Below are 72,089 nucleotides of genomic sequence, written 5' to 3'. Positions count from 1 at the left end.
AATGAAAGGAAAAGAGAAAACTAGAATATGAACACTAATTGTAATATAAGTATTGGGTAAATATCAAGGAATGCCATTTATTTATTTATTTATTTATTTAACATCTTTATTGGAGTATAATTGCTTTACAATGGTGTGTTAGTTTCTGATATATAACACAGTGAATCAGCTATACATATACATATATCCCCATATCTCCTCTTTCTTGCATCTCCCTCGCACCATCCCCATCCCACCCCTGTAGGTGGTCACAAAGCACCGAGCTGATCTCCCTGTGCTATGTGGCTTCTTCTCACTAGCTATCTGTTTTATGTTTGGTAGTGTATATATGTCCATGCCACTCTCACTTCGTCCCAGCTTACCCTTCCCACTCCCCGTGTCTTCAAGTCCATTCTCTACGTCTGCATCTTTATTCCTGTCCTGCCCCTTGGTTCTTCAGAACCATTTTTTTTTAGATTCCATATATATATATGTTAGCATGCAGTATTTGTTTTTCTCTTTCTGACTTATTTCACTCTATATGACAGGCTCTAGTTCCATCCACCTCACTACAAATAACTCAATTTCGTTTCTCTTTATGGCTGAGTAATATTCCATTGTATATATGTGCCACATCTTCTTTATCCATTCATCTATCAATGAACACTTAGGTTGCTTCCATGTCCTGGCTATTGTAAATAGAGCTGCAATGAACATTGTAGTACATGACTACTTTGAATTATGGTTTTCTCAGGGTACATGCCCAGTAATGGGATTGCTGGGTCTTATGGTAGTTCTAGTTTTAGTTTTTTAAGGAACCTCCATCCTGTTCTCCATAGTGGCTGTATCAATTTACATTCCCACCAACAGTGCAAGAGGGTTCCCTTTTCTCCACACCCTCTCCAGCATTTGTTGTTTGTAGATTTTTTGATGATGGCCATTCTGGCTGGTGTGAAGTGATACCTCATTGTACTTTTGATTTACATTTCTCTAATGATTAGTGATGTTGAGCATTCTTTCATGTGTTTGTTGGCAATCTGTATATCTTCTTTGGAGAAATGTCTACTTAGGTCTTCTGCCCATTTTTGGATTGGGTTGTTTGTTTTTTCGATATTGAGCTGCATGAGCTGCTTATAAATTTTGGAGATTAATCCTTTGTCAGTTGCTTCATTTGCAAATATTTTCTCCCATTCTGAGGGTTGTCTTTTCATCTTGTTTATGGTTTCCTTTGCTGTGCAAAAGCTTTTAAGTTTCATTAGGTCCCATTTGTTTATTTTTGTTTTTATTTCCATTTCTCTAGGAGGTGGGTCAAAAAGGATCTTGCTCTGATGAATGTCATAGAGTGTTCTGCCTATGTTTTCTTCTAACAGTTTTATAGTGTCTGGCCTTACATTTAGGTCTTTAATCCATTTTGAGTTTATTTTTGTGTATGGTGTGAGGAAGTGTTCTAATTTCATTCTTTTACATGTAGCTGTCCAGTTTTCCCAGCACCATTTATTGAAGAGGGGAATGCCATTTAAAACTGGCAATGCAGATAGAAAAGAGATTAATTTTAAAAGGAGGAATTCAGGGCACTAGTAAAGGTATAATACAAAGGTAATCACAGTTTTAGAAAAGTATAAATCTTCTTAAATAACGAAGCAAGGAAAACAACTAACAGTGAGGGGAAACACAGTAAATATAATACACACCGTAATTATGGCATAAAATGATGCAGCAGAATTGAGGCAAATCATATCGATAATTATCAATGAACTTAACTCACCTAGCAAAGAAAAGGATTTTCAAACTGTCCCATGAAGGTAAACCTAACTCTATGTATATATGACACACCTGAAACCAATTAAATCAAAAAGGCTAAAAATAAAGAGATGGACAAAGATATACTGGGTAACTGAAAGCAATAAGAAAGCAGATACCAGACTAAGGAGAAATAAGCCAAAAACAACAAAAGAGAGAGAGAGAGAGAAAAAACACTCAATGAAATAAAGACATTTTTTTCTAATTGATAAAAGTCATGGTTTACAATGAATATTTAACAGCTGTAAATAACTATGCAATATATAATTAGAATCCATGAGTCCACACTGATAAAGCCATACTTAGACAGATATTTTAAATTAAAGATGACAGATAAATAGATACACAGAAGATAGATAAGGTGAGGGAAAGTTCTTTCTTATGATGAAATGTCAACTAATCAATATGAAAGAAGTAATTAATGTGAAAAAATCACTATTTTACAATTATCATAGTAAAAATTGATTCAGGCAAAAATTCATCAAATTCAGCATCTTATGGGAGGATCAAGTTTGATGAGGGCAGGATATTTACATAGTCTCCAAATTATATATTAATTCTAAAAGTCAAATTATATTAATGCATACAAACTGTAAGTGCAGAAACTGGATAATCCCTTAATGCAGTCATTTAAACAACATCACAAGTAAAATACAAATGTATATCATATGTCTTGGAATGTGATACCTTAAGGATATAATATGCCTAATGTCATATTCAAGCCAAAAATCCATAGCCTGATTCAAATTTGGGGAAAACATCAAACTGTAATTGAGAGACACTCTATAAAATAACTGCCCTATATTCTTCAGATATATCAATGTCATGTAAAATAAAGGCTAAATGTAACTGCTCCAGATTAAAGGAGGCTAAAATGATGCATCAACTAAATACAATATGAGATCCTGGATCTCTCTTGAACTAGAAAACAAATTCTATAAAGATATTATTGGGACAGGTAGAAAATGGGCTGTAGGTTAGTTAGAAGTATTTTATCAAAGTTAAATTTCCTAAAATTGAAAAATAAATAAGTTATATCTTTGAAGGTAAGAAGAGCCTATGAAAATCAGTAAAAAGAGAGGAGGGTAAAGGTGATTGGTGTTGATGTGAGTAAATTCTCACTCTTTATTACATACTGTAAGAATTCCTAGGATTTTTGGTTTACCCAGTTTCTTGACACCCTCTTGTTTGGTAGCATGGGAGGAGCTGTGGAATAGAGCCAGATTTCTGTTCCCATTATGACCCAAACCCGAAATGCAAAAATGTTCTTGGGACTTCACTGAATTGGAATGGGCTCATCAGCAAAAGGGAAGACATAAAGCCCATGGCCATTGGCTATCGGACTAAGCAGTATAATCCCAGATATCCTGAGGGACATCTTATTACAACACAGATATTTCAAAACCAAAAAAAAAACAAAAACCAACAAATCTACCAACCCGTCATAAATCTACAAATATGAATACATTTGAAATAGCCCTGCTTTCAATACAGAGGAAAAAGGTGAAGAAAATATGTAAGAACATAAAATATGACTCCATTATCTTCAAAGCTCTGACAATTTTAATTTGAAATCTATTTTTAATGCATTAATTTTTTTTCTTTTTTTCAAGTGGAATTTATTGAGCCTTTTTTATGGTTGTGTGTTAGATGTTGAACTGAAATAGCTTCTGAATAGTCTATTCTTGAATTATTTCTCTTCTCTCCATTTCTAGTGCTAGTTCAATCTCTCAGGATAGTGACTCAAGTACTTCTTAACTGATATGGCTACTTAAGTTTATCTCCCATATAATCTGTCCAACCTGTGACCTTCAGATTTATCTTTGTCAAATATAAATCTGCCCATGCTACACCCTGTTTTAAAATTTTAATAGTTTTCTTGCTCTGTAGGATAAAGCCAGATGCCTCAACATATTACACTTGTTTTTTTTTCTCCCAACCTCCCTTCAGTTGATGCAGTGTTACTTTCTGCTTTTGGAAAAAACATATCATCCTTTTATACTTTTGCTTAATCATGCCCTCCTTCTTGGAGTTATTTTCCTTGTGCTTCTAGGACACAGAGGCCTTAATCAAAATGTTTCTTCTCTCACCCAACAATATTTAGAACCCCCAAGTCTGGGATCTCATGGCCCATTGTATCTGAACTCTTTTGTGCTAGCGTTTATTTCTACAGTGCTTCTTTTCCTCCTAACTGTATCATAGCATCTATGATGAAGGCATCTCATTTTATCACAGTGCTTGTGCAATGTTTGGATTCTGTTAGTATTTTAATAAATATTTGTCAAATAGAAAGATAATATTTACCATGACTACATAATTAAGTCACCTGGAGAAGAAATTAAGATATTAAGAGAATGGTATATACAAGAAAACCCCCAAAGACTTCAGAAGCAAGAACTCATGTTGCACAAACAGACTGAATTCATGTACTTCCCATTACAAAGTTTCAAACTGTACCTAATGATACCCCATTAACAACACCCAAGATGATTTTGAAAACATTAAAGATGTTGGACAGAATTAGACATCTGGCTTGAAATAATTCCAGTGGGATATAGACAGGCAGTCTCTTTGAAGTAAAGATATTTATGCAACACACAAGAATTATCAAATACCCTACCTACTGCCAAAGAGCGGCTGCAACCAAATATTAAATAATGTGAAAGAGAAAATGAGGCCACAATTCTCTCAATGGGATATAAACCAAGAATAGGCCTTGTTTCAGACATGTATTTGGACACAAGCAATGCATTTGTTCAATAGTCTTGTCTTTCACACAAAACAATAAAAAACGAACAGAAAATAAAATTTTGCATTTCAGAAATTTAACTCATTTATTAATTTTTGAGTAATGCTTTGATTTCAATCAAGGGCAATATAAAAAAGTAAGAGTTTAATTACTAAGTGTATGACTTTTTCTACTTACATTATTTTCATATTTTTTTATTTTAAGTAGACCTATGTGAATACTTCAAATGATTCAATTATTAATAGTACTTAAAACTATGAACAAGAAAATAATTATTTTTTATGGCACAGTTTCTCTTATTTGCATACATAATGACACATTCATCGGAGGCTTTTGAGAGATAAGAAAGAGGTGGATAATGTACAGAATTTATAAACATTTCCAGGATATCTTTATAGTTCCTTATTGTCCTCCTTCTCTGCTGTGGGATTTGAGTCGTGGTTCCTTTCAAACTACATTATAAACAACCTGAATTTCTGTGATTATATTTTAATCCTATTTCCTCCTCTTTCCATCTTGAGGAGAGATGATTACCATTTGTAATGTTGAAGATAGTTATGAAACCATCTTCCCTTTTTAATTTCCTAGAATATGTCCAACTTCTATCTTCCTTCTTGAGATTGTTCAACCATTACTGCTTCTGGTCCCTTTCCAGATTCTTCACAGCAGTCATTTCTCAGAAAATCATGCACACCTGATAGAGGGATAGAGAATGATGTAGGGGGATACACGTATCACAAAGGTTCTGCTGGACCAGTCTCAAAAATAGAATCCATTTAGCAAAAGGAAATTCCAACATCTTTGCAGCAGAATTTTATCTCAGTGGATCAAGCAATCTCTCTGGCTTGAATTGGGTTCCTGGGCATTGACATTATGGTAGGATTATCACTTGTATTATTTGATTAATCATGTGAATAGTATCCCGCCCACTTTTTTGAGTCATAATCCAAGTTCTTCAGGGATTGATGATAATACTAATAACAACAACAATAATAATAAGCAATGATACTTAATATTTATTGAACAATTGTCATGTGTTGACACTTTGTTAAGGGCTTTAGATATATTACCTCATAACAACTGAATGAAATGAGGAATATTATCTACCTTTGATACATGAGAAAGTACAGAGTGATTACTTACCCAAGAGCCATAAGAAGGCAAAAACAAAATATGATCCCAAGCATAATACCCAGGGCCTGAACTCTTAGGCACCATTTTATATTGCTGCTGGAAAGGAAATCTGAAGATGGTAGGAAAAATGAGATGGTCAGTTGTTGGTAGGACATGGATAATTCAACTCAATTCACTAAATGTTGATTATGAACCAGAGTGTAATAAGTCTAGTGAGGTCAGAATGCATCCAGAAAGATGTTAACATGCTCTGTAACAGTGGAAGGATATGATTTCTAGACAAATTCAGGATTATATGTGAGATAGTGAGGTATCTAAGGTCAGAAATCCAGGAAATCTTGGCAGACCAAAGGGTTTAGGCGTATATAAAATATGAGAGCTGACATCTATCCACTGTCCAAGAGAGCCAGGTGAACTTAAGGCATCCAATCATTCAGAAGGTGGAGCAGTAGAACATTTTGACATCATTCATTAAGGGAGCCTAATTCTGGAGCAGGAAGTATTTGTCCTTTAGACTCACATACTTTTAGAAAGACAGTTTAAGAATCTTGGGAGTAGTTTCAGTTAGAGGGAGACTCTGAAGAACTTAGGTATATAATCTTTCTGCCTATGCTAGTCCCTGAGCTTACTAAAATGATTCTGTTCTTACCATCGAAGGATTTATTCTCTCTTTTGTGAGATAGCCATATACCCAGAATGAAGCAAATGAAGCAAATGAAGCAAATGATCATAGCTGACATGTATTACATGCTCAGTAGGTGCCAAGCATTATACTAAGTACACTCTGATGATAAGTTACAAATGTGAGAGTATGCACTAAATGTTAGGTGGAAGTCCAGAAAAGGTAGTGGGGACAGGACTTGGGTCATAATGGTAAGCTTCATGAGAGTAATGAATGTTGGGAGGTACTTCTACATGGGTCTCATTCATTTTTCATGTCTTATGAGCACAGGCACTGTTTATACAAACAACTTTTGTTCTGAACTATCTTTACAAGCATGTTTGTATACTAAACAGTCATGAAAGGTAGAAATAGTGTATCTTTTCTTGCAGAACAGAAGGCTGTCCAATATGGTAAAAATAATGCTTCCCTCTGGGGAAGATTTTGGGCAGGCTTGTTTGCATCCAGTGTAAAAGATTCAGGTCTCCTAATCTTGAATTCCTTGGCTGTGACACAAACCCTTGAATACATAACATCCACCTGGGTTGCTTCATGTTGCTTTCATGAGATTTGTGGGCCAGGAGAACCAGTGCAAACTTGAAGTTCATAAGCTTGCTATGCTTTGTCTCTGACCCAGGAGTTTTATGTCTTCTGTCATAAAACTGTCATAAAACTTCATCAGGAAACTCTGGTAGACTAACCTGTTAGCTTTTAAGTAGAGATCCTTTACAGTTCTTGGCAATAGACCTTAAAGAAAGGATGAAACTTATAAAATCAGATAGGGATAGTAAGACATCTCAGAGTAAAACACTGATACATGAATTGATTAGGGTACAAAGAACAGATCAGTTTGATTAGACTTACATATTTGAGTAGGGAACTAATGTTAGACAAACTGAGGTTAGATATTATAGAACTTTGAGCAGTAAGTAGTATGGAACTTAATCCAAGAAATTCAAAGAGCCACAAAACATTTCAAAGCAAAGGATTCTTTCCTTTTCTGTTTATACTCTCTCTTAAAAGGCCCCACCTGGTACCTTGATTTTACTAATCAGCTGTAGGCATATCTTCTTCATAATATGGACAATCCATCTGTATATATACTTAGCAACAATCCCATATTTTCAAACCTTTCTAGATAAATTACTGTTTACACATAATTAAAACTATAGTTGATTCTAATTCCGATTTAGTGATTCTCACCATTAAGTTGCTACCAATATTCAGGTGAGAGAAATATTTCATTCGCTTTTGAAAATGATTACAACTGAGATTTCTATGTTAATTTCATCTGCGATAAAGTATAATTTATTATTAACTTGGCTTTACAAAGGAACTAAACAATTGGTGACATTCTTATGGGAAAGCTGTTTATGTGATGAGTTGCAACTGGGTTCATTTCTTTCTGTTCTTCTGCTTTTCTCAAATAGTTAAATATAGACCCTAGGATTTAGGTATGAAAAATAAAGTACAACACTGGGATGTACATGTGTATATTTACTATTTCTGCCTTTGATGTCTCACATAAATTATCTTTTGAAAAGTTGTACATTTCAAAACAGTACTTATGAGCTTATAGTGAACTAGGTTCATCTGTTCACTGTAGAAAAAGAAAGAAAGAAAGAAAGGAAGGAAGGAAAGAAAGAAAGAAAGAAAGAAAAAATTTGCTCTAATTAAATGTGAAGTACATTTCATACTTTTAGTATTACATTTGGAAGGTAGTTAATTATAGGTTAATCCTTATTAAGGTTGAATCCTTATTCAAACCCTAGCAATCAATATGTTCTTAATATAGTGCTACTACTTATCTTTTTTTTTTTTTTTTTGCGGTACATGGGCCTCTCATTGCTGTGGCCTCTCCCGTTGCGGAGCACAGGCTCCGGACGCGCAGGCTCAGCGGCCATGGCCCACGGGCCCAGCCACTCCATGGCATGCGGGATCCTCCCGGACCAGGGCACGAACCCGTGTCCCCTGCATCGGCAGGCGGACTCCCAACCGCTGCGCCACCAGGGAAGCCCTACTTATCATTTTAAGCCATGAAAGTTCTTCTACTCTAGCAAGAACCATAATCTCCAAGAAAAAAAAAATTCTCCTCCTCAAACATTTGATTAAGAGAGTGAATTCTAGAGAACTCTTTGAAGATTTCTCTATTAAAAAATCAGGGCTTCCCACATGCCGCGGAGCTGCTGGGCCCGTGAGCCATGGCCGCTGAGCCTGCGCGTCCGGAGCCTGTGCTCCGCAGCGGGAGAGGCCACAGCAATGAGAGGCCCGCGTACCGGAAAAAAAGTAACAAAAATCAAATGATATTTTTAAGCATGATATTTATGTTTGGCTGAACAGCTAGAAAAAGAGAATTACCTTTTGACTCCATCACAGAATGAGGCACTCTGTAGCATGCTGCTAAAAGAGAATATTGTTTCTGCCGAAAAGTGAACATGTTGTAAATCATCATGGCTCTTATTAACATGTAAACATTAGGCTAATCTCTCTCCAGGATTGGCTCATTATTTATTTTTTTCAGGGGTTCACAGGGAAGATTCTTTGCTTTCTGTTGTCACTCACAATATGTGACCTTTATATTACGAAAGCTGTATGTATGTATGTATGTATTTAGATAGATGATAGACAGATACAAATCTGGGGTAGAGATGGCAAATAAATGACAATGTGCTACTGCTCTCACATTCCATGCCCATGACAGATATTACTTCGTACCAAGTCCAGAAGTAACCTCAGATTTCTTCACAGAGCAGTTCTCTGGCCAAACACTAGCAAAGAATGAAAGTTAGCCTGGGAATTAAAAGAGTATTCTTGCTCTAATAATATAATATATTTGATTTCTAAGCCACATTGGAATTCTGACTAAGTGTAAAATTCTTACCCAAGTAATACATAGGCCTTCTTTAGTTGAATCCATTGCATACCTGCCTCATATATTTGTCCATTTATAAAATATTTGTCACTGCACAGCTATTATAGCAAAGCACTGGTTGAAAACCTGCCAAATTTTATGTATCTAGAAGGCCCGCAAGACATCATCTACTCATGCTGCTTCATATTACACATGAGAAAGTTGAGATCATATAGGGGAAGTGACTTGATCAAGATCTTACAACTAGCAAGTGACATAGCCAAATCTGGAACCTAGGACTTTGGAAGAATTAATTTAACTAAAATCTGGTTCAAGTCACATTTTTGTACCTTAACTTGGTAAAGAGATGTCTCCAGACAGAAAATCCCAACAGCTGTTTGTCATTGGGATTCAAATGAAAGAATTTGAATACTTGGGCTAGTTAATAGAATAGACAAAGCTTCTTAAAAACAGTTACTAAATTTTGGGTACAGTGGTATCTCATCTGTATAATGGGGGAAATGCAAGTATCTCATAGGATTGTTAAGGGGATTAAATGTCTTAGTATAATTAAAGCATCTAATTGAAACATTGGAAGCAGCCTTTTACAATGTATTTTCTAGTATATTATTTTTATTTATCTTCAAAAATAGCACCATTACCAAATAGTTTTATGAGTAAATTGAAACAACCCTCAGAGAACTTTGTCATTCATGTTATAGCAATCTTTCAATTCATAGAATATTATAGCATATATTATAATATTATAGCATAAAGAAATCAATTTAAAAACTCATTTTAAAAAGTTCAAATAACTTCCAAATCACAGTTTTAAAGAATATGAACACACAGCTGTATGAGACTATATACATACACACAAACACAAATATAAATACTATAGGTCATTTTTGCTAATAAACCTAGACTTTAAAACAAGTAAATAGAATTCAGAAATACATTTAGAGAAGTGAATAAGGTTTGTACTAGGGATATGAGTTTAGACAAAAATTAGAAATCTGCTTATTTGTTATACTATGTTAATAAATTAAGGTAAAAAAATCATATGACCATCTCATCAGCTACAGGAATAATAATAAATTCAACACCCACTCTTGGTTAAAATACAAACATGCAAACTTACATTAGCAAACTAGGAATAGAAGAAAACTTTTAAAATTTCATAAAGCTCATTTTTAGAAACCAAAAAACAAGCATCACTGATACTATAAGTAAATCCAGGAGCAATATAAGGTGCCTGATTTCATTACTGCTATTTGACATTGTACTGAATGTTTTGACTCAGGGTTTCTACCTTTGGCACTGTTATTGTAGACCAGATAACTCTTTGTGTGGGAGACTGTTCTGTGCAGTGTAAGATGTTTACCAAGATCTTTGATTTCTAATCACTTGATGTGAATAACATCTCCCTAGTCATGACAATCAAAAATGTCTCAGGGGCTTCCCTGGTGGCTCAGTGGTTGAGGGTCCGCCTGCTGATGCAGGGGACACGGGTTCGTGCCCTGGTCCGGGAAGATCCCACATGCCGCGGAGCGGCTGGGCCCGTGAGCCATGGCCACTGAGCCTGCGCGTCTGGAGCTTGTGCTGCGTGGCGGGAGAGGCCACAACAGTGAAAGGCCCACGTACTGCCAAAAAAAAAAAAAAAAAAATCCATAGTGTGAATTCCCACCCATGTGTCAGAAGGATGGAAGACTACAGTTTACCTGCAACTTCTTGAACCATGCCTCCTTACCAGCACAGCCTCTGTGCTTCCTGGTTGAGAAGTGAATACAGGTGTTTTTCTAAATGTTGAAACAAAAGGGACTCACTAGTGAGCTGACATGAGCCCAGAGCTCAGATTTTGAAAATCTAAACCCAAGGCCTATCATCATCAGGCTGCATAGAGAATAGGAAGTGGTGAACAGGGCCCACTCACAGACCAGGGAAGCTGTCCAGGGAGACATCTCTATGTGCATGTCACTTTTAAAAATGTTGCCATAAGAAAGGAAACTGACAGAGCTGTTTCTCCCAGAAAATCATTCCGTTGTTTGCACAATGCCAACACTTGTCTTAGACATTCCCATCCTACACCCTCTTTCTCCTTACTTTTAATTTCTTTTCATTACATATACAGTTTAAACTCATTGTTTTTTTTATTATCCTAAAGATAAAACAAACACAGAAATGGAGACGTAGGTAAGCAGGGATGGGGGCGTGCACAGAAAACCTGAGCTCTTAATTTCACATTTTTGTGTTTTAAAAGCTTTTCAGTGTTAAGAGGTACTTGTCTGGGTCTTAGGTTAAAGACTCACATAATTATGGTTTCTTTGTGGAATCAAAACGCCTGATGCATCAAAAAGCATGGTGTCACCACAAGCTGGTGGACCTCACAGTAGAGACTCTCTGCCAAAGCTTTTTGTATAAAACGTTTTACATAAATAAAATTTTACTGTACAAATTTAGTTCATGAGACCAGAGTGACCAAATCATGTATTGGCATACACTGAGTATTCACAAAGATTTAATTATTATTATTTTTGTTATTGTTCTTTTTTTCTCACCAGAATTTAGGAGACAGAGGCAATGACAAGGAAGAAAGTTGTATTCCTATTTTGCGGAAGGAAATGTCATTTTATTTTTCTTCCAGACCTGGTTTCATTAGGCTCCTCTTTGTGAATTTTTTCCTAATAATAAACTCCTTTGGACAGCATGTTTCCCTTCTCTGTACTTTTCCATTTATCTAGAATATATTAAGTGCAAAATAAAAGTTAGCTAAATCAATGAATAGATAAGTGAATGAAAGAAGTTAACAAGAAAATAAAGTTAATCAGATCAGGTATTTCTGTTAATTTGATATTTTAAAAATATTGCTAATGCAAATACTTTGTTTTGGCCCTAAATACCCAATGATAGAATCAAAAACTTTTATTTATTTTTGAATCAGCTAAGAATTATTTCCTTTGTTTTGTTAGTGTACACTAGAACTCAGTCCTAGGCTTTACTGCCAAATTCCTTGTAAATACTTTAGATTTCAGTTCACAAGGGTATTGGGATCTAGCCATGAGAAAGAAGAAAAAGAAAACACTTAACTTGGAGTCTTATTTAAAATAATTACTCATCTTCTCTAGAAAATTTCATAGCAATGTATCTAAAAATCTAGCACTTTTTTTTTTCCCTCAGAAAAAATTAGTAACTGCTCATGCAAGTAACTGGATGTGACCAGGTTTCTAAATGGGGTTTGAGAGTTTTCTATGTATTGTTATAAATTACCTTTATTGTTTTTTTGGTTTTGCTGTCTTCTGAATATTTATCAAGGAAAATAACAGATGCATATAGGTAATAAAATGCAAATTGTGGATTCAGTCCATGGTTATCCATGGAAGGACGCAGAGGACAACCTGGGACCTTCTTTCCCAGTGTCAGGGTTTAGTTCAAGCTCTCCCAGCAGGGACACCAAGAAGTCCTGCACAAGAGCTGATGCATTCACTGATTCCTCGGTTCAGAACAGATGATTGCTAACATCTCTTCCGTTACCCTGCAGGTTTTTGAGAGTTTATAATGAGCGAAATATAAAGTGCATTATTTAATATGAATTTTAAGAAATGACCCCATTGTTAAATATATAATGTTGCATACAGAGAGCTAAATATATATATACACACATATGCATATATATATATGTATATGTGTGTATATATATATTTCATATATATGCATATATATTCCATATATATATATATATATATATATATATATATATATATATATATGGAAAAAAAGAATGAGCTATCATGATGAAAAGAAACCTGATGGGGTCTTTGGAAGGAGAAAGGAGTTTATTTCTAGAGAAAGCTGACATAAGAAATGAATTAACTGTCTTGGAAATTCTGTAAATATATGTCTTTAATTTCCAGTGTTTACCAAGATCAGAAAATTCCAATATTAAAGATTATGATTATGTGGTTTATTTTGAATTTATTGTTAACATAAAAATGTTTTAATCATTAAAAAATTACAAACGTTTGCAATATTGTGAACATTGGCAGAGATATAATGGAATCACTGTGTTGGCATTTGGAGTATGTGGCTTCTAAATGCCTTTTCTTTTTGTAGGATTTGTTCACACATTAATTTGGATGCTTACATTAAACTGTATAATTGCTGTTAAACTCTCAGATCAGTTCTAATTATTCCAGTACTGATTATTGTATTTGTGGGCAGCTTTCCTTTGCTTTCCTTTTTTACTATACCCTATGCCACTCCCCAAACAAATTCTGATACATAAAAGAGGCATTATTCTCATAGTCCCTGACATCTAGTTCTACTTTAATGACTTGGCTGAAACAAATCTCTAAGAAGACTCACTAATGGGATAATTTAATGGATTCCTTTTAATCTCCACACTTCTTGTCCTTTCTGTAGCATTTGAGACATTTGAGTCAGTGAAGTATGAAAACCCTGTTTCTACAAGTCTTTTCTTTGGCTTCTGTGCTGTTATGATGTTATGCTCCCTTTTGTCTCCTTTACTTACTCTCCCTTTTCACTCTTCCTTTATATAAGCACATACTAGAATTCACCATCAATATTTTCTTTTTCTTTCTTTTTGTAGTCACTCACTGGTTACCGTGTCATTCAATTTTCCAGTTACAAGGATCTCTAAAGTTCTTTTCTTTAAGCCTCAGCATTCTCTTAAGTCTTGAAAAAAATGATTCCCTGGTTATCTCAAAAATCTACATGCTAGGGCTTCCCTGGTGGCGCAGTGGTTGAGAGTCTGTCTGCCGATGCAGGGGACACGGGTTCGTGCCCCGGTCCGGGAAGATCCCACATGCCGTGGGGCAGCTGGCCCCATAAGTCATGGCCGCTGAGCCTGCGCATCCGGAGCCTGTGCTCCGCAGCGGGAGAGGCCACAACGGTGAGAGGCCCGTGTATCGCAAAAAAAAAAAAAAAAAACTACATGCTAAAAATTCAGTTTTTTATTTTAAGCACTATTTCATACTCACCCACTTCCAAACCAACTTCTCTTCCTGGTCTGAATGTTGTCATCATCTACTGTATCTCAGATTCAAAAGCTTGATGTCAATGTTGACTTTGCCTCTTACTTCATATGTCAAATACAATCATTTACCAAGTCCTACTGAATTTTTGAACTAATTAATTCGGCACCTATTATATGACAGAAATGACATTTAGCACTTTGCATATACTATGATTTAAATCCTCAGAACATGACAGTGAAGGCATATTACTGTCCACATTATGAAAAATTTGGAAATAAAGGTTCAGTGTGTGTAAGAAACTTGCCTAAACAAGCAGAAGTTGGGCAGGAACTGGCATTCAAATTCAGGTTTCTTTATAATAATGTCTAGTGTTCATTCCTCCAAACTATATTATTTTTATTTCCATAAAGTCTCATAGCCTTCTACTCCTTCATAGTCCTCTTAATTCCACAAAACACTGCACTTCTTCTTGCCTGTACTCTGATTCTAATTCCTTGTTACTTCAATTTTTCCTAAATTGCATCTTTATCATATTACTCTTCAATAAATTTTAACTGCTCCTCGTTTGCAAATTATGTTCAGATCCATTAAACATGTTTGTCAGTTGGAACTTCTTGCTTATGGTCAACAGAAGGTGATTCTGATTAAGTTGTGCAAAACAAAAGGAAAAACAAAACCTTTATTACCCCCCCCACACACACACACAAACAAGAAGTTTATTGTAAGGATACTAAGGGACTTACTAAAGTAAAGGAGAAGTGGGGCCTTGGGAAGGACCAGAAAGTGGGTAGATTCTGATGGTGGGATTCAGAACCTTTGCATGTAGGTGCTGAAGTTGATTTAGCTCCAACAGTCCTTTGGTCCATGTGCCTCCTTGGTCAAGACTCAGATTCCCAAGTGACAGATTAATTGGCATACGTGGGGTTATATGTCTACCTCTTGGGGAGAGGGATGAATGGTAACATTATTTATAATCTTAACTGGACCACAAGGTAAGAGGAGTGAAGCACCCTGAAGAAAATAACTCTGCTGTTACCCACAGAAGGGAGCAGAGGCACCCACAGGCCTAAAAGACAGGTGTCCACATGCAAAGCATACAGGTGCTCCAATTCAGCAGCAGCCTTTTTCAGTGTCATCACCAACTGCCTCTTCCTACCGTGCAACCCAGGAATTCTCACTATTCTCCATACATGCTATAAGCCTTTCTGGCCACTGTTTTTCTGGAGCATTTGCTTCTCCTACATCTCTAGCTAACAAAACCCTTCCTATCCATATTGGCCCTCCCAAATGGCTTTTATTACCATTTCAAGATTTCTACAGATAGGTAATTTCCCGCTTTTTCCCTTTTTCAAAGCATTTCCTTTTGCTCATCTTTAACAGTACTTTTTAACATCTGCCTTGTATCTTCTTTTCTAAAATGTATGCGCTTTGAAGGCATGCATCATGTCTTATTCATCTCAGCATCCCCTCTAATGTTGAATATGAGTTCCTATAGCCTGTAGTGATTAATAAATATAGGTATGGTTATTTTTCTTATGTTATTTTTCTTATTGTTGATTCAAAGTGCTGGTTTGAATCTATAATGCAATTGTATCATTTATCTCCAACATCATTGTAATGTCCTTTTTCTTTCCTTCTTTTGGCTGCGTTAGGTCCTTATTGCTGTGTGGGCTTTCTCTAGCTGCGTTGAGCGGGGGCTACTCTGCATTGCGGTGTGCGGGCTTCTCATTGCGATGGCTTCTTTTGCTGTGGAGCCGGGCTCTAGGCATGTGGGCTTCAGTAGTTGTAGCATGTGGGCTCAGTAGTTGCAGCATGCAGGCCCTAGAGTTCATGGGCTTCAGTAGTTGTGGCACATGGGCTTAGTTGCTCCGTGGCATGTGGGATTTCGTGGACCAGGGATCAAACCCATGCCCCCTGCATTGGCAGGTGGATTCTTAACCACTGTGCCATCAGGGAAGTCCCCATTGTAATGTCCTTGATGGGAAATTACACACACAGCATTTAAAAATATTAATTTATACCCAGTAGGTAATGAATAAATGTGATGATTCAATGTCAATTTAACAAAGTTGAATGGCAATCTAACATTATTTGAAAAAGAAAGATCAAGTTACTGAAAGGAGAAGGAAGAGAAAATAGGCCAATAATGGTTAGACATTGTCCTAACACAGCTATGATGTAGGCATTATTATTCTTATTTTACATATGAGGAAATTGAGGCTTAGATGGGGTTAATTTCTTACAGGAAATAAAAGTTATATCCAGGATTTTTTCATATGCTGATTGTTCTTTCCATTAATTGACAGTTTTATAAATCTAAAGTAATGAATATATGAATTTTTTTTTAAAAAGTCAAGTAACCCGGTGGGTTTTATCATAAAAATGAGCAGTTTTCTGTCCTAACCTTCACTATCCTAAAGGCAGCCACTCTTCATCATTTCATTTTGGAGTTATTCTTTTGGTTAGCTCTGTTTTTCTAGATAACATGCATATGCCACCCTCTCTTGATGGATTATGAGTGATAGATAGCCATTCTGCTTCAAGCAAAAAAAATTTTAAAGGCTAAGAACAAGTTACAGAATACTGTAAAAGAAGGACAAGATAAATCCAGGTAGCAAATACCCTAACAAGAAAAATAATTCTTAGAAGAGGAAATAATCATCCACTCAGTGCAGAAATTAGTAATCAAGGAAAACAAAATCTATTAGCAAGACCCTATATTCAACCATTATATTAGAAAGAGGCAAAACCTGTAAGGATACAAGGAAATGGACCCTCAGATGCAGTGTTGGAAGGAGTATAAATTAACACAGCTATTTTGGAGGGGAATTTGGTAGCATTACCCTAAATGCTAAAACAATGAAAAACAAACAAAAAAACCAAAACTCGTGCACACTGGCCTCCAGTAATCCACTGCACTGTATCTTAAAGAGAAGCACCTGGACATGTGAACATTGAGATGTGTAAGAGGGTGTTCACTGCAGCATTGTTTGCACTAGGGAAAACTGAACAACTTCAAAATCCGTCTTCTGCAAGGTACCTGGTTATATACTTTGCTCTAATTTTATCTTGTTATTTGCCTTATTTTATCTCTAAAAAAAATTTCAAATATTAGCCCTTTGCTTCACAAATGTTGCACATATTTTCGGCTACCATTTATTGTCTAGCTTTTTTCCACATTCTTTCTCCTTTCAAAATTTTATCTTAATTCTAATCAAGTTTAACTGATCCATTTTGGCTTTCGCTTTATGGATAGTTTTTGGGATGGCCTTTTTTACCCCAAAGCCCTAAACACATTCTCCTGTATTTTTCCTATTGCCTCATGGCTTTAATTCTTTAGTGTCTGTGGAATTCTTATTTTTATTATGAGGAAAGGAAAAGGAATTCTTTTCCTTTTATTATGAAAGGAAAAGAGCTCTGTTTACAATTCTTTCTCACTTCCCAACAATTTCTCTAATCATGTCTTAATCAATGCACCTCATATTTGGACCACAATTTCTTTGACAGATTTTGTTTGCCCTGGCTTTGCTGATTGCATTATTTTCTTTCTTTGTAGAGAAAAAACGAAGTAAACTTCAGTGAATCACTTGCTTTCAGCTCCATGCTGCCCTCTCTTGCTCATTCTGTCCTCTATGCCCTCTCAGAGATGGAATAGTACAGGAGCTGTGCTGGGCTTATTTTTTGTACAGGTCTTCTGCATGTTCTAGGCTGCAGGCTCCTCTGTCCTGCTTTTGATTTGTTCCCTCTATGAAGAAATTAATGAAATACCTCATTCCTTTTTAGTAAGGCTTTACAACATTTACATTCTTTTAGTATCATGATAATGAGCACTGTAGAGAGAGGAGGCGGAAATATCAATACATGTGTATAGCTCACTATCATTAAAAAAAAATCTACCACACACTGTTTAAAGTTGTCACTGTATTACCTCTTGAGGTTAAATGAGTGTATCCACATTCTTGCTGGGAAAAAAATGATATGAGAAGAGGTGTATTTGTGCATTTAAATAAAATATCTCCAGGTTTCAACTGTTTGAGCTCTAATTGTTCCTTATTAGCAAGATGTGACTGGATCTTCAATTATATCATTACATATTTCAATCAGGACTCAGCTAGACTCTTTTTTACCCCCGCAAAGCTACTTATCTCTAGTTTCTCAAGTTACTTAAAATTGACCCAAACTGTAGAGCTTTTAATGGTCATTCAGATCACCAAAAAAAAAAAAAAAATTAAGCTCTGTTAATATAAAGGAATCATAAAAATTATTCAGGCTATATTTTCTGAACTTATCTTTCTGATCTTTCTTGGATGCTTTTCTGCCGCTTCCTCCTTCATCTGCCTCAGATGCTTCTGTCTGTACCCCTTTGGGGGTGGTGATACCCTGCTGACAGCCAGAACTTTATCACTGTCATCATGTAGGACACTAGTCCAACCTAAGGCACCTCAGCCACCAACCACTTTTCTATTGTCATTCTCTACCAGCTGTCATTGTTGTCATCAAAGGCGTAAGTGACACTCTGACTAGTACAAGTAGACTAAAGAGGAAGCATAATCCTGTGCAAACTGCAGCTACCTAGATGTCAAAAGATTTCAAAGCTATTCACATTCATATCTTATTGAATGACACACATATCATTGAATGGCTCCTGCAAAAAAACAATATATTGTCTTACAAACTTTTGCTTTTTCTTCAAATAATAGATATCAGGTTGTTTGTTCTTTAGTTTACACACATAGGGATGTATATATACAAGTTTGGAATGAAAGAAGAGGATGGGAGATTGCATCTAAAAGGAGAAGAGCTGAAAGACCTAATTGATCTATTGGGTTGGCCAAAAAGTTCGTTCGGGTTTTTCCCTGACAACCCAATACATTGTTGCCAGTCAGGAGCTGTCCCTGGTACCAACCTCAGTAGTGATATCTCAACAATAAACTGAAAAGAAGAGGGAGAATTTGTAGTGGGGAGGAGATAAGAATATAAACAAACTTTTGCCTACTGAAATCAAGTTACAGATGAGGGCCACCCACGCCAGCAGTATCCCCTTCCTTTCTGTGGCTTCTTTTTCAATTTCCAACAGTTTTTCTCCCTCATTCCTCAGGGCCTGGATCCCAGTGGTGCTCTCCTAATTTCTCCTGTTCCAGGGAAAAGTGAAATAAACACCTTTACCTTAGCATTGGTAATTATTTTGCTTCTTAAGGGAAGATACACTCTAACTTAAAAAAAAACACGTTTTGGTAAAATAAAATAGAGAACCCAGAAATAAGCCTCCACATATACAGTCAAGTGACACAGTGCCAAGATCATTCAATGCGGAAAGGAGAGTATTTTCAACAAATGGTGTTGGTAAAACTGGATATCCACATGCAAACAAATGAAATTGGTCACTTACCTTATAACATATACCAAAATTAACTCAGTATGGATCAAAGATATATCTGTAGGGCTAAAACTAAAACCCTAGAAGGCGTTTGGACTTGGCAATAATATCTTGTATACGACACAAAAAATGCAGGCAACAAAAGGCAAAAATAGATAAATTGGATTTCATCCAAATTAAAAACTTGTGTGCATCAAAGGACAGCATGAAGAAAGTGAAAAGGCAACCCACAGAGTGGGAGAAAATGTTAGCAAATGATAGTCTCATAAGGGAGTAATATCTAGAATATGTAAAGAACTCTTATAGAGCAACATCAAAACACCAAAAAAAAATTTAAAATAGACAAAGGACTTGAATGGACATTTCTCTGAAAAAGATATACAAAGTGTCAATATCCACATGAAAAGATGCTCAACATCACTAATCATCATGGAAATGCAAATTGAAACCACAATGAGACATCACTTCACACCAATTAGGATGGGTATTATCAAAAAACAGAAAAAAACAAGTATTGGTGAAGATGTGGAGAAATTAGAACCTTTGTTCATTGTTGATGGGAATGTAAGATGGTAAAGCTGCTATGGAAACCATTAGGGCAGTTGCTCAAAAAAATTAAATGTATTACCATATGATCCAGCATTCCACTTCCAGTATTACTCAAGGAAGTAAAAATAGAGACTCAAACAAATATTTGTACACCTATGTTCATAACAGCTTTATTCACAATAGTCATAAGGTGGAAGCAACCCACGTGTACATTGATAGATGAACTGATAAATGAAATGTGGTGGTTGCATTAACATTGTGAATGTATCAGTACTTAATGCCACTGAACTGTGTTTTACATTACATATAATTTGCCACAATGTAAAAAAATGTGTATATGAAAAAAACCCACAGATTTTGGAAACAGCATATAATTACATTTTAACCTCAATAATTGAAAGACAACAATGCTTAGTTTACCAAGGACAATTTAGTAATAAATTACAAAGATGGATAATTGGAGCCCTCTCATACAGTCATTCGAAATATTTAGCAAACATGCCAGGGACACTGCTATGGGCAAACCAGATACTGTCACTGCTCTCACTTGGAATCAAGGAGAAAATCAGTTAACCAAATAATGACAAAAAATCAATTTATAAGTATCTAAAAGACCACGTAATCGGCTGTATTTGTATTGTATAAGCAGTGAAATCTTTATCTTTTCTCAAAACTTCCTTGAAAACCATTTCCTTAGTATTCTTTCCTAATACAGGTTGTAAACTCTGGTAGGATTCAAAGGACTTTTAGTCACTGTCCATTAATAATTATATAGCTTCTTTTGTTTAGGTAATAAAAACTCCAGTCTAGTAGACTATCAAAACAAACAAAAGATCATACCATTTAAATCTTCTCTTCTCCATCTCAGGCCTTATTTATCCTCAGAGACCTACAGAGAGGAAGAGAGAGATTATAGATTACTTCTCCCTTCCTTGCTTTTCCCCCTCTCCAACTATGTAACTGCAGTTTGGGAACCATTAGAGTTAGGGGGTAGGTAAAAGGGGGGAAGTGGAGGAGTGATAAAGTACAGGAAAAGTCATATTTAATGAGGAAATTTTAATCCATAAATAAAACTTCTGAATTGTGGCATATTCTCTCTGGTGGATGCTTTTGTGTGTTCCTTAGACATTTTTCTGCTAAGGCCTTCCAACCATAATTTCTTCTAATTGGTGGCTTCCCATCAGGCTGGCATAAATCTCCACTCTTTCCCCAATTCTCCCTCTCACCAAGCTTTTGCATCCAGTGGTACTTTAAGGTACTTTCTGCTGAGGTCACTTCTTTACTCAAGAGAACATCCTTTTGTGCTCTGTCTTTGGCAATAGTGCAGCTTAATTCCATTGCTTTTATTTGCATTCTTTCTCTCTCTCTTTTACTCTCGGCCTCTCTATCTCTGTCTCTGTCTGTCTCTCCTCAAGTAAATGCACAGAGTCTCAAGAACCTGCTTATATCCTTATGTAAACCACAGCACATGAAGAGTTTTTTCCCCAGATAATCAAATAATAAATTCCAAATACTGTTGATCCTTGAATAATGTGAGGGTTATTGGCAGTGGCCCTCTTCAAAGTAGAAAATCCATGTGTAACATAGGCCCACCCTATCTGCGGTTTTGTAACGGTAGATTCAACCAGCCCTGGATCATGTAGTATGTATTTATTGAAAAAAAAATTGAGTATAAGTGGACCCACACAGTTCAAACCAGTGTTGTTCAAAAGTCTACTTTAGTCTCCAAATTGACCTTTTCTGTTGTATCCTATAGGTGAATGATGGTCTAATGCTGGCAGAAGTAGTTTAGTAATGCCTTTCTTAAGCATTCCTTATAGGTAGGTGTATAAGTCTGCTAGGGGTGCTATAACAAAACACCATAGGCTCTGTGGCCTAAACAACAGAAATACATTTCTTACAGTTCTGGGGACTGTGAAGTTGAAGATTAATGTGTTAGCCAGTTTGGTTCCTGGTAAGGACTCTCTTCCTTGCTTGCAGATAGCTGTCTTCTGAATTTGTCCTCACATGGTAGAGAAAGACAAAGACCTCTGCTGTCTCCTTCTGTTATATGGACACCAGACCTATAAGATTAGGGCCCCACCTCATGACTTCATTTAATCTTTCACTTCCTCAGCAGTCCTGTCTCCAAATACAAGTACATTGGGAGTTAGGGTTTCAATATAGGGCTTGGGTGCGGGGGTGGGGGAGGAGGGGGAATATTTGGTCTATAAAATCAACTTGTATTCCTATTTACTTGGGACAATACCAGGTTACATCTGTGGTGAAAGCTGAATTTTTAATAGCATTCTATTTTATTCACAAGTTGTTCCAATTTAGATGATAAATAACAGAGTCATCTTATATATAAATGTTCTAGAACTTTAATTTAGAATGTATGAACATTTAGAAGCTATTGTTTTCAACCTTTGGGGCCTCTGACAAAAGTCTGAGACAATAGGAAAATTTGAATTTGAAAATCAGTTACAATTATAAAATGTTATATAGAGGAAATATATCGGGCACGATGAGAGCATACAGTAGAGGTACCAAGTATAGCTAAAATGGTATGTCAGAAAGGAAATATTTGAGCCAAGATTTAAAGATCACCATAAAATAAGTAGGAAAAAAGGGTAAGGAGATGGGGCTGAGAGATCAGGTAGTGACACAGCAGAAAGGAGAATGTCCTGGGTAAAGAAAAAAGTAAGCATAAAGTTCTGAAGTAGAAAGAGACATGAACTTTTAGAGGAACTTCAAGAAAACCATTATGAATGGAGTTCACAAAGTGAAGTGGAGAGAAGACAAGTGATGTCTCCTTCTGTCTAGGTTATAGAAAGTAGCATCTCCTAGGTTTAGTATTCTAACAGTGAATAAAAATCAGATAAACTGAAAAATCATAACCTTTCTTGAGTCAATCAAAAGCTGAAATCATGGGGCAATTAAGTAGCCTGGATTTAAGTGAGGGACAGGCATCTCAAAAGAGAAGGATGGATGGATTGACTCACCTGTGGGAAGCACAGGAGGAGAGAGTGACTGTCATTCAAGAATATAAGAAGAAATCAGCAATATTTTAACAAATTGCCCAAAATCTAGTGTTGAGCTGGTATGCTAGACTGGAATAGTGGAGGATTCCAGGTATAGGAAGAGTTTACACATCCTTGCAGACTCCTTTCCATTTTCCGATAGCACGTGCTAATAAACATGATTAGGGGCAAGGCAGGAGACTAGAGAGAGCACCTTAGTGACGCAGACATGCCGGAGGTGGTCAACTACTACTGCCGGAAAAGTATGAAACCCTACCCTCTGGCCAGACCCTTCACTCTTGTGGAGTAAAAACCTCAAAGCTCTGTGAGAGTGAAAGTAAACCCTGTTACTGTCAGGGCACAGGCAAGGCCCATTGTGGCTGCACAAATGGTACTAGAAAAAAAACTTCTATCCCTAATGAAGGGCAGAAGTGTCCAGTCCAGGGATTAAATACTTATACCACTATAGATATGTTAACATTGAGAGAAGGGGAAGGGTAGGAACTTCCACCTAGGACTAAAGTCAGGTATAAGGTAGGGTTTGGTGGCCATGGGAGATTATTATACAAAAGTTAGGGTATAATTGGCATTTTGCGTTTAATATCATTTATATTTATTGAACTCAGTTTAAACAGTATGGAGTTTCCTTTAAAAACTAAAAATAGAACCCTCCTACACTGTTGGTGGGAATGTAAATTGATATAACCACTATGGAAAACAGTATGGAGTTTCCTTTAAAAACTAAAAATAGAACTACCACACACCCCAGAAATATACCCTGAGAAAACCATAATTCAAAAAGAGTCATGTACCACAATGTTCATTGCAGCACTATTTACAATAGCCAGAACATGGAAGCAACCTAAGTGTCCGTTGACAGATGAATGGATAAAGAAGATGTGGCACATATATACAGTGGAATATGACTCAGCCATAAAAAGAAATGAAATTGAGTTCTTTGTAGTGAGGTGGATGGACCTAGAGACTGTCATACAGAGTGAAGTAAGTCAGAAGGAAAAAAATAAATACTGTATGCTAATGCAAATATATGGAATCTAAAAAAAAAAATGGTACTGATGAACCTAGTGACAGGGCAGGAATAAAGAAGTAGACATAGAAAATGGACTTGAGGACACAGGGGAGAGGGGGAAGCTGGGGAGAAGTGAGAATAGCATCGACATATATACACTACCAAATGTAAAATAGCTAGTGTGAAGCAGCCACATAACACAGGGAGATCAGTTTAGTGCTTTAAGATGACCTAGAGGGGTGGGGATAAGGAGGGTGGGAGGGAGGCTCAAGAGGGAGGGGATATGGGGATGTATGTATGCACATGGCTGATTCACTTTGTTGTGCGACAGAGGCTAGTGCAGTATTGTGAAGCAGTTTTACTCCAATAAAGATATATTTTTAAAAAATCCCTTCGGAAAAAATAAATAAAATAAATAAATAAATAAAAATAAAAAAATAAAGTCTTGCAATTTTCCAAAATAATTTTCAACACTAAAATTCTGTGATTTATTTTACATTAGGGTGTTTTGTGTTTGTGGAAAAACTAAAAACAAATAAACAAAATAATTTAATTTTAGGTTTACAGTTTGAATTACACTCTTTCAGATTTTTTTAAAATGTATACACTAGAGAAAACTACATTTTTAAAACAGTTTCCATCAAATTCAGATTGTATGATCAGTAGCAGTTAGATGATTAATATGTGAACTTAGTAATTGTTGTGGGTACACTATTGTTTCCACTATGAAAACAGTATGGAGGTGTCTCAAGAAATTAAAAATAGTACTACCATATGATCTAGCAGTTCCACTTCTGGGTATATATCTGAAGGAAATGAAATCATGATCACAAATAGATACCTGCACTCCCATGCTCCTTGTAGCATTATTCACAATAGCCAATTCATGGAAAAGCCATAAGTGTTACTGAGAGAAGAATGGGTAGAGAGCAATGGAATAATTCAGCCATGAGAAGGAAATTCTGCCGTTTGCAACATGGATGAACCTTGAGAGCATCATGCTAAGTGAAATAGTCGGGCAGAGAAAGACAAATACTGTATGTTCTCACTTATTCATGGAATCTTAAAAAGCCAAACTCATAGAAGTAGAGAGTACAATGGTGGTTGCCAGGGGATGGGGGAACTGGGGAGATGTTGGTCAAAGGGTCCAAACGTCCATTATAAGATAGACAAGGTCAGTGTGCCTAATGTACAGCAGCGTCAATATAATTCACAACACTGCATTATAAAATTGAAAGTTGTTAAGAGAGTAGATTTTAAATGTTATCATCACACACAAAAAAGATAATTATGTGAGGGGATAGAGATGGTAACTAATCTTACTGAGGTAATCATTTCATAATATATATGTGTACCAAATAACCACAATGTGCACCTTAAACTTACATATCTTATATGTCAATAATATCTCAATAAAGCTGGAAAAAATTATTTGAAGAGAATTCTACCATAATACTTCTGTGATGCTCCATTATATTGCTAGAAGAAGTTTCAGTACCATGGACAGATTTAGGATAAATCCTACCTATTTTCTAACCAAGACTGCAGAGAAAATCACGGTTATATTGAGTAAAACAATGAACTGAATTTATCTAATTTCATTGAATTATTTGACTTTTCTAGATTATTTATACCATTCTATATTTAATACAATTCATTGATTAGGAAATTTTACATATTTTGTTAAAATATGTTAATTAAACATTCTATTTCACAAACAAAATGATCATGCTAAAAGTACACCCTTCAGATAACCATTACTACAGGTGAATAAACAGCAAGGCTATAAAGATATTTCTTTGGTACCATTAATAACCTAGGAGTCATTTCTTCAACTTATAGACCCAGTAACTTGGAGGAAATAGCCTCTAATGTAGGAGCCTTTCAAACTCCTGGATATAGAATGATGGTAAACATTTTGGTTAGTCTCATACCTGTGGGACTCTCTTTTAATTAATTAGTTAATTTTAGCATCTCAGAGTGTTGTGGAGAAAGTATTGATTTTGAGGAGACATAGTTTTTACATTTGAGTTTAGGGCTGGACTAGTCCTTTAATTCTCTTTAATACTCTGGATCTCAGTCTCCTCTGAGACTGTACAGTTAGGTGGTCTGAGAGGCATAACTAGATAATCTCAAAGTTCCTGTAAATATATGATTCAATCAGAGAGAAGCCACATTTGGCTATCAGTGCTTTCCTGTCACTATGCTGTTCAGCATCTCTTCTAAAAGCAAGCCCAGGTGCTCTGCCAACTAACGGCTTTTTTTTTTTCCAGATCTTGAAATCGTAGCAGCCACCCCTTGTGGGAGGCAGTGGTGAACTATGGACTCATTTCCTCTGTGACAACATCATTAAAAGCCTTCGTGCAGCTTGGCATGCCTGTTATAAGCTGTGGTAAGCATTTTAACCATGTTACTAGATGTTTTTATTACCTTAAGTGATATTTGGCATCACTAGTGCCAACATAGCTTGTCACCAAGAACCACAGACCAATATCTCCCTCCCCCCAGATCTATCCTAGTTACTCAGGCAATTTTGCTTTCTGATGAGGATTATTTCAGACTGCAGAAAACCACAGTGTCTTACTCCATGGTTACACAAATCACCTCCTCAATCAAAGCAGACAGATTCAGGTAGCATCATACACTGACTCCTGATAGAGAGAAAGCTTTGAATCTGATGAGCTGGAAACGCTGGAGTAGCATTAAAAAAAAAAAAAAAAGATGTGCTAAAAATGTCTGTAAATGCCTTGCACAGAGATTGATGTATTACTTCTCATAAATGCCTTTGTCCAAATAAACATTCTCAGGTCAAGGGCAAATAGTCATAATATTTTAATAATCTTGTTTTGAATTTGTGTTGGACATATCAAGGGTAACATAAAATGAAGTGCATTGGCTAAAGGAAGGTAAAAGATAATGTGTGCTGTAGTATATTTGAAAGATTGTTGTACTTCCAATCAGAAGTACAACTTCCTGGTTGTGACCCTCCGTATTCCTCTCACTGTCTGTGTGACCACAAAAGCCACTTACCCAATATAGCCCCCTATTCCCTGGCCCATAATATTGGGTTGACTATACACCCTTTTAAGGTGCCTTTTCATCTAATAGTTCTTGATCTGAGTGCTCAGAGTGAGACAACATGTTTTTTTTCAGAGCTTCAAGGCTTTCCCCTGATGCCACTTTACTTCTTTTGTACTTCACTATCTCTAAAACACTCCAGCTCTTATAAGTTAGCAAATTAAGATGCACACATTTTCAATATCTTCCCATAATTTATATGTATAAGAAAAATATGTGCTGTCAAAGAACCTGAATTGCTATCTGCAGAATTTAGGCAAACACTGAAATAAAAATAATTCCTTTGTGTTTTAGTCCAAATTACCATGACCCCCCAACTTTATATAGTGATGAATAGAGGCACCTTAAGTGGAGAATATAAATTTTGTCTGTTATATTCATGTAATTGGATACTAGTGGTCATTAAAATTATTATGTAAATTTATATTTATTATGAAAAGATCTTTATGACATATGTATGTCAAAAAGCAGCTACAAAAAGAGTTTGGTATAACCCCATTATACTTATTTATATATTCACATATATTACAAGTAATTATATATACATATATAAATGTTTGGAAAAGTATTATGTGATTACCTATTAAAGGATTTTAACTACTTTTTCACTTTTCACTATTATTTGAATTTTATGTAACACATATGCACTACTTTAATACAAAAGAAAACCACATTGATATTGAAAAAAAGTAAATCTTTCAAATCAAAGTCCAAATTGATTTCAAATATGCTTTTTTCTAAACCTTAGTAATTATTATATTAAGGCTTACAAACATGTAATTAGATTGCAATTATTATTTCTTATATTTGTGGTACAAGCTGGTTATTTCCTTTTTAGGCAAGAATATACACAAACTGAGGTGTATCTGTATAAATAATGTGTTTTCATTTTCAAATTCAAGCAGTTATGAAAAAAATTATTCTCAAAAAACCAAACTGAGTAGTTTACTTTGGCATTGTCTGTCAACCTTTCTCCTGACAGTGTTTGCGAGCAGATGCCCAATAAATGTTTTTGAATGAATAATACCTTTTAACATTATTTAATTACAATAGTTAGATAAAGATAAGGCATCTTTAACCTTTAGGAAACATGGAAAGTTAAATGTTAGCCCCTCTTTTATAAATGAGAAAACTAAGACAGTTTTAAATTGCTAAAAGTCTCTGATTGAATGTCCATGGTGATGTGTTTTGGAGTGAAGAGTGACCTGTGTTCACAGACTTAAGCTACATTACCACTGCAAACAGTCTGAAATGATTTTACTATATTTTATTTAAAAAAATAAGTTCACATGTTGCAAAGTGTTTACTATAAAATATATTTAAATGCATATAAATTTGAAAAAAAAAAGTAAAATAATTCTGTAATCCTACCCTCTAGAGAAAATCCTTGATAACATTTTGGTTATATAATTTACATTTTTTTTAGCCTTTGTGTGTATGTCTGTGTGTGTGTGTGTGTGTGCATGTATTTTTTAAACCAAGGAATTATACTGTACTATCTACTGTACTTTATAATGTGTCTATGTTACTAAAAATGTATGAGCACCTTTGAATCATGTTAAATATTTTTCTTCTATTTTGCTTCCTATTTTATTCTATAGATATGCTTTCATTAATTTAAACTGCTATAAGTGTTCCTCCAAATTTTGGAATGCTATTTTTTTTTTTTGATCTATAATTGAAGCTTCTCAGAATGGCTTATCAACTAAAGTCTTTGCTAAATTACAGAATGCTTCTAGATCCCATGTGTCTTAGTTTGTTCAGGCTGCTCTAACAAAATACTGTAGACAAGATGGCTTATAACAACAAAAGTTTGTTTCTCACAGATCTGGAGGCTGGGAGGTCTCGGATCAAAGTGCTGGCCAATTCAGTGTTTGTTGAGGGTTTCCTGGTTCATTGATAGCTCTCTTTTCTCTGTGTCCTCCCACAGCAGAACAGAGAATAGATCTCTCTGAAGCCTCTTTTGTAAGGATACTAATCCCATTCATGAGGTCTCTGCCTTCATGACCTAAGCACCTCCCTAAAGTCCTATCTCCTAATCCCATCATTTTAGAGGTTAAGATTTCAACATATGCATTTTAGGAAGACACAAACATTTATATCATAGCACCATTTATTACAAATATTCTAAATCCAGAGAAAAACAACAAAAATAGTACAGCTATCAATGATTGTGATGTTTTAACAGAAGTGAAGAAAGCTATACCTCTAAATACTTTGCCATCATATCTCTATCAAGATTGGACTGCTGTCACATTACTAAGCTGATCTCTCATTAGTACCCAAAGATGCTCCAGCCAAAATGGCAGATTCAACTGTACTCTTTTCTACAGATTCAGTTATGCAGGAGGCCATTATTTGGAAAGGAAGGTATAGGCAGAAAGAGGGATCCAGTTGCAGCTGACTTTGATGTGCATTTAATTATTTACCCTTTAAAGTAGCTAAGAAGAATAAGATATCTGGCATTTTTTCTTTCCCTCTTATAAACCTCAAGGAACTGAGTCAGGAACTTGGGCAATGTAAATTGTCAGGTCTAACTATCTGCCTTGACCTCTTTGCTTTAGTAGCAGCACCTCTTTAAGCCAACTGAGTGTGGCTTAAAAGAGTTGAAAGAAAAATGCCTTAAATGGGCAAGGCTCCCCCAGTCAAAGCAGAGCAGAGAATTGAACCAATTATCTAGACAGTTTAGGGCAAGACAAGGAAGGGTTTCTGGACATATCAGCCAAATAGAAAATGAACACAAAAAAATTGAAAGCATCAATTATCATCATAGTTCAGCTCTTGCTTTGCAAAAAACTGTACAAATGATGTTCCTGAGTATAAATGGCAGAGAGATGGAAAGTAACTAAATGCCACTCATTTATCCTGCTTGATTCAAACCTACCAGTCTCAAACTTTTTGCCCCAGTCAATCACCACCCTCTGCTTTGCCTCTAAGAAAGCCTAGATCCACAAAACTCTCAACCATTGTCTAATCATGTGTTTTAGGGACCTGTTCTTACAGGGAATTGGCAGCTGGTTTTCAGTAACATCCCACTCTCATTTTAATTGCCATCCTCTCTGTCATTCCTCCAGGTTCCTCTCCTTCCCTCCCCTTTCTCACCCGCCTGCAAGTACCCCATGATATATGCCCTTCCTTGGCCTCCCAAAACTTCATGTTTTGCCTGGACATTTAGGTCTGTGAATTATGATATATACTTGCTTTGTCATGATGCACCATTCATTGCCATATTTTAAAAAGCAGATGTATATTTTATAGCATGCATTATATGTGATATGTTAATATGTTAATGGGTTAACTTACCATCCTACAGGTTAGTTTTAGATTTTAATAGGGATTAGGTGCAACTGGGACCGGTAACTTCTAAAGTATTAAACCACTGGAGTTACAACAGCATGGTAGTTTCAGGCACTGTGGATGGATATTGAGGGACAATTGTGGAGCAGGTGGACCTCTTATTGCCTATAAAACACACCCCCTGTGATGTCAGGCATAAAGCTGGATGCCTGTTAAATCCAACTAGTGTTTTATGTTTTTCTGCTTTATTCGGTTGAAATATACTATCATTAATATTATGTTAGGCACCTTCCTTACACCTTCCTCACCTCTGTCTCCTTTATTAACCATTTCAGTATTGCTTCCTGTAAAAGTCTAGAAAGGAAGGATGTTCCTTTTGCTTCTGCTAGTCTTACATTTTTTAAATTTCTATCCATTCTTCTGCCTGTCCAAACAAAAGTGATCAAAGAAAATCCTGTCACTTCTCCTACTCATAGGGAATGGGAAAAAGAAAATGACACCACCAATGGCCTACCCTAGTGACATTTATTTGTTTCAACAAATGTCATGAGAGGCAGATTTGGAGGGAAAAAAAATCTGGAAACAAAGCCTGAGCTTTGCTTTAAAATAGACCTAGGTTTGTTTTAGTTCTGTCCTTTACTAAGCATGAGAATTTTACCAAGATGCCTGATCTATCCGGACTTCAGTTTCATAATCTCTATATTGGAGGTAACATTATTAACTTCAGAACTTTACTGCTGGGACTGAATGACATGTTTATGAATTGCTAATGGTGTAAATACACTATGTTCAGTGAATGATAGAACACTATACCAAATGTTGCAGGAGTTACAGACATGGATTGGATAGACTTGCTTTCTCCAAGATACTTCCAGGCTAGTAGTGAGTTAAACTGATGTCACAATAGCTATAATTCTGAATGTCAAGTAAAATCTGATGTTACTGACTAAATTGTATCTCTACAATAGTCATACATTTGAAGTCCTAACCCCCACTGTGACTGTATTTGGAGACAGGCCCTTTCAAGAGGTAATTACGTTAAATGAGGTCATAAGGGTGAGGACCTAATCCAATAGGACTGGGGTTTTTAGAAGAGGAAGAGATACTAGGAGTACACACACACAAAGGAAAGGCCATATGAGAACATATTGAGAAGATGGCCTTCTGACAGAGACCTCAGGAGAAACCAATCCTGCCGGCACCTGGGACTTCCAGGATCCATAACTGCTTGAAAATAAATTTCTGTTGTTTAAGCCACCCAGTTTGTGTTATGGAACACTCACTGCCTAAAATACCTGATATCAGAGAAGAACAGTGGGAATTCAGAGAAGGGAGAGAAGTTTTCTGTTTGTTTCTAGTTGAAAGAAGTGTTACTGAGTCCAAGCTCCTACCTCTTGCTGCACTACAGGCCAATAAATCTGGAGATGAGGTGTTGGGGCAAATAGTGACTTTATTCAGAAAACCAGCCTACCGAGAAGATGGTGGACTAGTGTTCCAAAGAACAATCTTACCTGAGTTAGAATTCAGGCTTCTTTTATACTAAAAGGGGAGGGGGAGTGGCTGGTTGTTGGACACTTCTTGGGGCAGAAATCCTTTGTTCTTGCAGCTGTACATGGCAGGTCTGATCACAATGTTACTATAAACCTCCAACAAGACAATTGTTATTTTCTGTTCTGCAACTTTTAATCTCTATCTGAATGGAAAAGTGTTATACTTTTAAAGGTCAGAGCCTTGAGAATGAGCTATCACGTATATTTCAGGCTCTAGGCAACATTGTTTTACAAACGTGCAGAGCCAGCATGACTAAGCACAAACAACAAAGCACAAGGGTTAGAGCTAAAGGAATAGACCCAATATGGCATCAGGTTTGTTCTTCTCTGTTGCAGAAGCAGAGAAAGTCTACATGGAGGTAAGCCTAGGCGTATAGGTGGGTGTTGCATAAAGGAATTTGGGAGGTGGGAGGGGATACATGTAAATACAGGGAAGAGTCCGCAAACCTGGTTGGGAGAGATTGGAGACCCAGGGGCAGAGCACAAGGGACAAAACAGGGTAGCTCACGGGGTTCCTTCTGACATAGTATTATTTCTTCACCTTGGGAAGTTAAGCACATAAAAACTAAATGTGACTATATGTACACATGACTTTATGGCATTAAAATAATTAAACGTACAGCTTGCTAGAAATTGCATCTTGGCCCAGAAAGGTCTGAGGCAATTGTCCTCCATAGTTGTATAATCCATTTCATCCATTGTGTTAGTATTTTATATGTAAAGGACATGTTTTGAGTAATAGAATTAGGTATCTTTTGAAAACACTTTCTCTCTCAACCAAGGAAATAACAGAAACAATGCCTGTTTTACACATAAGAGCTTTTGAATCAAACAATTTGGATTAGATTCTTGGCTCCCCAAGTTGTTAGCTGTTTGCCTTTGACAAAATCCTTAGTTGCTGTAAACCTCAGTTTCCTTATCTATAAACATAATAATAACCACTACCTCCTACTTCAGGGGGCTAAGTTGTGAGAATGAAATAAAGTTGTGCACATAAGCAGTTAGTACAGTGCTGGGAACACAATAAATATTAACTATCATTTTAATTATTATGCTCTAGTACTTACCAGGAAACAGGATCACACAGGTTGCTGTCTTTATATAGCAGCCATCAAATCAAAGGGGGTGGTGTGATCTGATGGAAACCACCTATTCACCTTCACTTTTATTTTACCCTGCATTGAAGTTAATTCCTTTGTTCCTAGAATAAGCATTACACACATCCTTTGGGCAAAAATAATGATGGTTCTAGGAGTATTTGGGGAAAATATAAATACTTTTGTACTAAGTTGTTGGCAGTCTTTACCTTACAAACAGATCATGTTTTTCCACAGCCAGCTAAAACAGGACTCTAAGGAAAAATATACTTTGATGAGGTTTAAGTTGAAGAGATATATTTGTCATACACTCAGGAAAGTAGATTCAGGTTAAGGTTTGAGTGTAGTGTTGGGCAGCCCTGGGTCACTGTCAGCATCGTAGCCCCAGGAAGATGGATTATCAAGAAGGAAAGAGATGGATGCAGATTTCGGTAGTCCATGCATCCTGAAAACAAAATGTACATAGCTTGTCATTTTCCTAGAGCAGTTATGCTCTGGTCATTTATTAGATATAAGTTTATAACAACAGGCTGTTTGTGGTACAGTATAACACATCTGCCCAAATTCTCATCTTTCTTTGTAGAAAACAGACCAAGCCTCCCTATAGCTTTGCATATGAAGTTCTAGGGATCCATGCATTACCCTTTCATCAGTTCTAGAAGAGAAAATGCCCCTGATTAAACCCCTAATCTCCTGAGAAATGTTGCTAATGTTCTTTATACTTTTAAATACCAATGAAGGGCTGGATTTTTATTTTTTGGAAACACATATATTACCTATTATGTGTCATGGATGTTTAAAGAGTTTATAGATACTAACTAGTTTAAACTTTGTGACAACTTTATGATGTAGAAACTATTATTTCCATCTCTCAGAAAAAGAAGCTGAGACACAGATAAATTAAGTATATACAATTCACAAAGTAGATAAGTGGTGAAGTCAGGATAGCAAGGAAGTTTACTGTCTTTGTTTCGCGGGTCTCTCACTGCTGTGGCCTCTCTCGTTGCGGAGCACAGGCTCCGGACGCGCAGTCTCAGCGGCCTTGGCTCACATGCCTAGCCGCTCCGCGGCATGTGGGGTCCTCCCGGACCGGGGACCGGGGCACGAACCCGTGTCCCTTGCATCGGCAGGCGGACTCTCAACCACTGTGCCACCAGGGAAGCCCAACTGTCTTAATCATTAAACTTCTATCAGTAACTACTACCAGACACAGAAGTACAATACTTGGCCTTCCCCCATCCATTTTCTAATCTCTTTGGATCCCAGTGACAAAGTTCATGGTGCCATGTTGGTAAAATACAGTACCTACCTCCACATAAGCTATTCTATTTTGGTCCTGGATATTGCTTAATTTACACTTGCCTAGCACAACAAATAGAAGTTGGATGCTGATATTAATCCAGAATTGATACTATTCTTAAATGGATAATCTTCCAATTATCTCAAACAATAGCGTATTTTCCAAGTTTCTCAAGCTATCACCGTTTTTCTACAAACAAATTATAAGTAGGAGTATAATTTATTACCCCAAATCCTAGGAATGTAATATTTTTTTTAAATCCCAGACCTTTTCTTTTTAAGAAGAAAATAATTTAAATTTTTTCCAAAAATCAAATTGTGTAATAAGAATGGATATACATATACTCATTACACACACACGGTATGTATATATACTCTATATAGATATATGTACACTCTTATTTTTAAAAATCATTTGTATACTCCAAAATGCATACATAGTCTAGAAAATCAGATCAGTGATCTAAGGTTGTATGGCAGTTCTCTTCATCCAGAGGGCACTACTGCTTGTTTTTATTGTGCCCTGTCTCATTGACCTTGGATGAGCCTTGATTACATATCAGTCAAATGAGCTTTTTTTCTGTCAACATTATGTCTTAGATTTTTTGGCTGCTATAACAAAATACTACAAACTGGGTGTCTTATAAACAACAGAAATTTATTTTTCACACTTCTGGATGCTGTAAGTCCAAGATCATGACACCATCATAGTTGTGTTCTGGTGAGAACCTGTTTCCTGGTTCATAGACCAAGCTTTCTGACTGTGTCCTCACATGGTGGAAGGGGCTAAGGAGTTATCTGGGGGTCTGTCTTATAAGGGCACAAATCCTATTCAGTTGGCCTCCACCCTCATGATCTAAGCACCTCCCAAAGGTACCACCATCACATTGGGCATTAGGATTTCAACTTTGTGAGGACACAAACATTCAGACTGTATTATCTTATAGCTGATTTTCTTACCTAAATACTCGGTCCCGGCCCTTGGCACCAATTGAGGAAAACGAGGACAAGGGTTTGAGAAAGAAGGAAAAGGAGTTTATTAATTTGCCAGCAAATGAGGAGAGTAGCAGACTAATATCCAAAGGCTACTGTCCTACCTCCTTAAGATGGCAGAACCGTTTTACAGGCGAGCTATTTAAACATGGGTCGTGAGCTACCTGACTGGGACTGCACCAGCTCATAGTGTTGTGATGTCTTTTATCTTGATATATGTTTTCTATAATGTGAGTCCTGGCCCTTGAGGTTGTCTGCCTCTGGTCATGATGTCCCTGATAACAATCCCAAGTTTCTGCAGTTCTGTGAACAAAAGGGGAACAAAGATAGGAAAACAAGATACAATGCTTACATTAATTAGTAACATAATTCTTAGAACTAGGAGTACAGTTTTGAGGAGAGGGAAAGAAGAAAGCAGGAGGAAAAAAATCCCCATCTTTCCCTGGTCTGCATCAATTTCTTCATAAAAATGTGGAGAAGGTAGTGAGAACAGGTGTCAAAACTTGAGACAACAAATGGCCTATTTTAAAGATCTCTCACAAAACATTGCCACCTTAGACTCATTCTCATTCTGTTTTTGCATCCTTATCACTAGCATAGGTAGTAGAGCATTGTGGGTAAGAGTACAGCACTGGACCCCACTGGCCCCGGATCTGGGAGTAGACCTTGGGCCAACTTGGCCAAGTGATTCAATCTTTCAGTGCTTCAGTAGTTTTCATCTGCAACATGCAATTAATAATAATAATAATAATAATACTCCTGCCTCATAGGGTGATTGTAATAATCAAGTGAATATATTACATAATATATAATATATATTATATTACATATATAATATATGTATATATATACACACATCAATATGTATGTATAAATTATATATGTAAAATATATTCATTGTATACACTTATTATAGTAAAATATACATGCAGATGTGTGTGTATATTACATATATGTAATATATATATATTCCTTAAGATACACACATACACACATAAGTGAGTGTCTGCTATTACTATGTGTTTACTGTCCTTCACTATCAATGAGTTCATGATACATATAGAAAGAGATAGGGAGCATATTGTATAGTGATTAAAGATATAGCCTCTGAAGTAAGATCACCTTTGACAATTTATTCAACCTTTAAAAGAATTTGCTTCCTCATTTGGAAAATTGAGATGATAATACTATTTACAGGATCATTACAAAGATTAAATGATTTCGTACCTATAAACTATCTGGCCTAATACCTAGCATATACTAAGAGCTTAGCAACTATAAGCTTCTTTTATTATTATCATTTTTAATGTTATTATTATTAGATCAATTACAATAAATATTTGACCTGTTATTATTAGTATTAGTCTTAATTTTAGTATTAAATCAAGCACTCATGGAGCTTTTCCTAATACAGAATATGTGTTCCTATATTGCCTATTGTATGTGGTATAAAGCTGACTATTGCAATTTGAAGTATGACCACAGAATATTCATTAAATATCCTAAAAATTAGAATTTAACCATTGCCCTTTAAAATTCCTCTCTGATTGTTTTCTGCAATGTTTTTTCTTTCCCTTTGGAACTCCTAGGCTTCTGCCTTGCACTGTGTCTCTTATGGAGTTGAGCATACATTATTAGCACAGTCAAGTTTCTGTGTAGTAATAGAAGATAGCAGCTCTCTAGAAGAGGACTTCAAATTAATTTTTAAGCAGCAAGGCTGCTGTTGCACTCTCCATCATTGTCAGACACTCCATTCTTCCTACGTGACCAGGAATAACAATAAATGCTTTTAGCAAGAAAACCCCCTGCCAAAATCCACATCTTTAAAAATGGACTCTAAACAGACACCTCATAATAAGCCTGCCATCATCTCTGATCTCATGAAATAATCTATTAGCTAACTGTCAGGTTGTTCATTAACTGTCCCTTCTTCACACCTTAGTTAGATATAATATGAAATTTGCTTTCTTTAATTCACTGTTAAAAATAAAACAATTACATTGCTCTGATGTATCCTTTTAAAGGACTATGGTCTTTATCTCTATCAACTTTTGTCCAGTCCAATGATATGGTGTTGTAGCAATCCTAAACCCTTCTATGTCTTTGCATTTAACTACAGTAGGGCACACTGACCAGTCTCTAAACATTAACTTCAATGAAGTAGGTATATTTTGAATGTAGCGCATCTTTCCAAATAGTGACCCTTCACAGACCATTTGGTCTGTAGATTTTTTCCATTTTGTAATGGAAAAAAAAATTGTATGAATTTGATCAGAAAACAATGTGTGGCTTTACCTGCCAGACTCAATGTGGTCTGAATCTCACTATGTTATCATATATTCCATAATTTTTACCATTATGAATATGTGAGATCTAAAAACCAGTTCTCAAAGGTGTGAGACTGTTTATATTCACAACTCACTTAAAATTCAGCTTTTTCCTTCTGCATGATCTATACCTGGCACACTAACCTCCCAAAGCCTTAATTTTCTCATTGGTAAAACAGGGATAATAATATTACCTATCCCAGAGGGTTTTTGTGAGGATGAAATGAACAATCCTTGTTAAGTAGGTGGCCAAGTTCCACGCATGTGGGAAGGGCCCAGAACACGTTTTCTGTCATTTTTGTTGTTAATACCTTAGAAATGTGAAGTGAGATCTCTTCACAAAGGATATGATGGTTCTTCAGAGATTGAGAGCCAGATAAATAAGCACAACATTGGTTTCCCAAGAAGCATATTTAAAGTAGGGTTATATGTTAATAAACACACACAGGATTTTGAACTTGCTACCCAGGCCCGGGTTAGACTTTTAGCCCCGAGGTTGTGCTGACTATAATGGGAATGATAAATCAGACATCCTTAGTGGGAAAATCACAGTTGAAATTCATATACATTGACAAGAGTTAGGAGCCTGAGAAAAGAGATCTATGGATGGCGTGTGCTGATTGCCAGAAGGAAAAGAATGACCCTTGACTTACTGTGCTTGACTCCAAATATTCTACAAAATAAATGATGAACAATCTTAGAAATAAACAATCTCAACCTTTTCTTTCAAATGTCTAAATAGTAAGGAGTGACTATAGAATGCAAAGGTCTACATCTACAGATAGACAAATACAAAATACTGGATGAAGGCATATATCATCAGATACACGGTTTTCTTTAGCTGAGTTGTAATGTATACCAGACGGCAAACAGGTCTAGGCTGATTTCAGGCAACAGACATGTTTTTCTAGGCTTGCACAGTGTTGGATGAGATAGTGTCTTAAACATTTTGAATTATTTTTGAACATTGGGAAAATAGGAAATTTTATGTAAAGTCCAGATACACATATAAATGGCTTATTTAAAAATATGTGGCAAATAAAGGGGTAGCGCAAGGGAGCCCCATGGTAACGGAACCGTTTTTCATCTTGAATGTAATGCTGGTTACACAAAGCTACACCTATGATAAAAATCATATAAAACTATACATACCCTGAAATAAGTGCTTTAAAACTGGTGAAATTTGAATAAGCCCTGTGAATTATACTAATGTTAAGTTCCTGGTTTTGATAGTGAACCATAGTAATGCACCAGGTTACGATTAGGGGAGGCAGAGTAAACAGAGCCCAAGACCTCTATGCACATTTTTACAATTTCCCTGGAGTCCATAATTATTTCAAAATAAGGAAGTTAAGAAAATATGTACAAGGTAAGTGAATCTGGCAACAGATTTCCATATGGTGATAATTTGGAATTATATAGCAGGTGCCCCTTTATACAAGCTTGGAAGGAAAAGAAGGAAGGAAGGGATACAAGAAGGAAGGAAAGAGGGAGAGGGGGGAAGAATGAGGGGGCTAAGAAAGGGAACAAAGAAGACAACGTATAAATTCTAAAGACACAGAAAAAATTATATATGTAAATAAAATGAAAAGCAACTGATTACTTCAAAAGAAAACAGGAAAGACAAGCAAAATAGAATTGACCAGTAGAATAAAAGGAATAACAAAATATGATGTTAAAATGAATCAAAATAATCAGAATGTGAGATAAATGGCTGATATCAGAATTAATATACAAATATAGATTTAAGCCACTGATAAGATAGATATCTAAAATATAAGAAGATAAAATATTGGAAGTTAAATTATGGAAAAATTATTCTAAGCAAATATTAACCAAAAGAAAGGTGTTGGACCCATATTAATAAAGATTTTACAGTAACTACATAAAAATTATTGTTTTAGTTCACCAGATATTATATTATGTTAATTTTTATGTACCTAAGTTGCTTTAGCATATTTAGAGCAAATTTGACAAAAATCCCAACAAGAAATTTACAAAACTCCTATCAGAGGGAAACATTTTAGCATATCTGTTTTTGTAAGTGATAAATCAAGTAGATGAAAATGAGAAAATAAAAGGAATATTTGAACAACCTAATGAATATGCCTAGTTTAATAGATACATATAAAAACTATATCTAGTAGTTAAAAGAATCACATTTTTAAATGTGCACATGGAATATTTGAAAAAACTAACGACCTATTAGACTATAAATGTTAAACAATTGATGTCATTAGACCAAACAGTTGGCAAATGGATACATATAATATGATACCACGTATATAAATTTTAAAATATGAAAAACAATTATATTTATTATATAAAGGTACATAATTATTCAATAAGTACTTACAGAAATGCAAGGAACTAGTAAGAACCAAAATGAATATAATGAACATGTCTGGGTGTAGGAAGGTGAGGGAAGGATAGGGGTATAAAAGGGAAGTTTGGCTACTCAAGAGTCTCTAAAAGCATTTGCAATGTTTTACTTCCAAAATTAAATAATGGGTACATACGTTTTACTTTAGTATCTTTTTTCCTTCCAGTATATCTGCAATATTTCACAGTGCATTTGAAAATAACCAAACATATCAGGCTTCTATTCCCTGATTCTCCACTGCTCCCCAGTCTGACACTGAGTTTGAGCAAACTTAGACTGTTGCTTTTCCCTAAAGTAGTACTAAAGAGAGAATAAAATGCTTACTTTTAAAAATTAGTTTATTTTTTAATAGTAACTCCCAAACAGTCACTTATTTTACCCTCTAGCACCCTGTAGGTATTTGAATTTATGAACACTAATCAGTACTAGTAAGAGGAGACATCCTATGGACATTTATTATTAATATTATGAACACCAGACAATTCTCTGCATCTCAGGCTTAGAAACTTGTCTCATAATTATACAAGATCAGTGTAAAAAGATCTCTAGAACCAAAGATCAGACATCCAGTTTGTAATGGTTCTAAAGTGCTTTGAACCCCTTTGTAATGAGCAGAATTGCTGCTTCTCAAGAAATTATAATTATTTGTGCTTATAATTAACATTGCCTTATTAATAAGTGCTATACTTCCAGTTAGAACCAATGTTGAATAAATTAAGATAATACTAAAAGAGACCATGTTTAAAGCAAGCAAAAACTTTGGTGGACATGTTATTATACTCATTATAGAGTGTGTTTATTATGGAGGGGCTTCATCTCTTATGCGACACCATAAAATACGTTTTGATCACCAAATAGCTTTTTCAGCCTGAGAAGTATGTGCAATGACTAGCTACTTGAACAAACATTAAGGAACTGTTACTATCAAATCAAATACTAAGATGTGATACATATATCTATGAATTCAACTCAAGTGCAGTGAGGTATACACATGAATATTTCCTTAGATAGGAGTTATCAGTGCCACACCTTATGTGTATTGCTGACAAAATGGTGAGTGGATTTCAGGTAGGAAATTAGAAAATTTATTATTCATACATAATGGTAGTACCTACCCTTACCTATTGCAACTTTGGCAAATGGATATTGTTAAGGCAGTGTGTTGGTTGTGCTACAGTTCAAGGTGGCTAAGTATGCATATGTATCCCACTTCTCACCTCAAATTTCATGAAATGACAGTGAAAAAGCACATTAAACATTGACCAGCTTAAACTGGTTTTGCCTCCTTAAATAGGCTGTTGATTAATCAAACATCAAGTTATTTTATATAGACAGCACTGCATATGTGTAAGATGGGACCCATGTCTCTAGGATGACCCTGGAACCAAGACTCTTCAGTCTACGGAACTCAAAGAATAAGAAATGTTGCCAGCGGAGCCTGTTACAAAATGGAAAGTCCTTCAAGAAGGAAAATCTGGCTTCTCACAGCATGAGTAGCTTATATGGATTAATTCAAGATCAGCTTCCAAGTTTGAAATTCCCCTAACCCTTTAAATTTGACCCTGAACCCTGGATCAAGGAGACTGATTTAAGAGCCTTGCCTCCTGTCTCCTGGCCAGCTGACCTCTCAATAAAGCTCTTTCTTTTCTCAAAAGCACTACTGGGCATATACCCTGAGAAAACCATAATTCAAAAAGAGTCATTTACTAAAGTGTTCATTGCAGCTCTATTTACAATAGCCAGGACATGGAAGCAACCTAAGTGTCCATCATCGGATGAATGGATAAAGAAGATGTGGCACATATATACAATGGAATATTACTCAGCCATAAAAAGAAATGAAATTGAGTTATTTGTAGTGAGGTGGATGGACCTAGAGACTGTCATACAGAGTGAAGTAAGTCAGAAAGAGAAAAACAAATACCATATGCTAACACATATATATGGAATCTAAGAAAAAAAAAAAAGATCATGAAGAACCTAGGGGTAAGATGGGAATAAAGACACAGACCTACTAGAGAATGGACTTGAGGATATGGAGAGGGGAAAGGGTAAGCTGTGACAAAGTGAGAGAGTGACATGGACTTATATATACTACTAAATGTAAAATAGATAGCTAGTGGGAAGCAGCCGCATAGCACAGGGAGATCAGCTCGGTGCTTTGTGACCACCTAGAGGGGTGGGATAGGGAGGGTGGGAGAGAGGGAGACGCAAGAGGGAAGAGATATGGGAACATATGTATATGTATAACTGATTCACTTTGTTATAAAGCAGAAAATAACACACCATTGTAAAGCAATTATACTCCAATAAAGATGTTAAAAAAAAAAAAAAAAAGCCAGTGCCATAGTGTTGGCTTCTGTGCACATTGGGCAGTGAGCCCTTGCACAGTAACAACAGTGAGGTTGTATAAAAGGAAATGAATTTGTTCTTATAATACAAACGTTTCATCAATGGATTAGAGACTTCGAAACATGTATGAAAAGTTAGAGTGTAAATGAAAGTGGAGGAGTCTAGTAGCATTTTAGAAACAGATAGGAGGACACTGCAGCAGAATGAGAAAACACATATTTCAGCCGAGCCCTAGGGAGTCTTCAGGCTTAGAGAACAGGTGTAGGTTACAAACCAGAGTTGTCCATTTATGCTTTTATTCATAATATCAAAGGCAAATGACCCCATCCTCCCAGAGTGCACATTTAGCAAGACAAGCCCCTAGATGAAGACTGGAGATCTGCTTGCTAAAGAAATTGAACAGTCTACTCATGAGGGGCAAGAACTCAAAACAAACATCTTATTTTGGCATAAGACAGGTGGTTTGATAGTTACAGGATGCCTGCATTCTCCCCACTCATAAAGGGCAAACTGCATGTGTCCACTGACATGTCCCTATCCATGAAATAGAACTCCTGGTCAGTTCTTCTACATAGGGAACAGAGAACTACACAACACCATAGGAATACAGGGTCAATATCTAATGTTTAATACTCATTCCTCAATTCATAGATATGCTGTGAGAACAAAATATGACCAGACATTTTCAGGAAGCCAAAAACAGAAACAGAGAAGCATCCTGGTGAACAAATAGTAAAAATGATGTCAAAAGAAATAGAATTCAAGGATCAGAAACATGTCTTTTAAAATCCATAGTTAAATCCTTAGATTCCAGAAGATTCTGCATTCAGTAAAACAACATCAAGCTTCCGTAAAAAAAAAAAAAAAAATTATCAGAGGATAAGAAAGTGCTCCTAGAAAGAAAACTCATTAAAAAAAGTTAGAAAATAAAATCAAGAGTATGAATTAAAAGATAGAGCAAAAAGTCAAAAAAGCAGGAAATTATGAGAGAGACATCAGAGATACGGAGGCTCAAATTCCTTCATGCAGCTAGTAAGTATTTTAGAAAGAATAAACAGAAAACATGGAGGTGAGACAGTAGTTGAAGAACTAATTGAGATTATTTCACAGCATTTAAGACCAAATATCAGATTGAGAATATCCAAGGACTGCCTGGAACAGTACATGGACAAAGTCCTATTGCTAAGACACATTGTTATGAAATTTCAGAACATCAAAGGTGAAGAGATGGTCTTAAAAGTGGTTGTGGAAAAATGCCAGTTCATAGACAAATGAACACAATCAGATTTGCATTAGAAAACTGGGTTAGAAAACTGAGAAAATTGTATGTTCTTGCCAAACTATCAATTTCAATAATGTGTGAGGAAAAAAATTTTTTTTTCAGATTTGTAAGGTACACTCTGAAGTAAAAATAAAATAAAAATCAAGAAGAAAAATGCACAGGATTTAAAAAATGCACTTAATTTAAAATGACAGAATAAGAGCTATGCTGCAAAATTAAGAGAAACTAGTCCTAATTGAAACAAGAAGTCAGAGCCTTCATTTTAACAAATGCTATGGTTAAGAACTTGGATGACCTTAGAGTCAGGCTAAAGGCATATTCTTCTTCTATAGGTGAGCAAAAGAAAAGGCAATTCAAATCTCCAGGAAGACAAAAAAAAAAAGTTCTTTAAATCATAACCTAAATTTAAAGCAAACAACTGATTCATGATTTTGACTAATTGGTGTAAGCCATTTGACTCTGACAGTGTTGTTCAAGGAGATGGAGAGAGAAGATATTATATCCCTGTGCTATTTGAGTTTTTGTACTATGTATACAATTTAATTAGTAGGGGCAATACAATAATAACTATAATGAAGTTATTCACAGGCATTTTGTGAGCACAGTGCCAGGGTAGGTAGCCCAAACTAGAAGTACTCAACCACATCTTTCAAGAGGAGATACATGAGTGGTACATTTTGAGTTCAGAAGTAATTCAGCAACAATTGAAAGGATGGTGGAAAGAAGAGTATGAACAAAGAAACAGAGGTATGAAGCAATATCCATCTATTTACTTAGGTTAGATCTTTCTGTATACTAGTCTTTGGAGATACGAAGTTAAAAAGGAAATGACCAAATCCTAAATAATTTACAATTAATTGGTGGAGACAGATCAGCAAGGCAGACCTGCAATACAGTGCCACAAGTGCCACAATTTGGTATTTTGGATGGTGAAATTAGCTATTGAAAATGAGGAGAGCAGGAGCTGAATTGTGTGAAAACATGAGGAAAACTGTTAATATTTGGACAGTCACTGAGGGGCATAAGAGAAAGGTCACCAAAGAACATTGAGTGATGGTCTAGCAGTGTGAGGTCCTTTCTAGCACTGAACTGTCACCCAATCAGAAGATAGTACTCATCTACAGAGACACTTAGCTGAAAATGTGTATTATCAGACTAGTTTGGGAGTTGATCCAATTTGTGTGGCAGAAATACAGAGGTATACTTGGGATTGAGGGGACGAATAAAGGAGTAGATCAATTAATTAATATGGCATCCAGGACCAGAAGATAAGTGAAGATGAAGAAGTATGATATAAAGACTAAGGAAAATGGAGGGACTGTGGTCCTTTATATTTCTTTAAGGATTAAAGGATCAATAAGTAGGACATAGCAGAGGTTGCTAAAGGTTGAGTGTCATTAGCATAAGAACCATTGTGCTTTCCTATTTGCATATAATGTGCCTTCCAGCCATCCTTGGCTAAAGTAAACATTCTGATAACCTAAAGCCCTTGAAATTATTGAGCACATCATTTAAGTGTGACATGATGGAAGTAAATGACAGGGGAAATACCATTTACCACAGCTAGGATTTGGTTGAAAGCACTGAAATGAGAGTCCAGGAGATCTAATGTATGAATCTGAAAATCACACTTGACGTTTCTGAGACTCATTTGCTTCTCTCTCTATAATATTCGAATTATCTGTTGTATCATCTATTCCTCGAATTGTTGTACATAGATTATAATTCAAAATGGAGGAATGTAAAAATGAGCTTTTAACAAATCATTCCATATATCAATATAGAATACTGCCTCACACGTATTAGGATTATTTTTCATTACTCTTCTCTTTTGTTGTTGCAGTTATCACAGAAAAAGAACTAATCCCAAACACATAATTTGCTCAGGCAAATGATCAACAAATGCTCTAATTTGTCTGATGTCTATAATCAATAGACTTCAATAATATAGAGATATTTATTTTGTTAGTTTCCCTTTATTTAATCACTAGGATAAAATTCTGGTGCAATGAGACATTTCAAATAATATAAAACAGATCAAACTTTTAATGGTCTACAACAGATGGACTTGGTCATCATGCAAATGTCTGTTTCCTCTCCAATATTTTCCTGAAGAAAATGTACTCACATTCTTTACAGAAACAAACCGGATGGTGTCCTCTGTGCACTTTCTATTTTCTCAAAGGTTCAAGAAAATTATTTAAATAAAAAATTTGAGCTTGGATTTTTAGTCTAATAATGCTGAACATTCTAACTCCAGGGTGTTCATTAAATCTCTTTATTCTGTATGACTAAAGCCTTTCTCTCTTTTCTTCTCCTCCTCCTTCTTCTTCTTCCTCTCTCTCTCCCACTCTCTCTCTCTCTCTCCTCTCTTCTCCTCTATCTCTAATTCTCTTTCTATCTCTATCATCTCTTTCTCTATTTCTTTGATTTTCTCTTAACACTATTGGAAAAAGTCACCTTTCTTCTATTTTAGCTTTAGTGAAAAATCTGGAGATCTACCTTTACGATTGGATGCTAAACACTAACTTCTGGCTTTATCTGATATTAGCTTTATCTGTTTATATATTGATACATTGCTATTTGGATATTCTGACAGATAAATCCAAAGACCTAGGATCAGCATGAGGTTGATAAAGCTTGGAAGTGAACTGTGGATGAAAATGTTCTAGACCATGTACATCTTACATGGACCCAGAAGATATTGTTACATGTTTCTGTATACAATATTACATTCAGTATGACATATTATGATATTCTGGTATTCAGTCATGCTTACTCTGTGACAGCATCAAAGAAGAGAAAGATGTGGAGTAAAAAAATATGTATTTTTTGGATGATATGAAAAACTCACATTTTATCTACTACTCAAGCCAAAAATAATTGTTACTTATGTTACTAAGGATTTATTTCCATCACTTCATTAGTTAGCAATTTGCATTGTATCAAATGGGTTTAACTCCTTTAATAGATTCCAAATGGGTCATTAGGCTAATCAATTCTGGTTAGCTTTATACTTATTCATGAGAAGAAAATGCACTAGAAGGATTTCCTGAAGGAAGTCTTGTTTGGAATTCAGCATTTAAACAATAAAAAAAAAAAAGAAAAAAGTCAACATTGCTAACTGTGAGAGATGTATGAGTGGTTTTCCCTGAAGATCTAGATCCTTAACAGATGAGTTCTTGTCACTCTGTTGTCTTACAAAATTGGTTCACAGAGAGCAGAGATGAAGCTGATTGGCCTGCTTAGTATACCACTGTTAAAAATCAGGATCTGAGTAAGTGCTTGTGGAGGTGGTGATTATGAATAAAGAGAAAAGTACTGTATCCTTGTTACCGAATGCAAGTTTGTGTGCCCAATGTACAGTGAGGCCAAACAAACCTAAACATCGGAGTTTGGAACAGAGAAAGGTTTATTTCAGGACCAAGCAAGGAGAATGGGTGGCTTGTGCTCAAAAACCCCAAAATCCCCAAAAGTCTTCCAGTAAAAGTTTTTGTGGGCAAGATTTGGGGTGAGGGCTGGAACGTGTATGACTTTCTTCTGATTGTTTGGTGGTGAGGTAACAGGGTGGTGTTCCAGGATTGTTCTCAGCTTGAAGTTACCATCTTCCACCTGAGTGGGGCCTTAGTTCCTGTAGAAGAACTCAAAAATATTGTTATGTATATTCCTTGAGGAGGAACCAACTCAGGTTTAATCGCTGCACTATTTTTTCTTGATTGCTCCTCCTTTGTTTCTGCATTCCCTTACTCCCCTGATTAGCAATTGTTTGGATCTACACTTTGGAGCTCGGGGAAGGTCTTAGGAGGCTAAATGAAGACTATTTCCTACAAACAAGAAACAGGGGACATGGAAAGTATTTGTACCCCGGAGGCCCCCACAGGTTCCTGCTCTGTCTCACTGCTCGTATATGCCTTTGCACAAGTGTCCCTTTTGCTTTTTGAATAACCTTTCCCTACTTCATCTCCCAATCTCCATGTCAAATTTTCCAGGCCAAACCCAAATTTCTCCCCACCCATTATCTGTAGGGATGACTTTCTCCTTCTCTGCAATAAGCTTGAGTATTGAGAACCAAAACTGTCTACCCCTACACAATGCTTAGAGGCTGAAACTGAAACTACCTCCCCACCCACCCAACTTACAGTCTGTATTAGGGGTTGGCAAACTTTTTCTCCGAAGGGCCAGATAAATATTGTAGGATTTGCAGGCAACATAAGATCTGTGCTGCACATTCTTTTTCTTTTTCCTTTCTTATAATCCTTTAAAAGTGTAAAGAACTTTCTCGGCTTTGCCCACAGGACTGGATTTGGCACCCGAATCCAGGCATAGTTTGCAGATCACTGGTCTACATTAACATAACTTTACTATTCCATTGTCTTCATTAGCATGACTTTACTATTCCAGAAGAACCAATGATTCTTCAATGAAAAGTATCCACAGACATTTTTTGCCTTAAGATTCTATGCATCTCTTGACCCAGAATTCCTCACCTTCCTTTTTGTATCAATGCTACACTGTTATATGATGATCTTTATCCAGTCATAATCAAGCTTTCATCCCCTCTTCCCCACTCTCTCACTCTCATTGAAAGCTGTCCTTTAAACCAAACTTTCAATTCTCAGTTTCAGTTCTAAATTTCAATCTTGCCTTCCCCACTTTGAGACAGGACCAAAGCTCTGTGGAGGAAGTATTTGCTCTCACCTGTGCTAAACTAAACCTTCTCTTTTGAATAGGTTATTTTGATGAATTTTGTTTTGGTAGATATTTGGGGATCCAGCATTCAATATTCAATAGAATGGTGTTGATTCTATTATAGTGTCTTTCATAATTGGCTTTTTATCATAGTTATTTAAGTTTGTGCCTGCCTTGACTTTAGAATTTAGGTTATCAGGAATAGTTGCAGGAAGGGGTACCCCTTCCAGGGCCTGAGAGTGGGGTCTTGTCTAACACTCACAAATGAATTGTCCGAGGAGACACACGTGGTGACAAAGCAAGAGGTTTTTTTTGGGAAGGGGTGCCTGGGCAGAGAGCAGCAGGATAAGGGAACCCAGGAGTACTGCTTTGCCATGTGGCTCACAGTCTCTGGGCTTATGGTAATGGGGTTCGTTTCTGGGTTGTATCTGTCCAATCATTCTGACTCAGGGTCCTTCCTGGTGGCGTGTGCATCACTCAGCCAAGATGGATTCCAGCAAGAAGGATTCTGGGAAGCTGGTAGGACATATGGACTGGCATTTCCTCTCTCCTTTTGACCTTTCCCAAATTCTTCTGGTTGGTGGTAGCTTGTTAGTTCCGCCTTCCTTACCAGGGCGTCTTGTTGTAAGATAACTCATGCAACTTGTTACTATTGGCCTGGCCAGGGTGGGCGGTTTCCATCAGTTGTTCCCCTAACAGAATCATATATTGATTATATTTTGTTATGGATTTTGCACATAGTAAGTGATTAATAAGTGTCCTTTGCTATATGGCAATTTAGTGGATCTTTACTGAACCACATTTATTCAATTTAGCCCTTTCTTTGCTGTGTGAAAGCATCTTTCCCTTCTATTCATGTAAAACACAAAATGAAAAGGGAAGATGTTCCAAGAGCCATAAATACGCCTCCTTAAAACATCCCCAGGAATAATCAGTGCTGTTTCTCCACAGGATATTTTCTGTGAAAGTAACAGCATTTTGTGTCTGGCTTTCCTTATATATTCAACTATTCCCGTGACTGCGGATCAGGACATCCCCACAGCGCAGGTCCAATCAAGGGAGCACTGTGTTTCTTCAGTTTGACAAGATACAGAGCAAGGAACGAAACAGAGAACAGGTCTCACTAAAAAGTAAAAAAGTCTTCCTGATGTGTGTTGATGGAGGCAATGGCAGGTCAGGCTGTTCTGGGATTAATGCCTAATTACACAGGTGTGTGCTTCCACAACACACACAGATGGCTAAGCACACAATTAGAAGTTCTTCAGTAAAATGGAAAAGATGGGCTTCTTTTTAAGTAGAAAAAAACTTGTCAGAAATCAGCCTTTGAACTGTTGATCTCTTGGGGAACATCGTATGGGTGTGCTGTTATATGTCTCTCAATATTCTCTTATATTTTTTCTTAAGTTGTAGGCAGGTAACTGTGCTGTGTAAGTTATTGACTCTGAAGATAAAACTAAATGCACGGGCTTCCCTCGTGGCGCAGTGGTTGAGAGTCTGCCTGCCAATGCAGGGGACACGGGCTCGTGCTCTGGTCTGGGAGGATCCCACATGCCGGGGAGCGGCTGGGCCCGTGAGCCATGGCCTCTGAGCCTGCGCGTCCGGAGCCTGTGCTCCGCAGCGGGAGAGGCCACAGCGGTGAGAGGCCCGCGTACCGCAAAAAAAAAAAACAAAAAAAAAACCTAAATGCACATAATCAAAGAAAAGGTTGGAAGTTAAATACGACAAAAAAGAAAAAGGTGTGCTGATAACATGTTAAATCAGTATGCATACTTATTAGTTAAAAAGGCATGTCATTCATACGAGCTAAAGTAATTAGTCTATGCTTATCCATAGCACCATTTCTGGAACTACCTAAGGGAAAGTTGTTACTTTAAGGAAGAGTATGTTTAGAGGCCCTTCTAGTTTTGGGAAGAATAGCCCTTTTCTGCTATCAAGCCAGATTTTAGAGATGAGCATGGCTCTGTGATACATCTCACTAGAGTATAATCTGTACGTTACCCTACAGCTCTTAATACACACAGTTTGTTAGTTTCTCCTATGCAATTCTTGTGAAGAAGAAAACAAATAAAACACACACAGCCGCCTTAGAGAGAACACTGTTTGATTTCATGGGAGGTGGAGGTGACAGTTACACTTCTGATAAGTAGGCGCATCTGCTGCAATTTCTCCAGGCTCAGAGTCAAGAGAATTGCCATTTCCTTGCCAGAGTCTTTGCCCTGACCTTTGCCTTGCTTGACCTGGCACATCTAGGTAGGGAAGAAGGAGGGACACAAAAGGCAGAAGCAGGATGCATCAGACTCAGACTACGGTCAGTATGGAATCTTTTATTCCCTGCCTAGCCATCGTCATATAGGGCTTTGCTCTGCTAAGAAAATTGTCTCCAAATGAAACAAAGCATGCTGTTTAAATAAACACTGGGTTCCTACAGTGACCATCTTTGGAGTAATAATACCTAACAGGACTTAAAAAGGGAGACCATCCTCCCTGTTGAAACTACTCTGATACATCTGTTTTTGCTAGATTACACACCTCTTTTTTTCCAGAACATCACCTGAGACACCTACCCGTACCCTATTATGTTTTAAAGAAATCAGTTACACAGACAACAGTCTTATATGATTTGTTAATTTCATGAAATATATAGGTTTAACTGAAACCGTATTGATAGATGTCTTCTATATTTGAAGCATGAAATTCTGATTGACAAATTTTTTTTTTCTCTGCACAGTTTTGCAAAGCTTATGTTTAGACAGTATGACAAGGGTGATCTTTTACCTGACAGAGACATTTTAAATCACTTTTTGCATCTGAAATAATGACTTGTACCTCATAGCAAATCAATGAATATTGCTAAATTTTGAAATAATATGGAGGAAAAAAACCCAAATTTCCATCGACAGATGAATGAATACATAGATTATGGTATTCTAGTATAATGGAATATCACTTGGCAATAAAAAAAGAATGAACTATTTTAGATCCATACAAAAGCCTGGATGAATCTCAAAATAACTTTACTGAGAGGAAGAAGCCAGACTTTCACCCCCAAAAGGAGTCCATACTATATGATGCCATTTTATAACTTTCTAGACAAAACAAACAAATCTCTAAGTACAGAAAAGCATATCAGTGGTTGACTGGGAGCAGAGAGTAGGATAGACAAAAAGGAGGGAATGAAAAAGCACAAGAAAAATTGGGGCAATAATGAATATGTCAGTATGTTGATTGTGGTGATAATTTCACAGGTGTATATAAAGATCAAACCTTATTAAATTATACATTAAATATGTGCTGAGCCATTCCTTATATGTCAAGTATACTTTAATAAGTATCATATGAATATTTTAAATATCATCAACAAATTCTTAATAGGAGTAAATAAAGCAAGTGAGGTAGAATCTCTCTTTGCAAGCTGTGTAATTTTTGAACTTTTAATATATACAAGATAAGAAGAATCCTGTGGGTGGAGTCTTGACACAATGCTTATTGGTAAGAAGTAGGAATGGAGGCCTTTTCCTTATCAGTAATAATACAACAAAGCAAGCAAATAAGGGCCACATAGGTAAAAAGCAACTTATGTTTAACAGACATAAAATGGTTCAAAACATGATATTTGCAATAAGAATGAGAAAGATAAGATTCTCTTCAATAAATAAAACATGATTCGTATTTATATTATTTCACAATACATAGATAAAGACACAAGAAAAAAGGGGAAGCTAAGAAAAAAATAGAGATATGGAAAAAGAAATTTAAAAAATGAATATTGTCCATTCATCTCATGGATATTGTCAGGTAGATACACAAAGATAAATAAACATGGAGCAAATTGATAAAGACATTCATAAAATATTTCCGTCTTGTAAACATTCAGAAAACATTCCTTAAAAGACATACAGGGCCCTCCTTCAGTAGAGTCATATGTGCCATTGGGTAGAATCAGGGAAAAATTAGATCTGGCTCAAAGGTCCTAGTCTTCCCAGGTCCTCTGAGGTCAAAAGAAGAATGGAAAAGAATTTAAACTGTTGTCAATTAGGAGACCATGTAAATTCAATTTAAACTGTCATTTAATTGCATGATATTTGAAGACTTTTATTTTTCAATAAAATGAGCTGAGAAAGGGCAATGAACTAATAACAAGGTAAAGAAATTACTAATTGAGCAATTTTAGGTAATAGCAAGCGAAGTATTTTTAGGCTGAGTTTTCTTGGTCTCTTATAAATCACATAGGCTAGGCCTATGTGTGCAGCCAACTGTTTTGTGAGAATATCTAACAAATTGAACATTACTTCAATGCAATACTGATTACAAGCAAAAGAACCCCACCATTAAATGTATAACCAAGGAGGAAGTGTTTAGGAATAGCTAATTTGTTTACCATTTCATTTTTTCTTACCAAGGATATTTAAGAAGAAATCAGGGGCATCCAATTTACTTTCATAACTGTCATGGGCAGTGTTTTTCAGCAATCAAGTATTTGTTTAAAATATACCTGGTCTTTGTCCTTAGTCTGTATTGACTACATAGATACAAAAAGCTGTCGTGTCTATTTTTCTTCTTTAGTGAATTGTTAAGGCATCCTGCAGGTTTATGCTTTAGCAGGACACTTTTGCTAATCAAGCCATACAAACATATTAAAAAGATCCACAATGATTTCTCAGTTATCAAGGAGATTATTCTGCCCATTATGTTCATCTCAATTTCCAATAGCATGTAGATTATTTAGACCCACCTTTTGGAAGTCAGCATGTAAAGGTTCATTAGATAAAACTCAGATCAGTCACCTTGACATTTTTCTGGTAGAATTTGGTGGGAGAAAACACAAGTGAAGTTGGTGAAATCTTTAGTACGTATCAGTTGTCCTTGTAATATGCCATGGAACTGATATTTAAGAATGGGTATGTAGAGACCTGTGAAGGAGAAATGAGATGGTGAGCTTTTGAAGCAGTGATAAAACATTATAAGAATCTCTATGTTCATAATTTTTATGTGGAAGCTGCTCAACAAATAATTAAGTCAAAACAAAAGAATGTGGCATTTCATTGCAAGAAATTGTATCCCAGTCTCTGCTGAGTTGAGGAATTCTCCCCTAATGGGCCACTGGCAGGCCAGCTTCTCTGTGTCTCAGGTGACTCTGGGCTGGATGGCAGCAACCCTCATCCCTGCAAGGATTTTTGACTCACTGTGTAAGGGGCATAAGGAAGCCCAGTAGCAATGGCCTCAGCATAATATGATTGTCTCTTTTGTATAGTCAGGAAAAAAAGGAAAGTTGTCCAAAACACCCACAGCAAGATGCACTGCAAATAAGAAACTATCATTAGCAGAATGAGACATTAAATGAGAAAAATCCTTTGCTAACATTTGCTGATAAGTACAGACAGGATGAGTCAAGTGCTCACTTTAGCTTCTTCTGCTGCAGGGGCGCTTCAGGCACCAGTGCTTTCTCCTCATGCCTGGCACACGACTTGCCTTGGCAGCCACAGGTAGCCTGCTTCAGAAAATATAAACCTACCTTCTTAAAGTAATAATAGAAATTTCATCCAGATACAATTTTATCAAGGAGGCAAATAATATAGTAAAAATATGAAATTTTAAAATATTTTTATGTAATATAGGGAAAATTTAAAAACAATTACATTGTGAAAAGAGAAAATTTGTTTCTAAGGTGAAGGAAAATTCAAGAGAAAAAAAGAAATATCTCCTAACAAAATCTATTCTAGGTAGACTAAAACATTGAATGGAAAAACGTTAGTGAGATGCCTGAGGATGCCAGAATATCTACTATATCTGTCATCTATATATATAACGTTTTGGTATGTTTGAAGAAGTTTTTCTTTCTTGTGTTTAGAATAGGATTTTTTCAAAATGATACTGTAGAACAAGAAGAAAATTGTCTTTTGCTGTTTTCTACCTTTAGGTGAGGTAGTTTTCAAAGCTGCTCTTCTCAAATGCCTCCATTGGTCCTACCATGGTGCCCCATACCGTATCACTTTTTTAGAAGCTTCATTTGCAGTGTAAATATCATATAGAAAGTGTCTTAGTCTGTACAGGCTGCTATAACAAAATACTAGTGGCTTAAATGACCCGTACTTATTTGTCATAGTTCTGGAGGCTAGGAATCAGAGATCAAGATGTCAGCATGGCTGGGTTCTGATGAGAGCATGCTTCCTGTCTTGTAAACAGCTACTTTCTCTCTGAGTGTTCACAGAGTGAGAAAGAGATCTCAAATCTTCTGTTTTTATAAAGGCACAGATTCCATCATGAGGGCCCTACCCTCATGACCTAATCTAACCCTAATTACCTTCCAAAGGCCCACATTGAAATACCATAATATCAGGGATTCGGGCTTCAACATATGGATTTTGGGGGGAACTCAAATTCAGTCAGTAGCAGAAGAGATAGGGTCTAAGCTTAAAATAATTCATTTGGTTATTTATGTAAGCGAATAGCTGGGTTCTAAGGGAAGGGATGTTGTACAGGTACTGTTGAGCGTGTAGCAGGCAAGGAGAGATAGGTAGATAGCCAGATAAAGGGAACTGCAAAGAGGTTGGGGAGGTGCTAGGAATATCAAGAACCTTGGAGGTTGCTGAAAGAGGGAAAATTGGATGGGAAAGGGAGCAGTCACTGATGATAAAACATTTTGTTTACTTACTAGCCTTGCTTAGGGAAAGTCCCATCATACGCATATTTTTAGATTTTTCAAAAGCTATTTCTTTCTCTGCACCCGGGCTGCCTGAGGTATTATTTAGAATTTTGGTGTTAGTCCTAATCACCACAGATAGACAGATACTAAATGTTCTCGTTGTAGATAATGAAGCCAGACTAGTCTCTTCTGTGAACTCATATTCTGAATTTTCAAATGTCTAAAGAGCTGGGTATCAACAAAGCCCAGAATGAATAAATGAATGTGTGCATATGTTAATTAATTTTTTAAACATACAAACAATAAATACAACTCCCAAAATATTTTGAAACACAGTCTGCACAGACAGTTTGAAATTGGTTAGCAGAAATTAGTTTAGCTTAAAAGTCTTATTTGAGAAATGAAAGTGAGAAGGTTCAGAGACAATAGCTGTCACTTTCGAACATAAAGTATTAGAAGGGAAGTAGAAAGTTATCTAAAGTTCACAAACGTCTCCAGTCATCTACAATAGATGTTATTAATCATTTCCTAATGTTTGAAAAGGTGCAACTCATCTGAATTTTATGGGGAAAACTGACCTGTAAACAAACAAATAAATAAACCTGTATTGTAACTAGAAGAGAATAATCGTGTGTCCTAAAAGTTAAAGAATTATTACTACGAAGCTCTGTTTATTTTGTTAAAATTTATCTAATGTATTTCTTATGCACATTAAGTATTTTGACAGGCATCAGTTAATTTTGATGTTTCAAAATATTTCTGTTAGACTTTCAGCCCATTTGAATATGCTAGAAATCATGATATTAGGATACAGCAAATTTTGTTTGCTTTAAAGGAAGGGAAGAAGGCTTATTTTTACATAAAAGCTCTCATTTAGTATTTATTTTAATATTAAAACTTCTTACCACATTTTCCAGCACATGGCATTTTCTCAATAAACGTTGAATGAATGAGGTTAGGTCACATGTCACATATTATTTTCAGAGAATAGCAGCACCATGGCTTAATGACAGTGTTTTTCTAGTTTTTAAATAAGATGTGGCACTTCTGTAGGCACTTGTTCTGAAAATTGTGTCATTTTGAAACTTACAACATCAAAGTTATTTGAAATCATTTCCCAAATAAACCAATGACAGAGGCAATGACACTAAGATGGTACCCAACTCTTTAACAAAATAATAATATTATAATCCTTCAGTCTGTGCTCAAGCAATCTCCCTTTAAAGGGAGATGTGTGTTGTGTGTGAGTACCCTATAATGTCTCTTAAATTAGCATTGAGGTATGGCTAAAGCTACCATTGGAAGGTATTAATATATAATATATGATATTGATTCCAATTTCTAATATATACTATGGATATAGAACAATAATTGTAATATAGAAATCATTTGAGAAAAAAATTTAAACTCTTTCCCTCACCATTAAAATCTGAATGTTTACTCAAGAAAATGTTTTGAAGATGGCCTAAAAACCTTCAATTCACCAGAACAGGCAGCTTTCTTGTCTTCTATAAGTTTGTGTTTGAATTATGCCATAGATAGTTATTGTTATTGAAGAAGGAAGGAGAGGAACGATTAGATCAGTGAATATTGTTATTATAAAATATGAGAAAATCAAGGCCTTGTTTGAGAATTCCTGCCCCTTGAGAAGTTATAAAACACCAAAGTCAGTTCTGTTCATCAAACTGAAATTACTGTGATGTAAAACTCTTCTTGAAAATTCCTAGCTTGTAGTTGAGATGGAGTCAGCATGATAAAATCAAAAATTAATTTCACAGGTTCACCTGATAAAAAGTAATGAATGTAGCCCACGTACTGATGTCCCCCCAACAGATTTCTTCTTCTTTGATTTCTTCTTCGTCTCCTCATTTCTTTCTTCTTTCTTTCTTTCTTTATTTTTGCCATTAAGAAATTACTAACAGTTGTGTGTTTTTAGAAGATACGGGGAAGCCTGAGGGGAGGGCTACAGGGCTCTCTCACTCATTTCCACACAATAGGAATGAAAACAGAAGGAACAGCCATTCCAGTTTCTCCCTCAGAATCTTGGAGAACAGTAGCTACCTGGAGTGTCCTCTGTTGGTGGCACCTATGGGGAAGCGAACGCAGCCTCCCATATCCTAGGGAGCCACTCTCCTGAGACACAGCATGAAAGAGGTGGCGCTTATAAATGTGCTGTGGCACCCAGGGGAGGAATGGTGAAGCCAGACGAGGAAACCAACTACTGTTGGCAAGCTGGCAGCTCCGGGGACACCAGGTCAGCCTAAGAGAAATGAGAGGGTCAAGTGAGGCAGCCCCGGTGCAAGTGGATCCAGCATGGACTTTGGAGTCAGGTGGACACACATTTATGACCCTGTTGTGTATCTTTTGAGTAGCAACTTACATGAGTTTCCTAAGTTCTCTAAACCTTAGTTTCTTCATTTGTAAAACTGAGATTACCATACCTATCACTCAGTGTTATTAGTTGATAATGTGTATTTTTTATGTATCAGTGCATGGCAAATCAGCTCAAAATTTAGCAGCGTAAAATAGCAATCTCTGTTTATTAGCTTTTGTGATGTTGTGGGCCAGGCATATGAACGTGGCTGAGCTGGGCTGTTCTCACCTGGGGTCTCTCACTTGCTTGCAGTCAGTCGGTGGCTAGAGCTGGGGTCATTTTGAAGGCTTTCTCATTCATATTTCTGGTGCCCGGGCTAGGAGACAAACAGCAGGGACTGGAGAAGCTGGGGCTCCCCAGGCATCTCCCCTACCCCCAGGGGGTCTCCCCACCTCGCCCTCCTGCATGGCCCTTGCAGGGTCACTGGATTTCTTACATAGTGGATCAGGGCACCGAAGGAACACGTTCTGAGACAAAGAAACGGGTGCAACTGTATCACATTGACTACTCTGGGCCGAAAGTCACACAACATCACTTCCACTGCCTTCTATTCACTAGAAGTGAGTTGCTACTACCAACCCATAATCAATAGGAGAAGAATTAGACCCCGCCTCTTTTTGAAGGAGTATCAAAAATTTGTGGATGTGCTTCAAAAGTACTGCACTATGTGAAATGCATGGTCTTCAATAAGTGGTGGCAATTTTTTTTTTGTTTTGGTTGAAGTGTAGTTGATTTGCAATATTGTGTTAGTGTTGGGTATGCAGCATAGTAATTCAGTTTTTCTTTTTTTTTTAGATTATATTCCATTGTGGGTTGTTACAAGATGTTGGATGTGGTTCCCCATGCTATGCAGTGGGTCCTTGTTGCTTTTCTAAAAAAAAAAGAAAAGAAAAAAGAAAAGAAATGACTAACAGGGTCTCTATCAGTCTATTTTACAAAAAATAATAACTTGTATTAACAGAGGGATATTTTGCCTCAAAATCATTCACAAACATTTACCAATATGCTGCTGCAAGATGACCGTTTCCACTGAGGTGGAACCACCTCTGGTGAAACACAAGAGTGTATTTACTAGCAACTCTCCCTTTCTGGTGTGAACACAGGAAGGTGTCTACAACAGGAAGGGAAAATGCAGATATTCACGTTTTCCTTCAAAGAGTTAAAGCAGATTCTTCTCTTGGCTATAACTGTATTTTGAATTGTGTCTGAAGTTTTTTAAAGACTGGCTGTTCAGAAATTTCTCTTTGCATTACTTCAAGTAATACTTTACTTAACTGGAAAAGTACTTTTACATAGCTGATAAAAATGCTCAGTTACTTTTTACAGTGGTTTCCAAATATTTTACCTTCATTACTGCGTTGACATGTGGCAGGGCTGGCTTCGTGGGTATGCAACCTGTGTAGTAGCACAGGGCCCAGTGCTCAGAAGGGCCCTGTGTTTGGTTTAATGTTCCATTGTCACAATTTTGAGATTCTTAATAGTTGTTTAACCAGGGATCCCGTGTTTTCATTTTGCGCTAGACCCTGTAAGTGATGTGGCCAGTCCTGGCACCTGATCGGAAGTAGAGTGAGTTAAGGGTCTGGATGACCTTCAAAGACACCAGAGCAAAGTTCCCAGCACTTGGGTATGTTTGTCTATTTTGACAAGGCAATTAAGGATGGTATATGCAGCCAGGCTTCTTCAGAGCAATGTGCCGCCAGTTTTCCTCACTGAATGCAAAGTAGGGTGGCTAGAATAACCTGCAATAGGATGTGCAATTTTATGTTATACCAAAAGTAAGGACCTCTGGAGACTGTGCACCAAACGGTACTAAACTTCTGTCTTACACTCTGCTGGGAGAGGGAAATGACTTATATGCAGATGAAGCTAGAGAAGCTGGGTATTACATGTAGCCGCTATATCTTAACATATGCCTGTCCACAGAGAAAGCCCACCAGTCCACACATACTGAGGGCAATGATGGTAGAACAATCCTGAAAATTATACTAATAATACTGCTTAATATTTGTATGACTTCTATAGATTATCTCACAGTAATGATCCTAATTGAGGTTTACTATAATTCAATATTAAATTCATAAAAGTTGAGTTGCCAAAAGTCATATAGTGAGTAAGTTGAGGTAAACTTTAAATATGGGCATTCTAAATCCATGCCCAGTGCTATGTTCATCTGTCTGTTTCACTGGTTATAAATCTTTGAGCCTCTAGCTAGAAGGCTGCCCACATAATGGGATTTTATTGAAGCAGATGAAGTAATCTTTTGGCTGCCAGTGAGGGCCTCATCTCTAAAGAATCCCAAGACAGAACATCATGTAGGTAGTGGGAAGGGAAACAGAGCACCAAAAATATGGCAGGAAAAGAAGGGCAGAAGGGAAAGACATGGTAAGGAAGGCACCGAAAAGTGAAGTTGAAAGAAACACTACGGTCATCTTGTCAATCTCATACTTTTCTCTCTATCCGACCTGATGAAAAATCCCCCTCAACAGATGCTGAAAAGATGAATTTTCACTTCAGAAACATGTACAAATGAGCACTTTATCTCCAAATACCAGATTCCATATCATTCTTAAAGACCTCTATTTGTTTGAAAGTTCTGGCTTAAGTTAAACTGAAATTTGATTTGATGTGAATTTGAATTAAATATGGTCTCTGCTCTCAACTCTTCAGTCATAAACACGTAATTTCAATACACATGATAAAAGTCATAGCAGTGAAATCCACAAAAACATTTTAGAAAAGCATATTGCTGGAAATGCTTGACAGTTTCACAGAGCTCTTTCTCTTTGTCATAGGCTGTGAATAATGGCAAATTATAAAAATGGAGGACACAGAAGTTTTCTACTAACCCTAATGACTTTTGTCCCTCATCCACATATATTTTTTTAATGTTTAAAACCTCTAGCATATGTGGCTTCCCTGGTAGCGCAGTGGTTGAGAGTCCGCCTGCCGATGCAGGAGACACGGGTTCGTGCCCCGGTCTGGGAAGATCCCACATGCCGCGGAGCGGCTGGGCCCGTGAGCCATGGCTGCCGAGCCTGCGCGTCCGGAGCCTGTGCTCCGCAACGGGAGAGGCCACAACAGTGAGAGGCCCGCGTACCGCAAAATAAAAAACAAAAAAAAATACTCTAGCATATCTCTTGGTGGTATTCTCCTTTTTAGATTAAATAATCAACTCAAAAAATTCCTTAAATACTGTGTGTGGCATCCTCATCTGCTCCTCAAAATATATGATTCTCTATCCTTTCATCCTATAGATTATTCTCTAGTTCTTTACTGTCCCTGTTAATGTGAACCCCCAAGGTCTAAACTCACTTCATCATATATATTCTGCTCTTTGCTGCAAAAAGACCTCATTCCCTGTGATGGGAGCATTTTCTCACATACTAAGCGTGCATTAGAGTTTGTGTCAGCAGCATCATTATTTTCTTGGCTTATGCTGAACCTATATTTTGATCAATGCCAGATAGAGCGGGTGTCCCACAAAAGCATATACTTGGGGGGCTTCCCTGGTGGCGCAGTGGTTGAGAGTCCACCTGCCGATGCAGGGGATACGGGTTCGTGCCCCGGTCCGGGAAGATCCCACATGCCGCGGAGCGGCTGGGCCCGTGAGCCATGGCCGCTGAGCCTGCGCGTCCGGAGCCTGTGCTCCTTAACGGAAGAGGCCACAGCAGTGAGAGGCCCGCGTACCACAAAAAAAAAAAAAAAAAAAAAAAAAAAAGCATATACTTGGAAATCTAAGACAAAAGTTTCATTTTCTCTCCTTAGTTTTGACCTAAATAAAAAAATGTTGACATTGTTGCCTAGTAAATTAAAATTTTCCCCATCTTGTTGCACTTAAAAATTAGATAACTCTGCCTTCAATGTTTTTTTATGTTTATTTATTTTCTTATTAGTCATCCATTTTATACACATCAGTGTATACATGTCAATCCGAACCTCCCAATTCATCACACCCCCACCCCCACCCCCACCCCACCACCGCTTCCCCCCCTTAGTGTCCATATGTTTGTTCTCTACATCTGTGTCTCAATTTGTGCTCTGCAAACCGGCTCATCTCTACCATTTTGTAGGTTCCACATATATGTGTTAAGATACGATATTTGTTTTTCTCTTTCTGACTTACTTCACTCTGTATGACAGTCTCCAAATGCATCCACGTCTCTACAAATGACCCAATTTCGTTCCTTTTTATGGCTGAGTAATATTCCATTGTATATGTGTACTACATCTTCTTTATCCATTTGCTTGTCGATGGGCATTTAGGTTGCTTCCATGACCTGGCTATTATAAATAGTGCTGCAGTGAACATTGGGATGCATGTGTCTTTTTGAATTACGGTTTTCTCTGGGCATATGCCCAGTAGTGGGATTGCTGGGTCAAATGGTAATTCTACTTTTAGTTCTTTAAGGAACCTCCATTCTGTTCTCCATAGTGGCTGTATCAATTTACATTCCCACCAAGAGTGCAAGAGGATTCCCTTTTCTCCACAACCTCTCCAGCATTTGTTGTTTGTAGATTTTTCTGATGATACCCATTCTAACTGGTGTGAGGTGACACCTCATTGTAGTTTTGATTTGTATTTCTCTAATAATTAGTGATGTTGAACAGCTTTTCATGTGCTTCTTGGCCATCTGTATGTCTTCTATGGAGAAATGTCTATTTAGGTCTTCTGCCCATTTTTGGATTGGGTTGTTTGTGTTTTTAATATTGAACTGCATGAGCTGTTTATGTATTTTGGAGATTAATCCTTTGTCCGATGATTCATTTGCAAATATTTTCTCCCATTCTGAGGGTTGTCTTTTCATCTTGTTTATGGTTTCCTTTGCTGTGCAAAAGCTTTTAAGTTTCATTAGGTCCCATTTGTTTGTTTTTATTTCCATTACTCCAAGAGGTGAATCAAAAAATACCTTGCTGTGATCTATGTCAAAGAGTGTTCTTCCTATGTTTTCCTCTAAGAGTTTTATAGTGTCCAGTCTTACATTTAGGTGTCTAATACATTTTGAGTTTATTTTTGCATATGGTGTTAGGGAGTGTTCTAATTTCATTCTTTTACATGTAGCTGTCCAGTTTTCCCAGCACCACTTATGGAAGAGGCTGTCTTTTCTCCATTGTATATTCTTGCTTCATTTGTCATAGATTAGTTGACCATAGGTGGCGTAGACTTATCTCTGGACTTTCTGTCCTGTTCCATTGATCTATAATGGCTGTTTTTGTGCCAGTACCATATTGTCTTGATTACTGTAGCTTTGTAGTATATTCTGAAGTCAGGGAGTCTGATTCCTCCAGCTCCGTTTTTTTCCTTCAAGACTGCTTTGGCTATTCGGGGTCTTTTGTGTCTCCATACAAATTTTGAGATTTTTTCTTCTAGTTCTGTAAAAAATGCCATTGGTAATTTGATAGGGATTTCATTGAATCTGTAGATTGCTTTGGGTAGTATAGTCATTTTCACAATATTGATTCTTCCAGTCCAAGAACATGGTTTATCTCTCCATCTGTTGGTATCATCTTTAATTTCTTTCATCAGCGTCTTGTAGTTTTCTGCATACAGGTCTTTTGTCTCCCTAGGTAGGTTTATTCCTAGGTATTTTATTCTTTTTGTTGCAATGGCAAATGGGAGTGTTTCCTTAATTTCTCTTTCAGATTTTTCATCATTAGTGTATAGGCATGCAAGAGATTTCTGTGCATTAATTTTGTATCCTGCAACTTTACCAAATTCATTGATTAGCTCTAGTAGTTTTCTGGTGGCTGTGTTACTGTCAATTTCCTCTTTTAGAGCTGTTAGCAGTTGCCTTATGTATTGAGGTGCTCCTATGTTGGGTGCATATATATTTATAATTGTTATATTTTCTTCTTGGATTGATCCCTTTAACATCATGTAGTGTCCTTCCTTGTCTCTTGTAACTTTCTTTATTTTAAAATCTATTTTATCTGTTATGAGTATTGCTACTCCAGCTTACTTTTGATTTCCATTTGCATGGAATATCTTTTTCCTTCCCCTCACTTTCAGTCTTTATGTGTCCCTAGGTCTGAAGTGGGTCTCTTGCAGACAGCATATATACAGGTCTTTTTTTTTTATCCATTCAGCCAGCCTGTGTCTTTTGGTTGGAGCATTTAATCCATTCACATTTAAGGTAATTATTGATATGTATGTTCCTATTACCATTTTCTTAATTTGGGGAGGTTTGTTTTTGTAGGTCTTTTTCTTCTCTTGTGTTTCCCACTTAGAGAAGTTCCTTTAGCATTTATTGTAGAGCTGGTTTGGTGGTGCTGAATTCTCTTAGCTTTTGCTTGTCTGTAAAGCTTTTGATTTCTCCATCGAAACTGAATGAGATCCTTGCTGGGTAGAGTAATCTTGGTTGTAGGTTCTTCCCTTTCATCACTCTAGGTATATCATGCCACTCCCTTCTGGCTTGAAGAGTGTCTGCAGAGAAATCAGCTGTTAACCTTATGGGAGTTCCCTTGTATGCTATTTGTCATTTTTCCCTTGCTGCTTTCAATGATTTTTCTTTGTCTTTAATTTTTTTTAATAGTTTTTTTCTTTTTTTAGATGTTGGGAGTAGGAGTTTATTAATTAATTAATTTATTTTTGCTGTGTTGGGTCTTTGTTTCTGTGCAAGGGCTTTCTCTAGTTATGGTAAGCGGGCGCCACTCTTCATCGCGGTGCACGGGCCTCTCACGATCGCAGCCTCTCTTGTTGCGGAGCACAGGCTCCAGACGCTCAGGCTCAGTAGTTGAGGCTCACGGGCCTAGTTGATCCACGGCATATGGGATCCTCCCAGACTAGGGCTCGAATCCGTGTCCCCTGCATTAGCAGGCAGATTCTCAACCACTGTGCTACCACGGAAGCCCTGTCTTTAATTTTTGCCAATTTGATTACTATGTGTCTCGGCGTGTTTCTCCTTAGGTTTATCCTGCCTGGGACTCTCTGTGCTTCCTGGACTTGGGTGGCTATTTCCTTTCCCATGTTAGGGAAGTTTTCAACTATAATCTCTTCAAATTTTTTCTCGGGTCCTTTCTCTCTCTCTCTTCTCCTTCTTGGACCCCGATAATGCGAATGTTGTTGCATTTAATGTTGTCCCAGAGGTCTCTTAGGCTGTCTTCATTTCTTTTCATTCTTTTTTCTTTATTTTGTTCCACAGCAATGAATTCCACCATTCTCTCTTCCAGGTCACTTATCCGTTCTTCTACCTCAGTTATTCTGCTATTGATTCCTTCTAGTTTATTTTTCATTTCAGTTATTGTATTGTTCATCTATGTTTTTTTGTTCTTTAATTCTTCTAGGTCTTTGTTAAACATTTCTTGCATCTTCTCGATCTTTGCTTCTACTCTTTTCCCAAGGTCCTGGATCATCTTCACTATCATTATTCTGAATTCTTTTTCTGGAAGATTGCCTATCTCCATTTCATTTAGTTGTTTTTCTGGGGTCTTACCTTGTTCTTTCATCTGGTACATAGCCCTCTGCCTTTTCATCTTGTCTATCTTTCTGTGAATGTGGTTTTTGTTCCACAGGCTGCAGCATTGCAGTTCTGCTTGCTTCTGCTGTCTGCCCTCTCTTCAATGTTTTTAAATTTAAAAAAAAATCATAAAGAAAAAATTTGTATGTCTCTTTCCATCTTACAAAGATTTTGAAAATCTGAGATTCTCTCTACTGTAGTGAACACTTTCTATAGTTTTATATTTGCTAGCATTGGTCACATATTTAGAATTTTTTTTTTGAAGCTTCAATCTTCAAGTCATACCCAGGGGAAGTTCCAGGTTTTATGGGACTTGAAACTTGTACAGCTGGGGATGGGTGTCTTCTTTAAGAAAAGTAATATAAAAAACCTTACTTTAAAAAATTTTATAGGACTGTGAAAATAGCCCATTCAGGGGCATCTGAAACTTGAGATTAATTAGGTTCATGGTGATTACACTTCTGGCTATGCTCCTTTCAGATTTCTCTAGCCAAAAAACCATAGCTGAGTTTTGGCTGACCGTTTTGAAAGTGCCCAGATTGTCTAGCATATATTATCTGTTCAGTATGGCAGTCTGAGCTGATTCAAAAGCCAACTTCAACTCATGGACATGATAGAAAAAAACAGACAATGTGTTTTAGATTGCATCAGCCATCTTGAAACTAACAAAAGAAAATTGTCTTATGGTTGAGATGAAGATGGAAATCAATTCACAAACATGTATCAAGAGTCACAAAGACTGCCACTTGAAAGAAAGTTAGGCTAAAAACAGCACCAATCTGGGCTTCCCTGGTGGCGCAGAGGTTGAGAGTCCGCCTGCCGATGCAGGGGACACGGGTTCGTGCCCCGGTCTGGGAAGATCCCACATGCCGCGGAGCGGCTGGGCCCGTGAGTCATGGCCGCTGAGCCTGCACGTCCGGAGCTTGTGCTCCGCAACGGGAGAGGCCACAACAGTGAGAGGCCCGCATACCGCAAAAAAAAAAAAAAAAAAAAAAAAAAAAAAAACAGCACCAATCAGTTCTGGGAAGCAGCATGGAAGATTGCCCCCCACTCAGAACTCAGTGTGTCAGAGAACTAGTCCTCTGGCTCATACTAATCTTGAGACTAGAATCTGAATTCATACCAACCATGTGTTTCAGGTATTTTTAAGACCAAAAACCAAAACAACAAACAAACAAAAACAAGGAAACAAAACAAACAAGCAAAAACAACAAAACTTGTCCTGTACCAGTGATATCTGTGATATTAGGCAAAAGCATCATGGTTTGGCTCTATTGAGATGCTTCCACAAACCTGGACATATGAAATCCTCAGAAAAATCATTGCAGTGAGATAGAGTCAAAACTTACAAATCAACCAAGGAAAGAAACCACCACAGTGGGGCTCAGTACATAAAACACATGAGAAAATTTGAAGCCCATGCATGACCTTGAGACACTAGAATAATCGGAGTGAAAGGTAAAATATCCAAATGATTAAAAAGATGAATATTGATCATAGGACAAGAGTAGTATGAATAAAAAGAAATAGGAATAATTGAGAAAAGACCCAATATATAGTATACAAATAATATAGTTACAGAAAATGTAATCTCAATAGATGGGTTGAACAATAGACTGAAAAAATAATTGTGTCTGAAGATAGACCTGAGCACTTCTGCAGTATAAACAAAAAATTAAGAGAGAAGGAAAACATGAAAAAAAGAGGCTAAAAAATCTGGGCATATAATACAAGGAAAGCATGAAAAAAGAGGCTTAAAAATCTGGGCATATAATAAATTTTAGCCTGCATCTAGTAGGAGTTTCAAAAGGAAAGAGGAAAAATTAGAAAAGTAACATTTAAAGTCACAATGATAACGGTAAGAGCAGATATGCTTGCTTTACGCCTCATGTTGATGAAAAAGCTTCTAAATGTTCATCATTAAGTATGTTGTTGGCTATAGAGTTTTGACAAATAACATTAAGAAGTTTGTTTCCTGTTACTGTTTGCTGCCTTTTTTATTTTAATGATGATTGCAAGCAAAATTTATTTTAAGATTTTTCTGTCCCTTTTGAGGTGATCATATGCAGTCTTTACTCTCTTAATGAGCTGTGAGAACAGACTGTTTTGCAATCCTGATAAGTAAATTTTTAAACATTGTTAGAATCAATTTAGTAATACAATTTAATGTATCTCAGATTTTGACTCTGTGAGTGAGATTACCCTAGAATTTTTTTGTACTGCTCTTGTCCAATTTTAGGGTTTTAGTTACATGAGTGTCATAAAATGAATTGGATAACTTTCCCTCCATTATATCCTCTGGAAAAGGTTGTAAAGGTCAGAGATAAACTGTTTGGGAAGATTTGCTGAAACTTGCCTGTAGTAGCATCTAGACTTGGTGTTGCTGGAGAGTGGAGAAAGGGGAGAGAATTTGACTACCTATTCCATTTATTTAGTGCCTGTTGATCCAGAGTTCCAATTGCTTCTTGAGATAATTTGGTTATATGTTTATTTATTAATTTTTAGAAAATATCTACCATATATACATTTTATAATTTATTGGCATTAAATCATTCATTGTTTAAAAATAATTACTATTTTATTATATAGAGAGAGACATACAGTCACATATACACACACATGCACTATAGTACATATGCATGCATATAGGTATAGTCCATATACAATGTGTGTTTGTATAGATATGTGGGGGTCAGTGTTTCTCTCTTTGAACAGTTTTGCTTGAATTTTGTCTATTTCATTTCATTTTTAAACAAAATTTGATGTTAGACCTCAAAATCAATTTTCCACTTGTTCTAGAAAATCATCATCCATGTCCTTTCTCTGCCCATGTGTTTAGAAATGTACATGCATAATACTACTACTTGTGAATTTCTATTCACTGCTTCTCAACACCCCACCCCTCACTGTGCTTCTACTCTACTCCTCTGGGAAGTCCTCCAGACTCTTCCTTGCCCAGCTCTGGGAGCTCCATCCACTATGCTGTCATTACCTCCTGTCCTGGACTCCATTACCATAAACAATGTATTTAACTGGCTTGCTTTATCTAAATGCAAGTCTCCTTATTACATTATAATGTTCTTGGGACAAGTGCAGTAACTTTTGTTTGTGGACTTTAAATCCCCACAATGTGTTTAGTATAGAGTAGGCACTGAATAAATTAGTTTGAATTCGTAACACTAACATGTTAATTCTTTTCACAAGAAGCAGGAGAAAAATTAGTGTTTTGAATATTTTTTGACAAGTTGGAAGAAGTTGACTTATTCTTCTAAGAAGATAGAACACTTGCCAGTTTGACATATCAGGCCCTTTTACTGATTTATAATTTATCATTTTCTAGAAGAAATTTCAGCAGCTGTATCACACCTAGATATGTCTACTTCCAAAGCCTTTATAAGAGATTCCTCAAATAGTATTATAACTTTCCTTCTATGGTGGTGACAGTATTCCTGCCTTTCCCTGTGAATACAGAGATCATACTATATTCTCTGAAGCATGAAATAGGGCTTCATTGTTCATTGTTTAGACTCATCATCTTTAAGAAGAGACTTAATGCTGTTTAGAACCCATCAAAGTCTCCTATTCATTGTCTCATTAAGTCATGTTCTCCTGCTTATACAAGTTTTATATCTTTGATTTAGCACTCTTTTTCCCCTGATGAGAATCGATTTAGTTAACAGAAAATGTACAGTTGGAAAAGTCTTTTCTTTTAGGCATTTTCTCCGACTATGGGGATTTGCAAATCCTCTCTATGGCTTCCCTGAAATTAAAGTAACAAGACCAATTTCAGTTACTTTAACAAATAGATATTTTAAATGCTTAATTAAATTCACTTATTTAAACAAGAACATATGATATGATTCTGAAAAAAAAATTAATCGCATGATGTGGTGGTCTGAGCAGATTTTCAGTCCATCTTCCTCTTGCTGCCTTTGCTGAAGAATTGCCAAACTGACCTTGATCTCCAGACTGAGTCCAAGAAGCAGACCAGAGATGTGGTTGGCATTCTGTGATGCGGTGGTGTGCAGTCTGCCATCTCGAACCCATGACTTCCACGTGGTCTGTGTCTGAGGCAGTTGTACAGGTTTTAGAGGCTGATACTTAAGATGTTCCTCTAGGCCAATGACTCATTGGTTAAAGCTCTAACAATTAATAAAGAAGAGATGAAGCAAGCTATCGCCTCAACTCTAAACAAAGAAAGTGTGGGATTTGCAACTACCACTTGTAAAATTGGGTGCCTTTCCAAGTGGGCCTAGAGAGCAGACGATTAAGAATAAGAGAAAATATATCACATATAGAGACCCAAAATACTCACTTTTATATCTTTTTCTTCTATAAAAATATTTTATATATTTTTCATCATTTTATATTTATACTGACACTTTTGCTGCTCCCTAGGTCCAGAACAACATATTTAAATGGTGTGTGTGTGTGTGTGTGTGTTTATACGTGTGAGTGTGTATATGCTTACATGTACAAAGAGTCTGAAGCAGACCTTGCTGACTACTATATTACCCCTCCCTTTTTGCTCAAGCAGGTAAACCAGTTTCAGAAGCTATGAATCGTTATCACATCAGACAGGAGCACAGACATAAAACATGCCCTTCTGTTCCTTCTATATCTACAATTCTTTGCTCCTTCATGCATTCAGGAACATTTCCTGGAAACTACCATAGAATATCTTTTTTCCGGACAGCTGCTGGTAGCTCTCAAGAGCTCCTAAAATGCATGAATTTAACATTCCTAGCACTACCTTTCGTGCACCTAGAGCAGCATTCCAAGAATGATTCTGTTGCTGACCACTTTCTCTTACAATTTATAAACAAAGAGAATCTAACACAATTCAGCTGTCCTTTCTCAACTGTTTTATCAGACAGAGCAAGCCAAAAAAAAATTAGATATGTAATCTTTTCACAAATTGCTATGCTTACATCTAAATTACAGTGTTGCTTGGGAAAATGGGGACAAAACACAAAAAGAGGAAAAGGAGAACAAAGGAAGTAAAATGTGAGAGGAATCATGAAGGATACTTGAATAACATCAGATTGGAAGTAGGTTTAATAAGAGCCAAAATCATGAGAGTCTAATGTGAGGATATAATTTATTCAATTTAGAATAATTTCTTTCAAATACATGTGAAAAAAAGGGTACGATCAAAATTTGATACATTTATGAAAGTTACAATGGGGATACAGACTGACTTAGTCATTACATCCCAAGATACTTGAATGAGGGAATAAGGTTTGACGTTTCCAAGAAGAATATTTGGGAAAGATAAGAGGATGTTCAAAATCTACTGGTATTTAATAAATGTATTGAGTGATTAAAAACTAGAATAAATAAGAATAGACATTAGAACTATTTCAAAAAAGTAATGATCTATATTGTTATGGTTTGGTTGTGTCCCCTCTCAAAATATGTTGATATTCTAGCATCTGTGAATGTGACCGTATTTGGGAACTGGGTCTTTACAGATGTAATCAAGTTAAGATGAGTTCATCCTAGGCTAAGGTGGGCCCTAATCCAATAACTGATATCTTTATAAGATGAGGAAATTTGGATACACACACAGAGAGGAGTATGTCATGTGAAGAAACAGAGATACACATGCCCAGGGGGAAGATGATATAAAGACATACAGAAAGAAGGCCATGTGATGATAGAGGTAGTATTGAAGTGATGCATCTATTGATACAAACCAAGGAATGCCAAGGATTGCCAGCAACCATGAGAAGCTAGAAAGAGGCAAGGGAGAATCATCCCCTAGAGCCTTCAGAGAAAATATTGACACTGCTGTCATCTTGATTTTGGACTTCTAGCTTCCAGAGCTGTGATGCATTTCTGTTATTTCAAGTCACTCAGTTTGTGGTAATTTTTTACAGCAGCCCTAGGAAACTAATACATATAGATTATATTTAGAAAATTTAGGTACACCTATGATTTAAATGCAATCTCAAAATTGAGATTATAAAAAATTGACATATTTCTATGCTAAAGAACAGGTGCCTTGGGGCTTCCCTGGTGGCGCAGTGGTTGAGAGTCCGCCTGCCAATGCAGGGGACACGGGTTCGTGTCCCGGTCCGGGAAGATCCCACATGCTGCGGAGTGGCTGGGCCCGTGAGCCATGGCTGCTGAGCCTGCGCGTCCGGAGCCTGTGCTCCGCAATGGGAGAGGCCACAACAGTGAGAGGCCCGCGTACCGGAAAAAAAAAAAAAAAAAAAAAGAACAGATGCCTTTTTCTTTTCTTTTTTTTTTTTTTTCAACATCTGATTTCTCACATGCATCTTCTCCTTCCCTTTTAAAAGGAGGGTAGAAGGCTTGAGAAGTAGGAAGAGGGAAAGGAGAGAGAGAGAGAGACAGAGTTTGGGGAAGGAGAAGTTGCATGTGAGAAATCAGATGTTGATTGAGGGTTTGCTGAGAAAGCTCAGGCAGGTTGATGGGTAAATAAACAGGATGGGTAGAAAATATGTTTCCAAAGAGCAAAAAATAGACCCTGATCTGATTCCTTACACAGCCAAACAGAATGAATTATTATTTCCCTTTTATTTCATTAGTGTTCATTTTGCTTGTTTTTCTGTATTTTTAAATCATCCATGTAAACCTTAGGGAGGGAGATACTATCTCTTTATCAAGCTTCAATTTCATGCAGACCCACCATGGCCACTTGAAGGAGATAACCAGGGCCAACTCTCTATTCTAGCCAAGGAAGGCTCTGGTTCAGGGAGAATGACAAAGGAATATAACTTCGCTAATTAGATTAGAATCTTATCACTTTTTGGAAGCTTTTCCTCCAGGTACAGCAATTAAGTTTGCTTATCCAGAAATTTAAGACCAATTAAAAACAAGTTGCTTGAATTACCACTTTAGTTATTTATTCCCTTGCTCCTTACAAGTTGCCAGGAATGTGTTTAGGAACTCAACCATTGGACTATTTATTGCAAGTTACTATCTCTGGCAGCTGATCTGTGGCAGGTAGAAAGAGGAAAATCATTGGATGTTAAAAAAAAGTTTGATTCAAGGCAAAATTGTGAATATTTTTATTTTTGAATATTCCTTAGAAGTTAGGAAGTAGACTAGGCAGGGAGGTTCTTCTTTATGCAGTTAGTCTCCAGTTTTTATTGAGAAGGCCATGGGGGAATTTTAGG

This window comes from Tursiops truncatus, chromosome 14 (assembly GCF_011762595.2).
Source record: "Tursiops truncatus isolate mTurTru1 chromosome 14, mTurTru1.mat.Y, whole genome shotgun sequence".
Classification (NCBI taxonomy): domain Eukaryota; kingdom Metazoa; phylum Chordata; class Mammalia; order Artiodactyla; family Delphinidae; genus Tursiops; species Tursiops truncatus.
The sequence above is the reverse complement of the archived record's forward strand: the minus strand, read 5'-3'. Positions refer to the sequence as shown.